The sequence below is a fragment of the Platalea leucorodia genome (assembly GCF_965183815.1).
Source record: "Platalea leucorodia genome assembly, chromosome: 8".
Taxonomy (NCBI): Eukaryota; Metazoa; Chordata; class Aves; order Pelecaniformes; family Threskiornithidae; genus Platalea; species Platalea leucorodia.
In genome coordinates, this window is record NC_138830.1 from 53,589,101 (window position 1) to 53,659,784 (window position 70,684).

Genomic DNA, 70,684 nt, shown 5'->3' on the forward strand with positions numbered 1-70,684 from the left:
GTAATGTTCTTCCAACAATTTATTTACCCTCCAGCCAGCTGTCATAAATCAACACTGAGATACCCTCTTCGTCTACCAGATCAGCACACCTCCCATGAGAGTTCTGTCCCGCATGTGCCTCAGAGTAACGTATGAGCAGAGCTGCCTTAGCCCCGCGTTGAAACCTGCGTACGCACATGCGAGCCTTGCACTCTATTCCCTGCTTTCCAGTCCTCTAATCGCTGTCGTGCATCTTCTTTGAGCCCACTCGAATTTTGCAACAATCTTCCAGTGCTGCAGACACCAGAACCAAAACTACTAACCCAGAGTCCATAGCAGGAGAATATTATTCCTATTGTTTTGGTCTTGTCCTTCAGATTATTTAACCCTCCTTCAGTCTGATATTTGCAACTTTGATCTGTGTTTTTCCAGGTCTTTGATAGAAATATTGGAGGGCTCTAAATTCCTCCTAAGTGTGTATTGTTTCAGAGATAAGGTGGTTTATGTTTGGAAATACCTGCCAGGGACAGAACTGGTGACCGGAGGCTGGGAATAAACCTCACGTGTGATCTCAGGGGTGGCCATGCAGAATATGAATTAGCAGAGAATTGTGCTTTGACACAAGGCCAGGGTCCAGTTTCAGGCACAAATAATGGAAAAGATCTGGGATTTTTTGGAGGCAGACTGCATCCCACAGTTACTGTTGAAAATAGGGGTTGAGAGTGAGTGATTGCATTCAGGTTTTTCCTAGTCATCTTTACCGACCTCCAGGGCTCCTCAGCTGAACTCTGAACTTTTCCCCTTACTTTGTTTCTGGATATGTCTAAGGCAGATATTATAATTTAAATGATTTACTAAGTCTCCATGGGAAACAGCGGTTTGCCTCCTGCATTGAAAAATATTCTTAAAGGAAGAAATTTCGACTGTTGTCACGATCTGTAAAAATAATAAATCTGAGCTATGCTCAGAACCAAACTGTGAATCTTGGGAGAGCTTTTAAAAAGACCTTGTAACCCGTACCTGGAGACATCCTTAACCAGGCTATTTTGGGAATGAGGGAATCCTGTTTCCCACTGGGATGGTTTATGCATGCATAAAGCAGTGGCAATGGTTTTATTAGATCAAATGCGCAAAAAATATTTTTTTGACCGTGACGTTTTGAAAGAAAGGGGTTCAGAGCAACAGGTGAATAGAGAAAATGGGCAGAGAGGTCATGAGGTACAAAGTTAATCGGCTAAAAATGTTTTATTGTTCCCAAACGGAAATCTCATTCATTGAGCCAACTGTTCATTGCAATTTGGGCTTCTTGGTTTCTGAATCATCTGTGAAGCAACGGCAGTAATTGTTTGGGGGTTGGGTTTTTTTTCATGTATCCATGAGTTGCCAGTATTATTTTGGTCACATTTTAGTCTGCAGCTGATATTTCAAATAATCGAGTAGTAAACAGTGACCTTCCAGGAAGAACGCTCCCTCCAGCAAGGAGACCTGCTAAACGTTTGGAACTGCATAGTTTTGCTGTTAAATGCTCTCTTATATCCCAAAATTATACTTGGTCCAAGCATTCTCTCTATTTAAAATCCAACAACAGGAAAAAAAGTTGAACTTGCAATATCTTCAATTCAAAAGCACGTTATTTCAAAGCTGGAATGTTTTCAGCTTTTGAGGAACGGGGTGATGTGATAGCTTACACATTGTTTTACACTTTAACATCGAAAACATCATCAAAATTAGGAAATATTTTTTTTCAAACTTATTTTATGGTTCAAACAGCCTATCAATTCATGGGAAAACAATCTCATGGAAGGGGTTTTGAGCAGTTTCTTGTTCACTTAATGGAAACAGCTAAGAAAAAAGCAGAAGGAAATTGGTTTTTGATATTGAGAACAGGGCAGGCTGATACCGGGAACAGGGCAGGAGGCTGTCATTTGTGGAAATACTAGGAATTCCCTGTCTCTCACACACAGACACACATACACATTATTTAACCAATTATAGATATAACCAGGACATGGATTTTCTTTAATGTACACCTTCTAACAGAAATTAAAACTTTTAATCATCCTGACTTTTCTCTGTATTTCTACACGGGCTGACAATCGCTGTGCAGCCAGGCAGCGGAGAAACTTCGCTGCTCTCCGCTTCCCCCTAGCTATGGCTCAAAGAAAGGAGGTCAGCTTTGGTGTAAAAACCACCACCTTATCGGTATGATTCTCTGCTATGCGCAATATGGAAGTAAACTTTCTCACATCAGTACCACATCGATGTGCATCGTTATTTCTTTTGGTGTCCCTTGGGATTGCCTTCATTCCCTACATTACGCGTTATCCCAAGGGAGTGAAGATGATGATGTTTCCACCGTTACTGATGCTTGCTGCTCGGTCACACGCAGCAGCAGAGGCCGTGCGGGCCAGCGGTCAGTCCCCGGGGCAAGGGACCTCTTGGGGCCTCTCCTAGGACATTTTTTTGGGCAGTGCATGTGGGGACATGGTGTTTCGCAAAAGGCACACGTGCTCCACAGAAGCTGTTGGGAGGTTTCAACAATGAGGATGTAGCAGATGTAGCTAAAGAGGGATATTAGTCTCACCTCAAATTTCTCCATAGCCTGATGGTGAAATTTCCTAGAGACCCCCTCGGGGACAGTTGCACCATGCTGTTTCTTGGAATAACAACTCCAGTTGTTCGTCACTGATTTCATAACACAACAGTGATCAGGCCAAGTATATGTAGGACTCTTAAACTCAACAGCCTGCTAGCGAGTGCATGGCAGCGCTCACTTCATACCTCTGGCTAGATGCTGATCTCTTTTAAAAGTGCAAATCCAGAATCCATCTTTTGATGTGATTAGAGCTTATTAATGTTTGTTAATAAACCTGAGAACTGATTGCCCTTCCTGAGTATTTTATGCTGCTCTGGGGAGCTGAGCTCAAGCCCAGAGATGAGTAGTTTAGCCACAGGTGAGAAAGGAGTGGGCTTGGGTGATTCACCTCTCTGTTGGAGGGAGTTGGTTTCTTGCTAAAATGCCACCAGCGTGAATAATAACCTGAATGCTGCCTCTTACAAATGGTTCTGGTAAAATCCTGTGCCTGTTAATCCACTTCAAATCTCCCTTGTCCTTTCAGTGTGCAATGAGCAGCTGGGCTCCTTTCTGCTGTAGTCAAACACAGCCTCATTTTCTTTGGGATTAAACTGACATCACCTACACAGATCTCACCCAGATCATCTCATGTTTTCGAAATGGTCTCTAATGTAACAACCCAGTGGATAAGCTTGAAAGACTCCCCTGTAAGTTCTGGTGCAGAAGGAGGTGATGAAAGTAGAAGGAGCCTATTGAGGAGACAGGTGCTACCTGGGACATTAGTTCCAGGTCCCATTTGGGGACATAACCTCAAAACAAAACAGTGCCATCATTTCCACTGCTTTACTATGAAAGCGTTTTGGCGTGCCCGTCGTGAGGATGCCTGGAGTGTTTCTCTATGTTTCCCAGGCGAGTATAAAAGACTTGAAAGGATTTTTTTTGCCTCCTCATTGTCATTACAATAAGCTTAATTATAAAATGAGTGGCACACAATAATTTGGTGGTTTGGTGTTTCCAAAGCAGTGGGCTAAGGTGATCGTACAGCTCTCTCTTCAGTGTGCTGAAGACAGGGCTGGGGGAGCTGAATGGTTAATTCTCCTCTCTAATGAATACTTGAAAACCACTTTGAAAATCCCTCTTCTGTTTCAACTGATGGGATGTTTGGTATTCACCTTATGCCAAACCTTTGTTTCCTTTTCTTTTCTTTGCAAGGATTATGAGTACCCTCTTCATTCTCACAGTTCCCACTACCAGAAGAACGACCGCTGCCCCCCACCGCCCCAGACTCTGCCTGACCGAGCCTGCGAGGTGCCCAGCTGCCGGTCGGATTCAGAGTGTGAAAGGCACAAGCGCTGCTGCTACAACGGGTGCATCTACGCCTGCCTGGAGTCTGTACAGCCACCGCCAGGTAGAGTAGACCCAGTGATCACATTACGGTAGAGAGAAGCATGCACGAGTCGCGGTAGTCATCCCCATGTGCATTCGGTCTCAGGCGGGAGGCATGGGTTGAGTGTGAGGTGAGGATAAAGCTTCGGTTCCACACTTCTCATTTCTGGGATGACTGCTGAATCCAGGAATTATCCGAGGTCAGCCGGTGTTGCAAAACTTCTACCAGCACAAATGATAGAAATCATTTGAGGCTAGTTCTTTTCCTGGGATTACATGTTCAGGAAAAGAAGTAATCCCTATCTGAATTAGTGCTCACAGAAGCCAGGCAGCCATCTCATCTGATGCATGCCATGGGAACAGAGGATGGGAAAAAACAGCTGCTTTGGCCTTTATCACACCAGGTTCTTGGGGCCCTGGATAACACCCATGGCTCTCTTGCCACTGCGACAACAATAGCATGAATATAAGTATCTTGCTGAAAACTCAAATCCATCCTTCAGGAGCCAGGCAGCCTCGTCACTGGCTGTTAGAGGAAGTCTGTGACTTTTCCATAACTGTGTGCCCTATGGCTACTCCACCTTCACTCTGTGGTTTCTTGTTTCTGTCTTTTACAGTTTTAGACTGGTTGGTTCAGCCCAAACCCCGCTGGCTGGGAGGAAATGGGTGGCTTTTGGATGGCCCAGAGGAAGTCTTACAAGGTACAGTACCTTTCACTGTCTTCTCTGTGAGATCGGTAATTATACAAAAGGCACTAAATAATATATTCATCAAACACAGGCCTTGCCAGCGTTGTTGGGATGCTGGGGCTGCTGGTATTTGTCTGGAGTTTCCTTAGGAATAACGCTATGTTGTGCAGGGGGCTAGTTTCTGGTGCAGTAAATTGGTTGCTTTTTATGGATATGGCTTATCCAGCAGAGCACTAGGAGTACTCCAGGGAACTGGATTTGTATCCATTCTTGAAATAAGTAGAAATATATGATTTTTTAGAAAAAGGCTTTGTCAGTGTACCCGGATTTTCTGCCAGCTGCCTGAAAGACTGTGGGCAGACTTGGATTAGGAGACCTCTTAATCCAGAGTGGCCTCACCGCACAGATGCCTTGGGCTGGGGCTCTGGCTCTCGGGTCTGAAGGCTGCTTTGAACGAGAGCCCTGGCAAACTGCTGCAGACTTGCGTCAAGCTGACATGGAGCTGGGAGCATCTAAGCTTGGGGACTGCTAATGAGACTGGGCTTCTCAGGTTAATTCCACAGAGAAAGGTCTTTTCATTAATTTTTTCCAATACCTCAAAGTGAAACAAGGAGGGAGAGGGGAGGTGGGAAGAGAATTTTTCTTTTACGAGACATCCCCAGATGTATGTATGCCTGAAGTTCTTAATTTCCTCATGGAAAGGCTATTCCAGCTTTTCATCAGCTTTAGTCAGACACAGGTAGTGCCAATAAATTACCCTCTTTGGTCTTACACAGATGGTATCAGACTTGCCGAATTCTCATCTATTATGAAAATTCCTAGTTCTTCAAGAGAAAATTCTGCCTCCAACTCATTGGAGTTGCACTGCTAGAAATAAGATAAAATAGGTTCCTCCTCATCCATCCCTGTCATGCTAATATTATTTGTTCTTATCTTAACACCTTCATCTCAGCTTGAGGGAGTAATTAGTGAAATAAGAACCATCAGTCATGGCATGAGAATTACAGCAGGGGTCCTTGAAATTAAAATCCTGGCAAATGAAAGGGTGGAGTGTCCCTGCGTAGCCTGTACATTGAATGGACACAAACACCGCCTGCGAGTCCTGCTTCACTTTCTTATTCTGCTCTGCACTTGTTGAAAATCCAGGGTCAAGGTTAAAGCCTCCGTTTGTACCAGGGAGTGGTACTGCCTTACTCCATAGTGAGTCACATCTGAGGTTGAAATTCATCAGCAAGTTCATGGGTGTGGAGCAAAGAACAAAGCAGCAAACTGCCGGCTTCTTGGTTACGTTTCCCTGATTCCTCACCCAGCCTGAAACACTGGCTGGAACAGACTTATGGCTGCTCGGAGGAAAAAGATGCGTGGAGGGACCACCTATCAGTGCAGGCATGGTGGTCAGTGGTGGTCTGTCTTCACCGCTCTCCAGCCCTCACAAAGACCCTGCGCAACAGGCTGTGGGCGGTGTGTCGTTACAGGTAATCGGGCTGACCTGCACTCCCCATACCATGCTAGACACGTCAGTTTTTTGTGTAAGGTGTGAAGTGGATCACCTGCTCTGCCAGGCTTCTTTGGAGGTGTTAGCTCCTGGGTACCCTTGCATGGGAAGTAGTCTGAGATCCTGTCTGGGAGGAGATACAGAAGAAGGTGGCTGTGTTGTCATATTTTGGTTACCTGTGGGTGTTAAAGCCATGATTTGTGACCTGCAGGCTTCTTTTGCAGCTGAGGCCTGCAGTACCACTGAGGATGGAGATGAGCCTCTGCATTGCCCCACAGGCTATGAATGCCATATCATCAACCCAGGTAACACGGCTGAAGGAATCCCTAACAGGGGCCAGTGCATCAAGCTCCGTGGAAATCCAGGTCAGTTGACTGGAAATCTTTCCTTTCTTGTTCTGTCCTGCAAAAACCAGTAAGGGACGGTATGCGCTCACTGGCTTTGAAGGACATCTGGTGGTACATCTGCTCTCATGGGCTTCCTGGGTTTTCTGGGCAGCCCGAGGCCCCAGGGCAGTGCGTGACAGCTGGGCTGGGAGGCAGTCCGCGCTCCGCAGCAATCTCAAGTCTCTAATGCCCTTGATGTTGGCTGAGCTATGTGGAATACCCAAAGCAGGGGACACACTTCTTGTTTGCTCCGTATGCCAGTGTCCTCTGGGATTGTGTAAGCAGAGCAGGCAGTAACCTGCACGTGCCATTATTACACAGCACAAAAAATAGCACTGCACACTAACTAAGAGCTGTGAGTTTCAAATGCCAGATTTGACTTCTGACTTTGCTTTCTGCATCCAAAACACTGTTCCCTTTATTCTGCTGACACATTTGCCCAATCAAGGAACTTATATAGGCCAAACTATTTTCCAGGAAAGCTCATAACATGTCTAGGTATATGTAACTTCATTGAACAGTAGGATATGTATGTCTCCACTGGGCTACAAATCATCTTGGTGTAGAGACATGAGACATCAGTTTTGCCATTCGGTCGCTGCAAAAGCCAGGGGAAGCATCAAACCACATCTCTGAACTGCTTCCAGAAAAGACTAAGATTTTTTCCAGGGCTTTTTGATCATCTCTTTTATTCTTTTATAACTTTTTCTTTAGTAACATCCATAGTAACTAATGTAATGTATAGCTGTATGGCTCTTAGACACAAGGTATTTCTAAGAGCTTAAATAATTATATAAATGGCAAACAGAAAAACCTAGCTGGAACTTGAATTATGTAAAACACTAATAGATGGTCTGAAATTTTACCCAAATTTTCTTTCATTTGAGAAAGTCTGCGATTCCTTGACTCGCAGCTACTGAAAAGAACATAACATGCTAGTGGCCAGCAGTTAACCACTCTCAGGGAAAGTGAGTTGTGTCCATATAGTTCAATCATCTCAACAGTTTTATGAAGGGTCTATAGCTGCCTACACTACTTCAGCTACAGAGATCTTTTATTTTCCTGTTTGTGAGGTTATTATTTCCATATCTATAATTTCTCTGTGCTGTACACAGAAGGCCGGAGTTTCACACAAAGAATGAAGGCTGACTGGGTACGTTCTCATTACGTGCCTTCTTTTGCAGATGGACGCAACCTGAGGCATAAGTATTACAAGGAATATTTTGGTAAGCCATTGGCACGAAGTGTTTGCTATTATTAAGCTTTATAGTTATTGCCTTGCTTACAAGGAATTTGCTGCTTATGAAATGAAGGTTTGTACATAGCAAAAAGAGATTCTTTAGCCTCAACTCTCTATGTTTTGGTCAAAAGATCTTATTTTAAGATCTGCAATGCCCCGAGTAGGGACTCTTGAGTGCCTCCAGCTGTGACACAATGTGTTAAATGGTGCAGCCTTCTGCCAGGGGTTCCCACCCAAGGGATGAGAAACACTCAATCCAATAAGCTTTTGTTATTTTTAAGTATATTTTTGAAGCTTTGCTCATGGCCCAGGACTCCTTGCAGATGAACACAGAACTTTGTCAAAAGCAGGGTCTTTTGCCAAGAGCTTGTATTGTGGTACGTGATAAGAGATGCCTGGAGCCTGAGGAATCAGTCCCTTCTTGTTATCTGCAACCACAAGAGGTGTCGGGTCCCTTGCACAAATTGATAGATATGTGTCGCAAAGAAAGCAGGAGGATCTTCCAGAAGATCGCTTTTCTCATGGCTTCAAAGCTCCTGGTTTCTGCTAACTCTTGGATCTAGAGGGGGACAGTCAGATCAGATTGGAAGTGATATTCAGCTATAACATCTTTGATATGATAAGATTTACGAGCAGCCAAATTTGGCCAGTTTAGCTGATAAAACTATGAAAGGATCAACTTTCCTCTCTCCAGCAGGCTATCGCAGCTCTCCCAGAGAACTGCTAAGTAATGAGACCAGGAAAACTGTACTGCTTAGAGAATCTTGGGAAAACATTTGCCACAGACTAACTTGAAATCTAACTTTGCTGCTATTTGTTTTACAGGAAGCAACTCCAACAACGTCGTCGGCTATGTGAAAAACCAGCAGAAGCATTTAGGCTAGTCAAAGGTGCGTCTGGGTAAGTGTCCTGTGAATAAAGGGAAAGCTGGGTGAAAATAGTTGGTGCTTAGTATGCAATTATTTAAAGAAATGGTTGTTTGAGGGTGAAATTACCTCTCTTACACCAGCATAAGGACAGCACCTTAAAACTACGTACAGGTGCATACCTCAGGCTCCATGAATTGAGCTGAAACACCTATGCTGCCAAACAGATGGTGCTGTAAAAGTATCCCAAGCACCTGTGGCATGGGAGATTGAACTCTGCAAACTGTCCATGGAGAAGTTAGCGTCCTTCCCAGCTCTCGCAATACCCCTCCCACTTTTTACTCTAATTTCACAAGATGCACCTGATTTCTTTGAAGAACCTTTGCCTTGTGGGTGTTGAGAGGATGGAGTGATTTTCAGGATGAAAAATAAATACTGCAAAACTTTGTAAGCCTTAAGAGTTTAAACTTTCTGTTTAGGGGCTTCTTCTCTGCTCCTGCAAGACAAATTAAAAAGCTCTTTATTTAGGACTGATTGCAGTAAGGGTCAGTCTTGCAAATACTTAGGCATATGGGTGATTTTGTGGGGTAACTTTATGTGTGCCAACAGTTGCACTGAACAGTGTGAACCACTCGTGGGAGTAAATGTATCTGGCCAGAGCGAAGCCAACTGAAAAAGTTCCAATCATTTTATCAGGCTTTGAATTAGGCAAGAGTGAAAATATTTATTATACCAAAGGTCTGTCCCAAGATGGTTTTCTCAACACCTTCAGCTTCACTTTAAAACTAACTGGAGCTTAACTGGCAGTTATGAAAACAAAGCAGTTCAGTGTGTCTTTTATGTACCTGCGTCAGACTGACTGTTAAGATTACACAGCTACATAAGGACAAGTTCTGTGCAAACATCCCAGGAAGGATAAATATTTTAATTCCTTTTTTTTTGTTTGATTTTCACCCAGCTGGACCACTCTGTTAAGCAGCTGTCAAGGAATGCTTTACCCAACAGTTTTCTGGTTTGGAAGAATTCTGGTCCCAAATCTCCACGAGCACGTCCCCAGCTTTACCCCGATCCCTGCCCACCAGTGATAAAAAGACTTTGCTATTCAAGGAACAGGATGAGTCTAGATTTTAAGCCTATCAACAGGGGGAGAAATGTGATCCCCTGAAAGAAACCCCACCATTTATCTGCTGCCCTTCGACCGGTGAAATGTAAATACCTCCGAGTGGATCCCTGTAAGCCACAGCACCATTGTCAGGCCGCTGGAACAGAGCCTGCCCTTTATGTGCGCGTTATGTGACCGATTCGGATTTCACGACCGTGAACATAACTCAGTATTATAAAAATGAAGTGACGTCAGAATTGTACCTAAGTATATCTAAGTTGCATTAGAATAGGCAAGAATGTAAGACTAAAGGGGCTCTCTGGATCAAATCCAGTGGCTGCCTATCCTGAACAACTACTTTAAATAAGCCTTTTCATAAGCTTAAAGTTCGAAGAAACCTGCAGGTTTCTTCTTTTCCTATTTATACCTCGGGTTCACCAGGTTTGACACCCAGTCTACAAGCCTAAGCCTGAAATCTTAAGAATTTGAGGAACTCTAAGCTAGGAGCAAAACAGGTTTTATAAATGTTTTTTTTTAAGTTACTTTCCTTTAGCTTCTCAGTCTGGTGAGCTGCAGATTGAGAGCTGATGACGGAATAGATTTCTTTCTGCAATATCTAAGCAGACACACATGCGTGCCAGTCTTTTTAAGTTGTTTTTTTTTAGCCAGAACAGTTAATACTCACAAAATGTACATCTGCGGTTTTGTACCTGCAAAACCTCAGCAAGAAGGCTGAAGTCTGGATTATTTGTTGCACATATTAGAAAAGAAAAAGCAGGATAAATTTGTGTGATTAAAAGGATTGTCTGGCAGATGGGCAACTGCTTTTTAGAAGTCCTGTACCCTTAGGCTGACTTTCATAAATCCTTAAGGTCAAGTTATTTGTGTTTGGGCCTTACAGCTTCTTTTGGCTGTTTAGCATTATAAAATGGAAAACACATTTTTCTATGAATGTTTCCTTTTCTGGGCAGTCCTAAAGGGACAGTTGCATTTCATTTTGACAAATCTGCCAGAATTGCTAGGCAAAAGAAGCCATGTTTGCTCCCGTTTAGTGCGTGTCCCCATCTGCATGCATAAAATTACCATTTTAATCTGCAGAGTAGTAGCGGTGCATATAAATACCCAATTCACAAATACAAGTGCCTGCTTCCACCCACGAGCCATGGGATTTTTTCCACTCACCAAATGTTTTAAGCCAAAGCTCAAACGCCTATAAAACACTTGATACTTTGCATATGACATTTGCAGCTGGAGAGATGAAAGATGCCAAACTGCTCTTCTGTTTCCTATCATAAACAGGCACACTCCTGCGTGCTTTAGAGAGCAAGGGAGCAGACGAAGGGCTCCACGTTTTCCTAAAGGTCTTCATTTGTTGAACTCCATTCACTTCTTTGTGCCTTTATTCCAAGTTTTAACTATTAAATGCAACACCATACTTGGACAGATCTATTTCTAAAATTTTATCATATACAACTTCATACCATGATATCTTAGCTCCTGCAGAGAAACAGGAGTCCACCCATATATATATATCCATCCATCCATAGTTCCAATCTCAGTTTAGGCCAGAAACTTGCCGCTTTGCCACTGATGCTACGTGACAACTTAAAGCAACACAGCTCATAATGGAAGTCTTAATGCAGCCTTGCTCCTAGGTGCTGCTCAGTGAAATGGGCTGATTTTTTTTTTCAGCGTTACTTTTTGCAGAAAAATCAAATTCTGATTAAATGAGCAAAGTGCTTCAATGGCTACTGCTAAGTCCCAAAAAGTAAATGCCAAATTTTTCTATTTTAAAATAAAAAATTCGGTGCCTAAAAACATCAGAGGATCCAGTTGAAAAACATGTCTTTGAGTATTAACAAATTTGCAAGATTAAAACTTCAGATCTCAGCCTAATCATGCAAAGCATCAGAAAATATGCTTAATTTGAGTGGACACATTCACTTCAGTGGCTGCTTTTTTGTAGCTACAAAAGCACGTACCTGCCCACCTTGCTGGATGGGACGGTAAAGGTATTTTCTACTTGCAAAAAGAATTTTTAAAAAAGAAAATTGACAAATTAATAATTTGTTGATGAATTTCTGTTTACTGGGTGTTATCAAAGACATCACCCTTCCTCATGGTGCTATAATGCTTGAACTTTTTTCAAGTTAATTCTTTTAAAGTTATTAATTGTCAAATTCAGAAACAAAAGCCACAGAAGAGACTCGTCTATGTGCTGTGTTTTCAACACCGACGTCCATCACACGCTGAAAAGAAAACACAGACCAAATGAGTCGTCCTCAGCTTATCTTCTCTCCAAAGACACATGGCTCGACAACAGTCTTGTGAAGCACAGTAGGAAATCACTGATGTAGGTTGTTTTTTAATGTTCCCGTGTACACTTTAAAGCATGTTTGGTGCTATAATAACCTTTACGTGTATCACTGTGTGCTAGCAATACTCATGGCCTTCCGGATCCTCAAGCGCTGCCGGCGGTGCCGGTGGAGCTGCTCTGCCTTGCAGCGGCCGAGGATCTGCGGCAGCTCCAGGCAGAGCCGTCCCGGTGTGTGCCCCTGGTGCTTAGGCGTGTACAGGTTCTGCTACTTCGGTGCTCAATAAAAAGTGACCAGTATATTTTTCAACTCTGCCTAGTTTCAGTTGTGTGTTCTTGACGTGCGCTTGGCTTCGAATGATGAAAAAAAGGACAAATCTTTTAAATTTTAGTTGCTGGGAGAGCTCAGAAAACATAGGCGCAGGGAGACGAGAGTCGTTTTGTCCACTGGAAGGGAGGTGACAGACCCCCAAAACACATCGACCACCAGTGTCCCCTGTCAGGGGGCCACCTTGGTGAGTCAGACGCTCACTCAGCTCTTGGCGCCTTCATTTCTATTGCCCAAAAGGGAGCTGATGGACAGCACCGTAAAGAGGATGGTGATGGTGACCCAAGTAGAAGGTGACCCTTTTATTTGACCAGGCGTTTTCCTTGTTGATTCAGAGCTGTTGTTTGCTGCTGGCTGGGTTTCAGCTGCCAGGTCAGGCTGCACAAGCAGCTGCTCAGACAGCTTTGCAGGAGGCCAAGGCTTCCTTGAAGGGTGGAAAAGTAAACCAAATCAGAGGCCAGCGCTGGGCTGGTGCCCACTGCGGGATACCGGAGCTGAAAGAGGAGCCTGGCGCTGAGAGGCTGGGCTGCTGGGCACTGCGTTTCCAGGAGCAGGCAAAACTTCACCATCCCACCAGCTCCACCCACACTGGTCTTGCTCTACCTGCTCGTCAGGAGTGGGCAGGAGTCCTTCTGCATTGCTTGCCTTCTGCCCTGAAACCGTAACAGAGGAGTCACAGAGAGAGAAACTGCCTGTAATTTAGCCAAGGAGGGAATAGCAGTGGGTTTCATTGCTTTGGAAAGGTTTTCTCTGGGTTTTGAGAAGAAGCCAGCTAGCACTAGGTGTCAGGGTAGCTCTTCAGTCTGGCAGTGAAGTCATCCTTGGGATCACTTGAAGTTCTCATGGCAATGGTCATATGGCCCGTTTGGATGGGGAGGTTACGGGATGTGTGTACGTAACCCGGGTGTCCTGCTGTGAAGTGTGAGGTGGACTAAGTACCTTGGCTTTCAAGAGAAGGATCAATTTGGTGAGCACCACAAAATTAGGTTTTGATTTCAACTTGTTTCCATGTTAATGCAAGCAAATGTAGTTTCTGTTGACGTAGCTGGCTAACGGTCTTTGTGGAAAAAACAGTGTGTCCCCTAAGGCATCATCTGCAGGTGACACTGAAGTGCTGTCGATGCATCCATGAACCCAACAGCTGGAATGAGCAGAAGGACAACCGTTATAATAGATCTTCAAGAAGTCAGGGGTCTGCTTGAAAACCACAGCGTGCACCTCTAGGTCAGCAACCTGCTGTAAATATGAGAATAAAAAAAAAAAATGCTGCAATTTTGACATGCCTAGTTCAGAGCTCCATTAAGCTTTATGGTGCAGAAGTGTTTTGGTTACCTTCAGGAAGCTGTTCCATAATTTCATGAGCAGTGAAGAAGCCTACGAGGTTGAGACAATCCATGGAAGAGGCTTTGGAGACCAACAGTTTCTCTTTACCCACTGCATAGCAGGGATTTGCTCGCCCAGGGGGTGTTTACTTCTCCCACCTCACACTGTCTACGCAGGCTGGATTTTTCTCCGGAGGTGGTGCCAGGCGAGCACCGATTGTCTGTCTATGGCAAAAGGATTTACAGCATCATTTAGCGTCTTTTAAAGATAAATAAAAAAGACACCTTTTGCTGGTGAGTCTACAGAGGTAAGTCCGGTTTCTTCCTATTATTTTCTCCTTCTTGTTACCTTTCTATGTAGGCAAAGTAGCAAGAACCATGGGAGAAGCTGTGCAAAACAAAGATGACCTTTTGACAGTTTCCGAGACGGAGACGTGGCTGGTGGGGCTCATTCCGCCCAGCCTGAGCCGCCCCGCCAGATGAGTCTCCCAATTTAAGCAGTGGAGGCTGCGCAAACAGAACCAAGAGATTTAATTGAATTCCCCCTTCCTTCCTGGTGGCACACCTAGGGACAGACCTAAGACTTTACCTGGCCTTTATCAGTAGCATTGAGAAGACGGAAAGGAGCCCTGGCCCAAAACTCTTCTTTGCTTTTATAAGCAGGCGCAGCCGATGTTCTGCCCGGGGGCGTAGGAAAAACCCAACCTGAAAGCAGAGGATTTGGATTTCTGGGTAGCAGAAAACTCAGTAACTAATTCCACCCATGCACCAGAGATTTTTTCCCTCAAGGTGGCACAAGAGGAACGAAAGTGGGACGAGCCCTGGTTACGGCAGGGCAGCAGGTGAAGGAGCTGTGGGTTTTGAAGGGAAAGCAGCACCCTGCCCTCACGGCAGCAACCTCTTGGGCCCACGCAAGCTCAGATCTCGGATGCTTTGCTGTATGCGGCTTCATAACGGATATTTTCTATTGAAAAAACAAAAAAGGTTTCCCAAATAACCTACTTAGAACTGGAGTCTGACCCTGAGCCTTATTATCCAATTAAATAGGAAATACTATAAAGGTACTGTAATTGGGCCACGTGTTATATATTTATAGTGTGAAAATTATGTTTTATACCAGAATGAAGAAATTCAACTTGTATTAATGTTGTTTTCTTTACATTATAGTTTTGATTCAGTTTATTCCCAGCATTTTCTGAGCCATGAGATAGCAAAATACATGAATTTTCCATTAGATTTCCTAACAGGCAGAAATCAAAAGCAGCAAGAAAATGAAACTCCAGTCCGTTCAGCAATTTTGCAGAATGTGAGGCGAATAGTCAGCAACAACTACTTTTTCTTTCTGCATTTATTCGGTTTCATTGGTGCTAAAATTTGATTTCGCGTTACAGAAATGAATGAACATAAAGGTGACAGACAGGGCCGTGGTCCTGAGCCCAAACGCTGCCGTTTCTCCCGAGCTGCGGGTCTGCTGGATCATAAACCAAAACACACCAGTTATTGCGGTGCATTATTATGCTCATCAACTCATGTTTCTCCTTTTCTATGTCCTGTTTGTCTCGGTAATTTTGTCGCACTCCTCGCTGTATCGTCCCTCCCCGCAGCCAAGGCTGGGAGAGGGGGAAGGTGACTGCAACGCCGGAGCACAGTGGGTGCCTCCGCGCCGAGCCGGGATGTGGCATCTTGGCCCGCGTCCACATTGCCTAGATTCTGGATTTTGTTCTTCTTCGGATTGTGTACACAGCAGCGAGCTCCATGTGTTTCCACAAGCAGCAGCTTTTTGCCAAGAGGAGGAAGTTAAATAAGGAAACTGGCAGCGCGAGCCTGTTGCTCAACGGGCCGCGTTGTCAGCAGCGCTTGGCTAACGAGCGCCGCGCTTGGCTAACGAGCGCCGCGCTCGGGACCGCGCGGTCCACGTAGACGCTGCGCAGCAGAGCCCCGGGAGGACGCCCGGGCTCCTCGCGGGTGGCAGCTCCCCTTGCCGGGTGCCAGTTGCACGGATGATGGGCGAGGTTTCGGGTTGGGAAAAGCAAGAACAAAACCAAGGAGCCTTTTTTCCTACCTGCCTAGAGAGGGGGGAGATGTTTTTCTATCAGAGACACGAGGCACGACTCCATATGATCCCAAGGCTACGACTGCTACAAACACACTCAGATGAGCAGAAGAATGTATTTCCTTGCCAGGCGGTGCCTGCTCTGCCTTACCAGGAGCAGGGCAGAGCCAGCTGGCTGTGCTCCAGGTCCTTACAAAAGCCACAGAAGGAGGGGACCAGTTGGAAAGCCTGTGTGAGCTCAGAGACGGTTTGCCACCTAATTCCCATACAGTTTGATAAGGTCTCAATTTCTATATAGCTGCCTTCGAGCCCTGGCTAAGCACCTTACCTAAACCCTGGGCAGGGCCTGGATGTGAGCTGCCTGAAAATCGGCGCCCAGCATTATCCCTGGATATTTTCCCATGGGAAGGAGGGCTGTTGCAGCGATGCAGGAACTTCCTTCACCTGCCTGACGCATCCAGTTCAGCTCATTAAGAAAGCATTTCTCAATCAGGAGCCAAGGGAGTTAGGAAGCCCCAGCTGTGTTTTACGAGAGCCTGGCTACTTGCAGGCTGTTTCCCAATCGCTTCGCTTTCCGCTTGGTCTTTGGAAAGAAGCCCTCCCTCCAGCCCCCTTCGGTGGGACACAGCCTGGGACAACGTGTGCTATCTGTAGCTGCTGGCAGCATCGCGCCGGTGGGGTGTCCCACGGGGCTCAGCAGCTTCGGCTAGAGCTGGTGGGACCTGGGAGATGCAGATAGGCAACACTGAAACGCTCCCTGGGAAAACACCAGTTTGATGGAAGTTGGCCAGGTTTTGGCTACCTTGGCCAGGTTTTGGGTACGGTGGGCTGTCACACAGGTGAGAGTCTGGGGTCTTGGCCCCATCGTGGTCCGGGTGCCAGCCCCTCCACTGCCCCAGAGGTAGGCGGCGGCACCTGGAAGTCCTAGGAGAGAACTATTCTCCTGCAGAAAACTGCACATACGTTTTTCTCTGACTGGGAATGACATTTATTCCCTCAATGCAGTTTTTACTGTCAAAGGAGGATCTTAATCTCATACTTTACACCTTAGAGACAATTTAAGCCTAAGTGAATCCTGTAGTCATGATGCCTGGGGGAGGACGTAGGTGTCCTGGTGCAAACCAGAGCACGATGCTCCCTGCCAGGCAGCTATGAATCCTCAGAAAGGAGGTAACCGGTTAACGTCAGCCATAGGTTGGGATCCACCATGCAAGCACTCCCCTCTGCCGAACGGAAGACTGTGGGTTTTAATAAAAACATCACAAATATCACAACAAAATAAAAGCATCACAAATTCACACATCACACATTTATGCCCTCTCCCTGATGTAAATACTTATAAATACCGGCGTTATGCTGACTGGAGCATTTCTCAAGGAGGATTTCCCCAGCCTGCAAGCTTACAAACAGGCTCGGCGGTGTGTGTAACCTGTTTTGCCTCTGCACGCAGCAGCCTCGGCAAAACAACCTCCCTATCTGCCTGCCCGCGGTGCGGCACCCGCCAACGCTCCTCCCGCAACAATTTTTCAGAGGGCAGAGGAAAACACGGAGCTGCAAGACCTCAACCCGCTCTTCGGGTGCCGGCCGTGCACGCACGTAGGGCCACCTCACTCCTCTATCAGCCACGGTCTTAAACACAGAGAGGCTACCCCCGGCAGGGTTTTATGGGCGAAGCACCCTGCGTCGCTGCTGGAAGGGCGCGCAGCCTCCCTCCGGCACCTGCGGCCGAAGGCGTGACTTGGCGGCAGGTAAACGCTGCCTCTCCCTGCCCGTAACCATAGCCCCGCGCTTGCAGGGGAATTCGAGCCAGCGCTGCCGGCAGCGGGTGGCACCGTCCCGGTGGCCCCCGGGGCGCTTCCCACCGCTGCGCAGCAAAGATGGTAGAAGGAGGTTTCGCCAAACTCTTCCAGAAAAGGTCGTTTTTCCGCTTCGCGCAGAAATATCAGCCCCTTGGAAGCGGCGAGCCGGAAGAGGAGGTGAGGATTGCCTGTGCCTCTTGCCTGGACCTGCTGAAACAGTTCGTGTAATTGGGGTTAAATTTATCTACTTTGTCTGCTTTGTCCCACCGGTAACTCGATATTGCTGCTGCTTCTCTCCTCTCTCTGTGCTGAGTCGTTCCCTGTGCAACAGGGACGAGGTTAATGATGTTTACCAGGCAGCGGGGTGAGATGGGGATACTGGTTTCTATGCGATACTCCCAGGACGTATAGCTCAGGCCAAAGTCCCGGCCAGCAACATTGTTCTCTGCACTGAAGAGGTTCAAAATTAACAAAACTCGTAGCAGAGCGACTGCCGTGAGGCCCATGGGCGCTGTGTGAGGCTTTCGGGCGTGCTTGCACGAAATGCAAACGCTGTCTCAGCAGAAGGGCAGATGAGGAGCGGGGCTGACCCTGGCCCGGGCGTACCCCCTGCCACCGGTGCCGGCGCGGGTGGACGGGCTGTGACCCCTCCTCTGTCCTGTTGCTGCAGTCGGTACCGGTAATGAACAGCCGAGAAGAGCTTTAGCTCAGACCTGCAGAGTCCACTCCAAAATAATGCTTTCTTTTATTGAAAAATGCTGATGTATGAACATTGATTTTTTTTTTCTCCTCCTCCCTTCGCTACCTCTCCTCGGTGCACATGGACCAAAGAGTGGCCAGTGGTGGTTTAGGTGTCACATTTGCTCTTCTCCTTGTTTTTTCACCACAAAACTGGGATTATTTTATTATCACGTTTGCTCAGCCCAGGAATTTCCATTGCTCAAGCCCCATTTTTTTCTCCCACGCGTCAGCTTGGTCGGGTGCCCTCCCACGTAAGCCTGATTTGTCCAATTGCTTCAGCATGCAGGCTTAGCCCTTAGTCCCATCCCAACAAGCACCATCCACACACTTTCGAGATATTCCTGTTCTTTTCCATGACTGTCTGACTGAGGTCTTTTCTCAGATGTTATTTCATCTAATCCTCTGCTCTCTTCTGACCCTCGTCTTTCCAGTATGGGGGTTGGCCAGTGCTACAGGGAGAAGAAAATAAGACATTGAGCAGCGCGTTGTGCAATGTTGCTCTGCACTGCTTAAACACAGCTCAAAATCCCAGGAAAGGGAGATCTTGTTGACGTTACAGAAAGCATCTGTAATCTCGCCTTGATGGGAAACTGAGATTCCTGATCGTACGTGGGCAGGAGGCCACCGGCAATTAGTCTGGCTTGTTCTTTGGAGGTACCATTTCTGTTGTGCCAAAATAAGTAATGATACATATTTACTTCCAAATATAAACCCTTTTTGAATTTTAGCTCTGGTCCGTGCAGTGTGATACCTCTATAACAGGTCAGGGAAACGACCGGCGTTTTGGCTGCAGGCGTAGGAAGAAGGCAGCAATGCAAAATGACAACAGGGACTTGATAAATGAAGAAGGTATTCTCAGGTTATGATTTAGGCTGGTAAATGACTCACATTTCCTCTAAGGATGGTATTTTGCTTCTTTATTTGAAAACAGAGCGCTTTCAATCTTATAGATCTTAAGTATTTCGGTCAAAGGGTTGTCCTGGGCCTTAAAGATGTGAGTCCGGGTGATCTGACGGGACACAAGCCAGGATAAATACACAAATTGTGGGTTGTGAAGGAAGAGCCCCAGCGCTGGTAGCCGTGAGGCGATGCCCAGCTCAGAGGCTGTGGCGATGGTGTTACCTGGCGAGGGCAGAACGGTGAACTTCCACAGCACAGCACAAGCACAGCCTGTGTCTAGGCTCTGCCGTATACAGCTTCAACCCTTTTTCTACAGTGGCCCATTCAGAATCACAGGGAATTTTTGTGGTGCCGATTTACGGTTTGTGAGAACCATGTGTTTCCTGCAGAAATCTGAAGAACTTCCAAAGATTTTTCTTCTGAGCATCCACGTGTGTGCGCGCACGTGCACGAGCACACGTACCTGTCTGTGTATGTGTGTTTGAAAGTGAAAAAACCCCTGTGCGGGGCACATCTCCTTTTCCCTTTGACCGTGTACCAGAGGCACCCCCGTGGCACCCAGTGGATGCCACCAATGCACGCAGTGCACCCAATGGATACGGTCACGGGCAGCTTTCCCAGGGGGCTGCAGCCCTTTGCTCCTGATAGTTTTTCACCTGATGAGATGGGTGGGTTTTGTAACACCATCCAGGGCAACGTGTCCATCTCCGTGCTGTGGGTGGCCTCCATTTCCACACCCGGTGCTGCTGGGACTGGCGATGCTCAGCCCCGTCCCGCGGGAGCCACAGGCGGGTGCCAGCGGGAGGGAGCCGTATGTGCAGGCACAGGCCTCCCTCTGCCTCCTTCATCCCAAAATAACTGAATCCCAGGGCAAAATGGAAACATTTAAGGTCTCGGAGCGCATCAGGATGGGAGAAGAGTTCATCGTGGAGATCTGCTGCCAACCCACCAGGGACCTGCTGTGATTTAGGGGCTTTTTCTCTTGTTAGCTTTAGAAAGAGCTGGCTCCTACCCCAGGCATGCCTGGGTAGGAGATTTTAGTGCATTAATATCTTCAGAGTTTCTTCGGAGCTGCTAGGACTTCTCCTTTGCAATTGTTCCATTTCTCCTCACCAAAACCCGACAACAACTGATCCATTCAAGATCCGGTAGCCATGAGATGGAGTCCGGGTATTTCCCAGCCCTATCCTACATTCGGGGCTAAATTACTATTCCAGTTTGGGTCAAGGCTTTTTTCCATTTCAGTTTTCACACCAATGAACATTTATCTCCTGGAGACTTTCAGAGGCTCCATATCCTCCTGGATATGCAGAGCAACCTTATCAGAATAGTTTTATTATCGTGCAGGTGCCTATCTTTTTATATGCCCTCAAAATAAACTAACTAGTGCAGCTTTCCTGCCAGGTGAAAAAAGGAAGACCGTGGGATTGCCTCTGCACAGCAGCCACACAGACTTCTCTCTCTCACACACACGTGTTTTCAGCCCCTTAGAAGTGTCGAGCCCAATTCTTTGCTTCTAAAAAGCTTCCAGCAGGCAAGGAGTTAACTCCCTCCCGCCAGCTTCTGCAGGTTTTGGGCTGAGGGCTGCAGCACCTCCCTCCCAGGACACCTTGTATATGAAGTTGCCTTAAACTCTTGGGTTTGGGGGTTTTTTGAGGCCTGGGTGGGACTGGTTTGGGTGGGTGAGGAGGCTCCTCAACTGGGATCGCCGTGGAGCTGCAGTGATGGCGTTGTCCTGCAGGGATGGCAATGCCATCTTTCAGCTCAGGGGGCTTTGCTTTAGATTAAAGGGAGCTGGACGATCTTTTTTTTTTTTAATTAAGGGGCGGGGGGGGAAAAGCCAAGTTTGAGCAGCAGCAAGAGAGCAGTGCGAGGGGGGGACGTGCAGCTGGGGGCAATGAGCCCATGGTTTGGGCACTGCCCACCCGGCCTGAGTCAGCCCACCACTAGCCCTGGGGGCAACTTAAAATCCAGGGAATAGTTTTCAAGCAGCTTTTCTGGAAAACCCATGGCTTTTTGAACCATCAAAGTGTCTATTTTGACGCTTACTTCTGCAAGCGGGGAGACGAGAGGCTTTATTTCACGTAGAAAGTCTGCAATTCTGCGTTCGACACGCGATGGGGGAGCGAGAAAATGTGCGAGAGGAGCTGAAGCCAGGGCGGTGGGTGGGAGACGGCTGGGGCTCGGATAAGGAAGCCCAGCGAGGCAGCCCCTCGCTTGCAGGGCTGTGGTTTGCTCCGGGTTGGGTTCTGCGTGCTGCCTGCACCCCTGCCGCGCAGCTCCTCCGCCTGCCGTGGGCACCAAAAAACACAGCGCAAAGGGCTTCTGGGGGAATGGTTTGATTTATTTCTTTTAGTAAGGATGAAGAGTACACAAGAAGAGGGTTTCTGCTTAATGTTTTAAAGGCCTTCTTGTTAGACTAAATAACCTGGCCCACTTTTGACCAGGTTACAATATATTAGCTGGTCTAAAGTAATCTAAGACAGGGGGAAAAGTATGCAAAACCTCAGTAAAGGCGGAGGCGGGGGGGAAATCCCGCGAACTGATCGTTTGGGCTGTTTGCCAGAGTATACAGCAAGGGCTCTGTGCTCTGCAGAAAGCCCCACGCTCGCTTCCCTCCCGCCTGGGCTGCGCGGCCCAACAACCGATGGATTGTGTCGGGGCGAGGGATGCGGAGCAGCGGCGCGGGTCCGGCAGTGCCGGGCGTGCTCCGAGCTGCGCTGGGGCAGGCTGCTGCACGGCTCCCAGCCACGGCCAGCTGCTCTTTACAGCCTCCAATACCTCCTGATCTTGCAAAGCAACAGATAAACTAATAATTATTTTTTTCTTTTTCACTTCTTCCTGCCCTCTGTATGGAGTCGTGCACTGTTGTGCTTGAGTTATGCCTAAAGGATAAAGGTTAAAAATGTAAATGTTGATAAGCCCACATCTGTTTTACAAAGTAAATAGAAAAGAAAGTAATGCAGGACGAGAGGTTAGCTTATGGAGAGGTTTGCTCAGGCTTGCCTGGTGCCTAACAGACACGGGGTGGGATGCGTTTAGGGGCAAAGGGGCCCTGCACCGGCAGCGCTTTGCAGAGGAGGAGGGAGGTGGGCTCTGCTGATGCGTTCCCAACTTGTGCATCTCTGGAGCCGTTCATCTGGCAGGAAAAACTGTGCCACGTTTGTCAAGGGGAAATCACTTACAGGTGTAAGCTAACCAATGCAAATGAACTCCTCCCAATAAAGCTGTTCATTTCACACCAGCCCCCAGCTGTAAGGAGCAGGGAGCTGCCAGGGTCCCTGTTGAGCTGCAGCCAGCGCTGGCTGCGTGCGGCTGGGGCACATCCATACGCTTCTGTCATTCGTTTCCTCCACGCCTTTCAAAGGTAAATATTGGTGATGGAGCTGGGCCCTGGCTTCCCCGGGGGGCTGGAGGCATGTCACCCTCGTGCCCGGGTCTCTTCCCACCCTGCACCTCCTTTAATTAAAATTTAAACTCCTTCGAGACAAGGCTGTACCTTGATACCTGAATGTGCTGCCGGCAGCACAGAGGAGCCTGTAGAAACCGTGTTAATCAAATCAGCCCAGTAATGAATGTAAGGTATGTTTCTATACGTGACAGTGCTTTATCTTCTTCCCAGCAAGTCTTTCCATCTCCTTAGATGCATGGATGGATTTTGGTCTTTAAGTGTCTGGGAGTCAACAAAGTTACAGGGACCTGATGAATTTGTACAAGTAGGACACGCAAGTGGGAATAAATGGTTGGTATTAAACATGGAAGGACTTTTTTTGTCACTCCCAGGGATGTCTGTTAAGGAAATGGTGAAATAAGGGTGCTGCCTGGTGCTAGTACGCCTCAAAACAGTGGAGAAATACTGCAGCTTCTTTGGGCAAAACGTGGTCACCAGTGTGAGGGACTCGTAGAAGAGAGAAAATCCTTGGAAATCTTGGGCGAATTGCTGGGATTTTGGAAAGGCAGCTTGTTCCTGGGGCAAAATGGTTTCTAAATGAGCACTGCATAGACCAAGGGATCACAGCAAGCTCTTCTGCGTTTCTGCTGGGAGCAGGTCAGTGCCGGCATCTCACGCGTTAGCAGCTGTACTGTGGGTCAGTGAACAGCGATAAAAAGGGGGCTGCAACGTATGGGAGAGGCAAAAGCCTTTTTGAGGAGCAGGGATTAGAGGTGCTCCTATCTCATCTGCTACGAGCTCTCTGGAAGGCACAAGACAGAAACCAATTCTGTGTACCGGCATGAGCGAACAGCCAAGGAGATTTTCTGCATTTATCTCAGGCTTTAGATTGCAAAACACTGGATGTTCTGTCTTGTGCCTGGCTGAGATTTCAGGGGATGCTGCCGCTTTGGAAAGAGCGTTTTGGAAAAGGGGACAAGGGATCTCAAAAGGGAAAAGAGGTCAGGGTGCTGAGCCCCTGGGTGCTGGGAGCTCGGTGCAGCCCTCGGGCTGCCTGGATGGGGCAGGAGGGGTTTGTCCTGCTCGGAGGCGTTTGCAGAGCCAGCGGTGGAGGAAAACAGCCATGGAGATGCGAGAGGAGACCTTTGCTTTCTCCCACAGGCTCAGAGATTTTTCTCGCTCGCATTTTCTGTTCATTTATTACGTTTTTAACAAGGGAAAAGGTTTTTTTTCTTTGCTCTGAGCATTGAGCGTGCAGCGGGCTGTGAGACACTGGCATGGAAAAATGCTCACCTCGGGCAGGATGCCCGCAAACAGCGGAGCCCGGCACGCTTTTCTCAGCGCTGCGGTGGCGTGCACTTGTCTTTTTGGTGATCCAGCTCCTAACAGCCTTTCTTTCCACTACAAGAATGTGCACCTGGCTTGGAGGCTGTAATAAAGATTAATTTGTGAACGTTGTAAAGTGCTGTGATTTAGGAAGTGTTTTAGCTAACTGAAGTCACACGGCTGGCAAGGTGAGGGAAGGGAATGGGATTAAGGGAAAAAGCGAAGAGATGCTGAAATGCTTTTGTGAACTGTGCTCTTGCCTAACGACTGCTTTATTTCATTTATTTAGACCCATGAGGAGTGTGAGCTGAAAATAATTGAGAAGGAGAAGGAGGTGACAGTTCTGCCCCCAAAAGATGCATGTAAATGCCATAAAGAAGACTTGGCAAAAGCTTTAAACGTAAGGGTTTGTAGAGGTCTTTGTGAACACAGCAACACAGCCTGTGTAATCTGACTCTGGGAAGAGACGGAGCAGCAAAATTGGTCTTTGGTTTCACGTGCAAACTCCTGGACTACCCAAGGCCTCTGCCTTTACGTGGGATGAATCCTCGTGTTGGCCGTGTTCGAGGCTCAGCATCAGGCATTTGTGGTTTGCTTTGTCCTGGGGAAGGATTTCACTGAAGCGAGCGGCTCTGTGAGCTGCAGGTGAAAGGGTTCAATTGTCCGGCCTGGGAAACGAAGCGCTCGCAGGTCTCTGCCGAGGCTGGCAGAGGAGCCCGGGCGCAGGCTGCACAGGTTACCCATGCGAATTACAGCAGCTCCTTGGAAAACGCTGTGCAAATACACACAGCACTTTTCCCCCTGCTTTTCGTAGCAGGTTTCATTTCAGAGGCAAAACTCATCGCGTTCGTTGTCTTAGATGACTCCTCAAAGGCTTGCTCGCAGCTTGAGTTGTTAGATGTGAATTCACCTCGCCATCCCTGCCCCAAGCAAACAGCGGAGCCGTAGCCGTCGCCTGGTTCGGCTCGTGCAGAGACCCGTTTGCCCACGCGGAGCGGGGAGATGCCCCGCGGTGGCGGGGCCGCTCTGCCCCGGCCCCACTCGAGCTTCCCCGCAGCCGGGACGTAGCCGGCGGGATGGAGGGACGCTGGGGCTCAGGAAGGAAACTCCGGTTTCTCCGTCTGCACTGGAGTTTGCCCTTGGGAAAAGAAACAATCTGATGGTCTAACTCATGCTTAACCCCATGTATGAAAAATAGATGGAAATTTAGAAAGGCTGAGTCCCCACAACCAGGGAAAGCTATAGTGCTATATTTAATATATATAATGATATTTTGGTGTCTGACCTTGCTATTTTTTTTAAATCCAGGCAAAATAGATGTTATTCCTTCGCCATTTGTTCTCTTTGAATTTTGTCAGGGTGTTTTTATTTTTTCTTTAAATGTACAGTGAAACCAGAAATCAATTCTTACCTTTACTATTTTAAATTTCTAATTTGTCATCTATTATATGGTTTCTCACTAGTGGAAATATTTTTTTTTTTTAATTAACTTGTGCTTAATTTATGGGTTTCTGTGACGGTTGATGGTAAAGTTTTATAGTTTAACAAAAATAAATACCTAAACAGAAAAACAGTGGATAGATTTATGGTTTTGTGAGGGACTGAATCATGAACATCTTGCCCAGTCTACTTATAGGTTTTTAACATAACTTTGCCTTAAGAAGTTTTCTATAACTATTCTACAATATGTAATGTTTGGGTTGGGTTTTTTTCTTTTCAAATTTCCCCCTAGGTTGACTTACAAACTGGACTGTCTGAGTGTTCTGTGCTACAGCGCAGGTTAAAACACGGCTGGAATGAATTTTCAGTAGAGAACACAGAGCCGATATGGAAGAAATACCTAGACCAGGTAAGGAGTTTCTGCACAGATTCTCATTTCGTGGCAAAAAGCCCTGGCTGGGTTGGCCTGAGCGTGTCTCTAGACTGAAATATTCAGGATTTCTGCTTCCACGGATTCAGCCTTGGAACAGGCTGTGCCCGGGGTACAGAAACTGTCTGTTCCCCGGGAAAGCCATTGTGAGATTCAGCTGCAGCGTCCTTTCATGTGAAGATAACATCTTAAAAAAAAAAAAAAAGAAAATAAACCTTTTTATCTCCACACAGCCCACAAATCAAAAGCCATAGATCAGTGACCTGATTTCTGGAGCACATTTATTCCCTTTCAGGCAAGTGATAAATCACGAAAGGTTTGAGGAAAAGCAGTAGTAGCTGGAAGCCGCTCTGATTTTGATTACCCCAGTGAAGGAAAGCCCTAAGCCTCCAGCAAAAGCAGAGGCAGTTGTAGAGCTCGGGTGGGTGTTAGTGTCTCTGTTAGCAATACATCAGTAAGGGGTACGCTCGTACACGGTGCCACGCGTGGTGAAGAGCCACGATTTCAAACCAGCTGCCCCCAAAAAGCCAGGCAGCAGGTGGTATTTGCTGTCTTGTTTTTCCCCAGCTGAGTTATCCTTTTGAGTTTTGCTTTTATTAACTCATTCTCATCAGTATTTAATGCATCTTTCACCTCTCTTTTAGCACTTTTAACCAAACAAGAATGGTCGTTGTTGTTGTTTACTTTCAACCAGCAATTCGACTGATTTTTCTTCTTGCTTAGCTGGATCATGAAGATTTTAGTTGCTTTGAAAGAGGTTATTTTTATTTCATGGATTATCCCTTTTTCCCTATGTGATCAATATTCTTTAAGCAGTTTGTAATCATCACTAAGTCTCTTCAAGGATTCTTTTATTCTTAGTAAAAAGTGAGATGGTGTTTTTTTTTCCTGCTCATCCTTCACAAGCTGTTTCTCCTACTGGGACACCAGATGAACTCCTTAGGGCATCTCTGATCCTTCCACAACCTGTTGGTCTCTGGAAGAGCTGCTGGCCGTCCCACGCCATTCGCACCTCTGCCCTTGAGCCTCGTCCCTCAGCAGACACTTGGCGTGGCTTCTTCCAGCTGCTATTTTTGTAAAGCATCCCCTTCGGCCCAGTGTTTCTAAAGAGAAACGAAGGGACTTCCAGCTTTGGCTTCAGCAAGGAATAAATTTACACCTTGGCTTTCCTGCTGTGCATCACCACACGTCTGTTACCCAAAACAGGCAGTCTTGTCTTTACCTGACTTAATTCCCTTACAGCTTCATTTAGCTAATGTGGGAATTGATGTAACTTTCTCAGGTAGGAGAAAGGTCCTTAAAATCTGTGTTTAAAAGTGGAAAAAGTGAGGATCTGACTCCTGCAGCCCTGGGTCCAGCACAGAGTTTAGCAGATTAATTAAAGAGGAGGAGAAAAAGAAAGAGGATTTCTGGTTTCAAATTCTAAAAAGACAATAAAGTTTTTGTTTGTACCTATCGTGCCTCCAAGGAGCTTTTAGTCAGTCCTGCGCTGTATGTCTGCAAAGGCGAGCCTTGCCCGTGCAAGCAGGGGGAAAAGAGAGGAACCTCGTGTCTTGCGGTGTGAGCCTCTGCCTTGTCCTGCTGGTCCCCGATGCCGGCTTCAGCCCGGCCGCGGGGGCTGCACCCTCTCTGCCTGGGCAGAGCGATGCTGCTGTCACGAGCAAGGAGGGTCTCTGCAGCAAAACCAGACCTCTAATCCTTTCTGAAGAGGTCTGAGGCCCGCTCAGCTGCAGCAGTGCCATGTTTAACTTTATATTGCAATTTGTTTATTTTTTTTCAGTTCAAAAATCCCCTCATTCTCTTGTTGCTGGCTTCCGCTTTAGTAAGCGTCATCACGAAAGAATACGAGGACGCCGCGAGCATCGCCGTGGTAGGTGGTACCTCTCCTGCAACCCAGCCCTTCCCGCTCTGAGGCTGGTGTGCCCACGCCTGTAACCCCTCTTTGTTCGCAGGCGGTGCTCATCGTGGTCACCGTGGCCTTCATCCAGGTACGTCAGCCGGAGCTCGGCTCCGCGGCCGGGGCTGTCATGAGCGAGCCCGCTCGTGTAACTTGGCTTTCTTCTCCTTTCTTGTTTAAAAGGAATATCGCTCGGAAAAATCTCTGGAAGAACTTAACAAGCTGGTGCCCCCCGAGTGTAACTGGTGAGGCACGCTTGGTTCGGTGGGTTTTAGCAGGGTTTGGGTTATGAGGGCAGAACCGACTGGTGAAGAAAATGACTTCAGGTTGTCATGCCCGTAATGAGACCCCGGTGCCTGGAGGGGTGGCACCGCGTATGGGTGCAGCTGTAAGGCATGGTGAAAGGGGGTGGAATAACTCTGATTTTTAAAGTAGGCACCCAATGGAACTGAATAAATGCTGAGAGACAGCAGGGTCCCAGAAATGTCCCCTCCACACCTGCAGAAGGGTCCCTGCAGCCTCTTGCGCGTCGCTGACTCCCCGTGCAGGAAAAACCTCACCTGCATATTTTTTTTTTGGCTTTAGGGTAGTTTCGCCCTTGGGAGACTGGCACGAAACAGCTTATGATCGGAGGCGCACGTGGGCTGGGTTTCCTCGCCCGCGCCTGCCCGTCGCTGTACGTGCGTGCCAGGCACGGGCACGCCAGGCGTTTCGGTGCCCATCAGCCACACGCGAGCGCAGTCACGCCGTTGCCCGTGGAGCAGTGGTAGGGCGTACCAGATACCGCTGCCCTGACTGCGTTGATGTTCGGTATCAGTGCTTTAGATTACAGGAAACACTTTTCCTATTTATGTCTTTGCAAAACAGTTTTGTCACGGCCAACATAAATAAGCTGTGAGGCTCAGAGAAACCTTGCACTGCAAAAGCAGCGTAGGGTTTTCTGCTGGCCCAAAGTTCACCCAGGTTTGGATCTTACAAACACCGCTGTTTGTTCTTTATTTGTTTATTTATGATATGACACCATAAACATCTAACCACTTGAAAGGCTGTACTTTTAATACAATAATGAAATGCCAGTGGTAATTCTAGCTTGAAAAAAGCTTCTTTTTAGGTTAAAGAATCTGCAGTTCATTATTTAAAGCCTGAGTCACAGGAAAGCACACCATCTTGTCACTCCTATCTGCTGTATAAGTACTGCTTAAGTCACTTATTGCTGAAATGCCATAACCTGCCCATCTGATTATGAATTAAAACTGAGCCCAAACTGAGCATAATCATCTCTCCTCGTTGTTCTGAAGATTTTGCGTTCTTATTTACTGTGGAAGCTCTTTGGGCCAGGGCTCTTGCTTTCTTGCCAGTCACATTCCCAAGCCTGCAGAAGGAATAAAAACCTCACAGCCTGGTTTCCTTTCGTCTTTTTCCATTTGTCTAACGTAGCCTAAGGGAAGGAAAACTGCAGCATCTTCTAGCGCGAGAGCTTGTGCCTGGAGATGTCATATATCTGTCTGTTGGCGACAGGGTTCCTGCAGACCTCAGGCTGATAGAGGTAAGTACAGCTACACGTGCAAGAGCCTGTTTTGGAAAGTTCTTGTCTTAACAGTGCCAGAAATGTGCCTTTTTAATTAGGTTACAGATCTGCTGGTGGATGAATCCAGTTTTACCGGAGAAGCTGAGCCTTGCAACAAGACTGACAGTGTCTTACTGGAAGCCGGAGACATAACCACGCTGAGCAACGTTGTTTTCATGGGGACCCTGGTGCGGTACGGGAAGGGAAAAGTGAGTCCTGTCAGCCTCGATCTTCTCCTCGACATTAGTTACAGAATCTCTAGCTTTTTTTTTTTTCATCTACCCCTCTCTTTTTTCCTTCTTTTCAGGGCGTAGTTATTGGGACGGGTGAAAATTCACAGTTTGGAGAGGTGTTCAAAATGATGCAAGCTGAAGAGGTAAAGTCATCTGTGTCTTCTTGGAAATGGTGGGTGTTCTGGGTGGAAGTTTGCGAGGAGGAGCAGTTCCGAGAGTTATTGCGCTGCGTCCGTTTCTGTTTCTGCTACAAAACGCCTGTGTGACTGAGGGACGCCGAAGTGCTGTAGTCAAAAAAGGAGGTTATAAGCAGGATTTAGGCTTCTAAATCCAGACTTGCGATGCTCAGCTTGTGCCTAACCTGGTAGTCACTCAAACATCATGGTTTCTTCTCCCACTCTCACCCCGCTTTCCACTACATATATAAAATTTTACTTCTACACATGCCAAAGTTTCATGGGCCAGAGCTCTGAGCTAACACAGACGAGGGTCTAGAAACTAGTTAACTCTTAATCCATTAATGCAAGAAATCACAGCAAAGCAGAAGTAGACGCTTCTGGGTAATATGTGTGCAAAGGCTCTGGGACAGGGATGGGGGTCCAGACTTTTCATCCCTGTCCCAGAGGCTTTGCACACACATTATCCAGTCCTGGACTCAATCGCTAAGGCCCCTTTCTGATTTAGCCCTTAGTCTGTCTCTACCGTGGCTCCCCAGCTATAATTGAATATAATTCTTCTTTTTCTCCCACTTTTTGCTTGTCTTGAGTGCACTGAGGGAGAGGCTCTCTCCCTGTGGGGTGGTCTGTGCCCAGCAGACCCCAGTGGGGGTTTGGGATGGGTAAGCACTAGGGTATCGAGCAGCTGTAGGGACCGCTGTCAGGAGAACCAGGATGGTGTGGGTCACTTGTTCTGGGCTGAGTGTCATCTTATCTTATGAAAAAAGCAAAGAAAATCAGCTGTACTCTGATGTTTCCAGACCCCTAAAACACCTCTCCAGAAAAGCATGGACAGACTGGGGAAGCAACTCACTCTTTTCTCCTTTGGCATCATCGGTAAGTCGGACGCAATATTCACGCTTGCACGGTCAGCTGTGAAAGCCCTCTGTGCTCCAGGGCCGCTTTTCTCAAAAGCACTTGTTGACGTGGGTTACCTGGACTTTGGGGGTTCAAGAAGAGACACCACATTGCATACTCAGTTCTCCAACAACAGTTAAAGCGGGTTAGATATTTATAAATTTATTGAAGTTTTTTTTAATCAGATGGTTTTCCCCCACCAGGTTTAATAATGCTTATTGGCTGGTTACAAGGGAAGCACCTCCTCAGCATGTTCACGATTGGAGTTAGGTGAGGACTGGAGAGCACCTTCCCCTTTGATTGCTCATGACACGTGCCCCAGGGAATCCCCTCTTCAAAACAATGGACCTTTCACAAAAGGGAACTTCATCAACACGTATTGATCTTGCACTGGTGAAATTAATGTGAGCTTTACAACAGAGTTCAGTAGAAAAAAGAACACCACAAGTTTGAGGGTTTATTTAATTCTGCAAATCAGTATTTTGAAAATCTTCACTGGTTTTTCCACCTCAACCTGCTGTGAATGTCCTTTCCTATCTGTAGTATGAATTTAGTGGGAGTGTAGCAACAGCAAATATTAGTCTTTGCTGTTCTTACTGGATTTACGTCTAAAGATAGGAATGCGCATTTTATGCGGCATAAAAAGCATGCACAACCTCTTAATCAAGCATAATAAACCATGTGGTTTTAGTAGTACCCATAAAACCTGTTGTTTGGTGTTGTCATGGCTCTGAAATCAATCCTTTAAAAAAGTTTTCTATGGAAATAGAAACAAAACCATGGATGAGGAGACAAGAGAGAAGCCAAACTGTCTCGGTGCCCACCTTCCTATCTCCTGGGGGAAGGTGGTGGCAAAGAAAGGTGGTTAAGCCTGAGTTTTGGAGAACAGCCTATGGTTTTGAAAGTCCTCCTTGATTACTTTTTGCGCATACCTAGAAGTGTTCAGAGTTACCCAAGGAATGACTAAGGGACGGATACAGACTGCGTCTGGATTTTTCTAGCATGTCAGGTGTTGCAGGTTTTGATATTGCTCCGATGCAGCGTGTGCAGCATGGGGACATCTGGGGAGCTGATTCTGTCCTGGCATAGCTTGTACCCGCATGTAAGAGAGGAGATGAGGGGCTGCATGTGGCCAGGAGCCAGTAGCTAGCCTGTGAGCCAGGATGCCAAGGGATATTCAACTTCTATCCTCAGAAAGTTAAATAAATGAAACGAAATCCAACCCCTAAATCCTTATTAGCCAGAAATTAATGCTCTTTGGCAATGTAAAGAAGAAAAGTAATTGCTCTGTCAAAATCATCCAGAAAAAGGTTGGAGGGTTGGATAAATACCCTGCTTTTCTATTTACAGTGTGCCAGGAGTCCCAGTGGTTAGCAGTGCACGCTCCCATTCAGATACGCACGTATAAGCAGGAAAACTCCCCCCGTGGAAATGTCCCTCTGACATGTTTTCATCCGTACTTGTAGTTTGACCCCTGTGTTGAAGCTGTTTTCTCTCCGCTGTCCCCAGCCTGGCGGTGGCTGCCATCCCAGAGGGCCTTCCTATCGTGGTCACCGTAACGCTGGTGCTGGGCATTCTCCGGATGGCCAAGAAAAGGGTGATTGTGAAGAAGCTTCCCATAGTAGAAACCTTAGGTAAGGCTGCAAAGGGGCCACACAGCTTGGTCATCTGCCAGGCTTTGAAATCTGAACTGGATAGCAACGGGCTGGCCAAGTGAGCCTTGGTCTGATTAAAAAAATTAAATTTGTAATATGCTTACTGGGCCAAAGCAACCCACTCAGACTTAAATACACTTTCTACCCCGTGTTTCTCACCCTTTTCCCTTATTTTAGTGATATTAACACAGGCTGGTGCTAGGAATGGTGCAACTCAACCCATGGCATTGGCCCATGGGGAGCAGAGCCTCTATGCAGACATGCGTGCCCTGCTTGGGTTGAAAGGCTTGGTTTCTCCTTCCTCCCCATTCTGTGGGATCATCCTGCAGGTCCATCCTGTCCGCTTCTTCAGTATCTGGCTAAAAAATCTTGCAGCCCCTCAAGTTGAGCCTGGTGGCATAAAGAAAACCATTTGTCCTTCTGCAGCCTGTGTGGCCATCTCCCTGCTACCCAAAGAGTCATGGAAAGCAGGGACAGAGAGGACCTTGAGAAGGTGTCCAGCCCATCCTCACAACCGTAGGGCAGAATGAACTGTAATGAAATTATTCTTCCACCTCCCCTTATCTTCAAATTGGCCCTTATTCCCAGGTCACTGTGTTCCAGGCTTTGCTGCTCTGACCTTGGTCAGTATGGCAATTATATGAAGGACAAGACTTGTGTATTTAGTACCGCTCATTAAACAGTACACTAAACGCCAAGCCTAGCCCGTGCAGTCACAAATATCTGCCGCACAGCCGGATCCTTCAGCTAAAATCTGTCTTCCTTGGAAATGTTACTATTGTTTGAACTGCCCTTGTTTGTTCTGCAGTTAAGGAATCTTATCACCCTTATTTTATTGTATCTGCCCTGACCCAGGACATCTGAAACAGCCTTATCTCATGAAGAATTTCGTTCTGGTAGGGCTGCACCCAAATAGGTGTAGCTGCCAGATGCCCGGCTACTCTGCAATACAGTCTAAGCACGGCAAAAACTGTACTCTCCCACACATTAATTGTGCCATGTCTGTTAAACTTCTGAAAAGGAGAAAAATAATCCTTCTTCTTTATCTGATTCTTTAATTGTAAATAACTAAAACTATTGGAGGCGACAGCTTTGCTCTGTGCTAATCCTTTAAAACTGCAATTAATTTAATTGCAGCCCGATCTGCTTTATTCTCTCCAGGCTTTTCCCTGGTGATCATCATGCTCGTGGGGTCTATGCCTAAGCAGTGTGGTCATCTCCAGAGCCAGGGAAGAGATTCAGACTTAGAAGGGAGCTGAAGTCTGATTCTTTTTTGCATTAAAGTAATTTTTCCCCTTCTTGGGAGCGGAAACTAGCCTGAATGTGGTGATTCTGCTAATTTACTCCTTTGCTGTATTGTGGTATAAATGGGCCCTGGAAGAAATGTGCTTTACTGAAGCAGGATTGTCGCAGAGCAGAGCAGGAGCGGGGCAGCTCCTGCTCTTAGCCGTGGATTTTTAAGTATTTTTTGTAGCAGTCTGTAACACACCTGCCCTCAGAATCCCTTGGTGAGGCAGGGAAGGGCTGTTATTCCTGATTTAGAGAAGCAAGTGTTAAATGGCCCATCTGAGGAAGCATGTGGCAGAGTGGGAATTTGATAGGTCTTTTCAGGCTATAACAGCTGTTCTGTTGTGGGATATTGCAGCTCAGAAACATTGATCCACTCCCTGGAGATGAGTGCCTTCTCTGACTGCCCACCATATGATGCTCAGGATGATGTGTCCCTCTTCCGATGTCTCCTACCACATCTCGCATCCAAATTATGTGCACGATACCCTGACGTGCACTCAAATCCTTTCCTTACAGCCCCCGTTAGGAAACTCATCCATTTCTTGGTGTTTTCTCCCTTTTCTCACTGGTGCAGTTTTAGTAACATTAGGGAAAGAAGTTCTCCCTCTTCTGGGCCCTGAATCTCATTGTTCAGTTGCATTATTTATTAGTTCTGATTAAAAACTTTCCTGCATCAGGTTGCTGCAATGTCATCTGCTCAGATAAGACAGGCACTCTGACAGCCAACGAGATGACGGTGACTTGGCTCGTGACCTCGGATGGGTTCCAGGCAGAGGTATGGCCGAGGCGGTAATATGGACTTTCCTGTTCAGGCTCAGCAGGGCCAATTTGCTTTTAGTTCAATTAGGTCCAAATCAGGGATGCTGAGTCAGTCCCAAAACGAGCGGTTTCTTGCATACCACTGGTTCTATTAAGAGAAGGGACTTTTGCGGTGCTGGAGACAGGCAGAGGTGGGGCTGAGCATACAAAAGCTGCTCAGATGCCATAAAGATGTTCATTGACATCATCTGCCTTTTTCTCTGCAATTAGTGTAAATACTGAAACCTGCCGCTGACCCTTGTGGGCCCATCTTCTGTAGGAATATTTATTAGACGAGTGACCTGATCCTTCCACTTGGTTCATTTACCTGCGTGCAAAGTGGGTGAAAAATGCAGGCGTGCAAAATGTAAGGCAGTGGAGACACGGGCCAGTCATCAGTAGGGTAAAACCAGTGAAGCCACTGCTACCAAAGGCCTGGATGTCTTGACGGAGCTGCAAGAGACTGCTGAACTCATGGCGAACAAGTTCTGTATAGGACAAGCTGATTCTTTTTGTTCCTATACAGCTATTGTAGTATTATATTTTCATTATCCGCAGTCTTTCCTATAAGCATTGCTTTGAGCTAGACAGAATAATCCCAGCATGCCTTCAAAATCAGAAATTTGCTCAAGCGCAGCCTAATGTATACAGCCATGGTACGGTCCTGCCTGGCACTGGGAAATTTGCTCCTTCTGTCCTTCCCTTCCTCAGGTCAGTGGGGTGGGCTACAACGGAGAAGGAAATGTTTATCTTCTGCCATCAAAGGAGATTCTTAAAGAATTTTCCAACATCTCAGTTGGGAAACTAGTGGAGGTAAGTATAAATTATGAACCAGCTTGTCCTATTTACAGGCAGTTTTCATTTGTACAAATCACTTTGGGTTATGAGCATGAAAAAAAGCCACTTTTGTAACTCTAGAATGAACTGGCCTGCTAGAGCATTCTTGTGGGAAGGCTCTGAGTAATTGTAATATAATACCTGAAGCTTATGGGTGAAAGTTAGCAATCATAAGACATATAAAGAGAGACCAGAGTCATCAGCTTAAATGGTCAATGACATATTGGATAAAAATACAGTTCTGGCAGAGGCGAGACTGCTCAATTTTATCATGTTCAGATTTTTAATGTGGATAGATTCTAGACTCTAGCTAGCTTCATAGTCAATATATAAATGTACTGTGGTAGTCTCTGGGTTTTGTATTAGCATTACATAAAATCTTGCCTGTTCAACTATAGGCTAAAGCGAAGTGTTTGGGTAGTGAGAAGAGCTGAGCTGGAATCTCAAGTGGAGGTTAGGTCTTATTCTACCTATACCACACGTTAGAAGCAATAGTAGGAGAGACTAAGTTTTCATTTTCATGATTTATCAGGCTGGTTAGATATACATCATGTTTTGCTTGATGTTAATTTATCCAAAATGTAACATTTTACCAAAATATTGGTGTATCTATGGATTAAGTGGGTTCAGAAAGCAGAAGAACTGATTTCAAGAGATGCTGCTATGGGGAATAGCACATCCTTTGGGATGTGGCTGCTTTCATTCTCCAGTCTCTCGTTATTTCACTTGAAGAGATGAAAAAGCTATGAATTTAGTTATGAAAAAATAAACCACATAAATATGTCCCTTCCTCTAGGCTGGCTGTGTGGTCAACAATGCCATTATTAGGAAAAATACCATGATAGGACAGCCCACAGAAGGAGCTCTCATTGCCCTTGCAATGAAGGTAAGACTGTTAAGATTTAAAATTTTGCAGAAATTAAAAAAAAAAAAAAAAAAAAATGGAATTGTTAGGTCTGAGAACAGTGATCAGAGTTCTTTAAAGTCCCCAGACTGGTTTTAGTCTTTCCTTCTGTCTTCTCCCCGAGGTGGTAGATGTACACCTCTCCCATGTAGATCTCTTGTCATGGACAAATACCTTCCCTGAGCTTCTGTGCTAACAGCAATAATTGTTTTCCTTGGTTAATCTGTGCAATTACACTACTTTAATGGATTTCTTTCAGGCTCAGACCAGACTGCCTTTTTTATATGTTCTGTATGTGCCTATTAAGAGTTCTGGAGGAAAAGAGAGCGAAAAATGAGCAAGAACAGGCCCTATGAGAAAGCATGGCAGAGGGTCATCATCACTTTGGGTCATCGGCTAGCTTTTTACTTTTTTCTAGTCACAATTATGTAAAACAAGAATTTTTGATGAATATTGCATTTGTACTCATAGGCAGAGGACCATAAAACGCCTCAAGGTATCATCTAATCAGCATTACGCAGCCCGTGATCCAGGGACCTCAGGTGGGCTGTAAAGCACAGAAGGAGCCTGATGAAATGATGCACATGCAAACACCCGTTCTTACCTCCTGTTTTGAAAGCTTGTGACTCTAACAGTGAAACCACGATTTTTTTTGTAAAACAATGACATTTTATTTCCCTAAATGCTAAATTAAAATCTCCCTTCTGCTCCACCATTTGGTAGCCAGGCAATAGCAGAATACGAGGGGGGTTGTCTCTTCTATTTTTTTATTATTATTATTATTATTTTTTAGTTTGGTGAGAGAGACTGGAAGCTACTTCTGATGGCTCCCACTGCGCCTAGAGCACCACGTGTGCTGCTAAAGCAGGCGTGTGTTGATTTGCACTGTCGTACTTCATAGCTGAAGGGTCTTCTTGTGGCGACTTGCTTTTTGAGTTTAACCCATCAGGAAATAATCTGAAACCACATCCATGATGGACCATTCAGTTTTCTGCAATTTCTCTCTTTCTTCCAAGTGGGATGGCTGGGAAATAACCAAAGTGGAGGAGGCTGAGCTTGGGCTGGAAGAAAGCTGCTCTGCCCATCCCTTAGCCACGGGTTTAGGGAAAGGCCTTGAGCCTCCTTTGCCCCAAAGCCCCACCGAGACAGCAGTGCAGCTCCCTAGTTCTTGCAAAAGTCAACAAGGATCAAGCTTCAAACTCCAGTTTAATTTATCCCACATCAAACACCAAAAGGAAAAGATGGGTTTGAAAAATGAGTTTTACTCTCCCCATGCTTTCTCTTGAGCCTCTGTAGTATACGACTGCCTGGAAGCACATAGTCAACAGTCAATGCTTGTCATATGGAAAATACACACAAGCTTTGGCATTGTTCAGCATTACAGTGCTCTTCTTGTTTTACCTTACTTTAGATGGAATTGGCTGACATAAAAGATATTTATGTAAGAAAGAAGGAAATCCCGTTTAGCTCTGAACAAAAGTGGATGGCTGTGAAATGCACGCTGAAAAATCAGGTAAAGCAAACAGTGGTGTTGGCTGGTTTCATGTTCCTAATCGTGCACTTCAACAATAAGCACGAAATGGTATCTCTTTAGCAAATAATGTTTTCAGAAGTTAACTGTGTCAGGAGGCAAACTGAACAAACCTCAAAATTCCCAGCTTGGGTGTAATTTTAGCTTGTAAAGCCGTGTTTGAATGGGAGAAGATAATACTTTTCATATAGTGGTTTGAGCAGGAAAACAAAAGCTGTCCCCAGATAACTGACGGGGGAAGAAAGGTACGATGTTTGGAAGAAAATATTGGCTTTTTTTCCCTTACTGGGTTAAGGAGCTCGTTTTGGCTGATATTGTACTCTGGCTTAAAAACTCACCAGCCTTTTTAGCACCATTCTGTCTGTGACAGCTGAACATGAAAAATGGCTAGAGCAAAAATATCGCATCCTATAAATAATACATGCACCTGGGCATTTTACAAAACAGGTAAAGAGCAAACAGAAGATCTTTTTTACCTGGGGATGTAAAGCCTTACGCGTTATCAGTATTTTTAGAATGTGCTCTTTTCTTTTTGATAAAGTATATTATCTCCTTACTTTAAAGGATCAGGAAGATATTTACTTTATGAAAGGAGCGTTTGAAGAAGTTATTCGGTATTGCACTCTGTATAACAGCGGTGGCATCTCGTTACCACTTACGCCCCAGCAGAAAGCCTTCTACCAGCAGGAAGAAAAACGCATGGGCTCCTCAGGCCTACGGGGTCAGTCCTTACCCTCCGTGTCACTTCAGCTTGCGGGTTGTCATGCCCTGATGCTTTCCTGCCCTGTGTTGGTCAAGACGGACAGAGGCTCAGTCCTCAGCATCGCTTGCATGATCTCTTCATAATACTTGTGCGAGTTTGCCAAGCGGCCTGTCTTAGGTCTGCTGGATGCTTGCTTTCCACTAATCTTTTTTTTGCTGGGTTTAAATTAGTGAGATTGAAAGGAGCTGAAAATAAGCACGGGAAACGCTGAATGTTTTTTCTCCGTGGGGTGCTGTGATTGCCTGGGATACGGTCTGAATGTTGCATTGAAAGTCTCTGTGCTGAACCCGATCTAAGCGCCGCTCTGCCAAGTTTTGCTTTTAGAGAAGCTGTTTCAAGAGCAACAAAAAGCAACTTTGAAAGGGGATCAAAACATGGATTTGGGCACTGTGATTTTTATTTGAAGTTTGGTTCAATTCTTTATTAGGACCAAATCTAATGATCTCCTTTTCATCCTGACTGCGTGTCAGTGCACAGCCCACAGAAGTTTTTGTGCACGTGTCGTTTCCTTCATCACTCGAAGCACCCTTTCGGAAACGTCTTAGGCTTTCACACAATAAAAAAGACACCGTCTCCTGTGCGTGTTCCCAGGGTGGAAGTAGATGAGAATAAGTCTTGGCAGCCGGGTCTGGAAGATGGTATAGTTAATGTACATATTCTCCAGCCCTGTGTCTTGCGGTTAGTAACTCATGTACGGAGCTTGCTTTACAATATCTGAATCATCTGCCTTGTGAGTGGCGAATTACCGCCCTGAAGAAAAGCGATTAGCTCAGGCAGCTGCTGCGAGCTTGTGATTCAGTCATCAAAGCAACACTGACATCAACCCCTGGCAAAATATCCTTGAGTGATTTAAGAATGATTGAATGATACGGTTAGGCACCAAGAACAGAAACAAAATGTTCAGAGCCGTGATGTTTACGCGATGGAAGTTTCACTGGTTTAACTTCGTTTACATTTCACATTTTTAGATTAACAAGAAAAGTTTCAGTTTTTACAGGAGCGCTGTTGTTTGACACAGTAGTTTAATAGCGTCTGGTCTAACACCGCACTGTCCCAATTTAATCCATCTGCATTTAGGCAAGACTTGGTAGACAGATTTAAATTAGACAGAAATAAATCCTAAGAGAAACATGTGAAACAGAAATGCTCTGATTCAGAGAAACTGGTATTATTTGAGTGGGCCAATTTTTTGTGTCTAAACAAGATCTGAATATAATGACTAAAGGTCTGGTTTTAACGACTACTTCTGCTGGAAAACTGGCAATTTACTCTCTCCTCTAAATGTTCATTTTAATGTATGGAAATGCATTATTAATAACTTTAGTCTTTTCTTCCCCCCTCTCTGTTTCTAGTACTTGCTTTGGCTTCAGGTCCAGAACTCGGCAAACTAACGTTTTTAGGTCTGGTTGGAATAATTGACCCCCCGAGAGCTGGAGTGAGAGAAGCTGTTCAAGTCCTTTCTGAGTCTGGTGTATCCGTAAAGATGATAACTGGAGATGCCCTGGAAACCGCTGTGGCTATAGGTAGCAAACTTAGCTTCTTTCCTGCACGTCTATATGATGTCTGTCAGATCAGTCAAATGTTACATCACTTGATAATCAACTTTAAATGCCACAGAGTTCTTGCTTTTCCATTGAAACAAATCGTATTAAATGCAGTGATAGAACAGCTATGGACTATGGGCCAAATTCCAGTAACTTAATTCCATTATTTTAGTGCCAGAAATGGCAAAATCTCAGTGTAAGACCCTTCAGTGAGACAGATGGCGTTGCTGGGATTAGAGACTCCACTGGTGTTTGGAGTGCGAGTATCTCTGCGCTTCCCATTTTTTAATTTTGCCATTAGAAATACACATTTAATAATACATAATACAGATTTAGTATCGGCTCCTGTTCTGGGTATTGTATTGCTTCCCTAATCCAGCTGAGTAAGGACAGGGTGACCAGCCCAGCGCAGAGCCGGAGAGCTGTGTGCCCTGTCAGATGCCCCGCGTTCAGAAGTATTGCCCAGTGAATTCTTTAATTGCTGCCTCTATCCTTTGAGTTAGGAAATAGTTGGCTTTTTCCAGAGCTGACGGGCAGATCTCATCTTGGGCTTTTCTTTGCAGGACAGAATATTGGGCTCTGCAATGGGAAGCTGAAAGCCATGTCTGGGGAAGAGCTGGACCAGTTGGCAGAGGCAGAGCTGTCATCCGCTGTTAAAAATGTAATGGTTTTGGTTACAAAAATAAGGCTTGGTTCCATTTCCAATAGCATCCATCTAATACAAGACCGTATGGTTGGTATTTTTTTTTTTTTCAGGTTTCCATTTTCTTCAGAACAAGTCCAAAGCACAAACTAAAAATCATAAAGGTACTAAGAGCCTCTCAAATCCATTGTATGTCTCTCAAAAACAAGATGTAGGGGGTGCCCCTCAGTTCTCTAGACCACCTGATCTTCCAAGACAGGATCAGCTCAAACTGAAGGACATAAAAGCTACATCATTTGCACTATTTACACTTCAAGACTTCAGCGTTTCTCTTGCAGACCTGGCCTGGGTCATTTGGTAGACACTAGCGAGATATTAGCAATCATAATATCAAGAGAATGATTTCTGGGGACTTTACTCCCGTCTTCTAACTCCTGCTGGAGTTGTGAGATTCTCTGTACTCCTGAAAATCCAGTCTCTTAATTCTGGGTCTAAGTTTTGTCCTCAGTGAGCTGCTGAGTCTGCTTTACTCTCAAAGTCACATAGCACTTCTGCTCTTTCAATATTACGTGCAAATCCTGTGATTGCCAACAGGACTTGCTTATCTTCTCCTGGCTTCAGAGCCTCTCATCTCTCCCCTCTCGCAGGCTTTGCAGAGGTCTGGTGCTGTTGTGTCAATGACAGGAGATGGTGTCAACGATGCCGTGGCCCTTAAATCTGCCGATATCGGGATTGCAATGGGACAAGCCGGTACAGACGTCAGCAAAGAGGCTGCCAACATGATTCTCGTGGACGATGACTTCTCAACAGTAATGTAGGTTTAGCGACTTTCTTACTATCAGATGCTTTTTTCCTTCAGATACTTTCTGGCTATCCATTGCAACAAGTCTGTTATGTGATTAGCCCTGGAAATGACGCAAGACGCAGGACATGTAAGTCAACAGGCAGTAAGTGGAGATAACTAGTGTGGGTCTGGCTCATTTTCAGTTGCGTACACGGCAATGGCTTTTTGTTTCAAGTGGTGGTGACAAAGCTACCTTTCATCCGAAAGCCCTGGTTTCTCATTGCTGTAGCTAATCGGGGATTTGAAAGCGCCTAGAAGTCTGTGTAGATCATAACTGGTGCTCTCTGCCTCATCCAGGAAGCTCAGAGGAAAGACGTAATTTGCAATTCTCTGCTGGTTCACAACAACAGAGAAAGTAGGCAGAGTAGAGGAGTAGAGTGAGGATATAAATGGGTCACATGCTGGCCATATGAACCAAGACCTGGCCATATGAACCAGGGTTTTCAGATCTACTGGTCCTGATAAAGTCATTTTCACTGAGATGCTGCGTTGATGTCCATCTCCCAAGCTGGGGTCTGAATTTCATCTGAAATAAGTGCTAGAGAAGACAACTTGTATTTTGAGTGTCACAGGGAGCTCAGTGTAAAATAGTGCGAGTACCAGTTATTTAATAAACTTTGCTCTCCCTTCCAGGAATGCAATAGAAGAGGGAAAAGGAATATTTTACAACATAAAAAATTTTGTCCGGTTCCAGTTGAGCACGTAAGTTCCTGTTTGCTTCGATTCCAGCAAAGGCACCTTTTAGGTGAGGCCGTGCAGAATAATGTTCTTCTGTGCTTTGCAGGAGCATTTCAGCTCTGAGCCTAATTACTCTGTCAACAGTGCTCAACCTACCAAATCCACTCAATGCTATGCAGATCTTATGGATCAACATCATCATGGATGGGCCGCCAGCCCAGAGGTATGGAAGAGTCAAATGAGCAAAATAATCTTGGTTTTACTATGTCTGAATTTGGCTTAGGAACACAAGCTGTTATGATTTCTTATCAATGCGCCAATCATCTGGTGGTTAGATAAGACAAGTTGTACTTTTGTTCCATCCTGTTCCCTCCAAAAGCATTTACTTCAGGTTTACTTGAGGTTTTACGTGCTCCTGTTTTGTGGTGGAATCACTTAACTATTCCACTTTTTTCCTACAAATGGTCTGTTGTCCTGAGTGCATCACCTGCTAGTAGCCCTGCAGATCGGACTGGCAAGGGAATACTGGGTACACGTGGGGGTATACACCCCAAAATCACAAGACTTAGGAACCTCGTCCACCTGCTAATTACACCTACTGCTAATTACAATTACTACTTCCACAACGTGGAAGAGATGTTGTCCACAGTCTCACAGCTAGCTCTCCCTCTGGGATGGGATACTGGTACGATGCACTATGGTAGTCTAATATATCATTTTAGCAGCTCATTATGCAAAAAAGACCTTTGGGGTAGGAGTCTCGGGACAAATCTGGGGCCTTACATATCCCTGCCAGAATGCTGATATCTCTCATGCCGTACTTCAAAGAATTTCATCCTCCAGACCCATCCCGTTTTATCAACAGTACCATCTTGGGACGATCCGCTTTAACTAAACACATCCCTCTGCTTCTCTCGGAGGCAGCTTGGGGGTTGAACCTGTTGATCAGGATGCTATCAAACAGCCACCCCGATGTATCACGGATACTATACTCAGCAAATCGTTGATCCTGAAAATCTTCATGTCAGCTATAATTATCATCAGTGGAACCCTCTTTGTCTTCTGGAAGGAGGTGAGGAAAATCTGCAATCGAATCTTGTTTTCATGAGGGTGGAGAACAAAGTGAAGGGCGATTTCCGAAGTACGTGTGAAGGACTCTGAAATACAGCCAGTGGGGAAGGACCAGTACGGGCAGAGGGTTAAGAAGCCAGGGTTGGCTCCTAGCGCTGCTTCTGCCTTCCTGTGTTGCCTCCAATTCGGAGCTTCCGATCTAGAATGGGAAAACCATTACTTGACAGGATTTCAGTGCTTTACGGTACTTTTCACCTCTAGCTTTCCATGTAAGTAGAAAATGCTGAGTACCCAAGTACTGTGAATTGCTGTTAGTAAATAGTGACTGTTACTATAGCAGCTTAAGTAATTTAATTTAGAATATTCTTTACTCAAATTCCACATCAGTTTAAGAATTTCAAACATAGTTGATAAGATCATAAACTCAACAATTGGCAGAGAGAAATTAATGCTATCTCTAATGGTTAGAACTAGATTTATTCCTTCGGTTTACTACCCTTCGAATTGACTGGGGTCATTAAAGGGAATATTTAATTCATCTGTTAAAATGACATATTTTTTAAGGCTTAACTAACCCCTCAATTTTTACATGTGCTTTCAGAATCCAAAAAGTGGCATAACTCCTCGAACCACAACAATGACTTTTACCTGTTTTGTGTTTTTTGACCTCTTCAATGCCCTGACATGCCGCTCTCAGGTGAGATCGCTCTGTCAGCAACAATCTCTTGTCTCAAAACAGACATAAACATTAGAATACTAGTATGTTGCATAGGATGGGGTTTTTTAACGTCATTTAAAGCAGCGTGATTTTTATCATCTTTATTTATAAAGTTATCCATCATAGTTCAGCTGCAACTACACTTTTAACTACGTAGCTCTGCCTAAGTTAGCCTTCATGTCGTTTCGAAACGTAATGGAGCTTGCACGCAAAGGAACTGTGTGACATTCGAGTACCAGCAGGAGATTGGGAAATTTTACATTTCTCTTTCTTTTTTTTCTTTCTTTCTCTTCCCTCCCCCCCCCCCCCCCCCCTTCTCTAGACAAAGCTGATATTTGAAATAGGCTTTTTTCGAAACCGCATGTTCTTGTATTCTGTGCTTGGGTCATTTTTGGGACAGCTGGCTGTTATATACGTCCCTCCATTACAAAAGATCTTCCAGACGGAGAATTTAAGAGTGCTAGGTAAGTTACAAAATAAATAATGATGTGGGGTTTTAATTAAAGTTATTTTAAAAAGCAGATGCAATTGCCAAATTAGTACATGATAGCTCCCAACAGATTGCTGGTAGGGGAAATCAATCAACAGCTCCTATACCTCTATACATACACGCTGCTATACAGAAATAGTAGTAGTAGTTAATGATACTATCCCAGTCTAGGTTTGAAATTTTGATTTACTGCACATAAATGCATGTAAATGGAGGGATGCAAGATTTTCCACAAGCTCTGTACGATGATATTTCTCTACATAAATCTATCTAGGATCATTATGCAGTCACTCCATTTTGGAAAAGCAGGGGGAATGTTTCCTAGCTGAAATGCACTGCATATTTTACCATTTGAATCAGTCTAAACAAATTCTACCATTTTATTGCATCCACATCAGGCATGTCGTTAGAAGCAGGGTTCAATGATCCCAGATGATTAACGCAGAGGTTACCACCCATCAAGTGGACTACACCAACTGGCTGCATGGGTATTCCTTGTCTACCGCAGTCATTTCTCTAATTCTACAGCTAGGAAAAGCATAGCTAGGCCATACATCTATGGAGTTACACCAGCACAAATACCTACTGCAGGAAGGCTGGGATTCCTGCCCAGCATGAAATCCAGCTGGCCGCTGTGTTCATCTCCGCTCTGTTTCCTCTCGGCAGACCTGTTGTTTCTGACCGGACTGGCTTCCTCAGTTTTCATTGTGTCCGAGTTCGTCAAACTCTGTGAAAAACGCTGCTGCCGACCGAAGCACACAAAGGGATGTCATAACTGATACAAACTTCCTCTAAAGCTATACTTGGAACAGAGCTGTGATGCTGGATAATCCAAATGCACCGTTTTCTGACACCGCGCATCCTTTCTGAAGATACTCAAGTCGATCTGTACCGACAGCCCTTCCTACTCCAGAGCCTGTTCCTTCTACACGCTCTACCTGAGCTGTGTGAGCTGTCTACAGAAACCTCCGGAGCGGCTCCTGTTTTAAACCAAGACCAGGTATATTTTTATAACATTGATCTATATGTCAAGAATGCTGTGACAGTCCCAGACAAAATAACGCGGTTTCACACCTGTACAGAAAAATCTATTGTGCATATTTATTTAAATCAAAATGATTTTTATTAATAAAATCTACATTTTAAAATGTTACAGGTAAGTTTCTGAACAAGACTCTTGATTTAGACCCATCCTTTTATATTAAATTAGAAGAATGGAAAAGACCTGCCTTCACTAGCACTTCTTTTCCTATAGTCAGTCTCTAGCGTTTCTAGATTCCCAGATATCTAGCCTTGGTTCAGCAAGACTCTCAAGGAAAACTGTGGGGAGATGTGAAACAAAGAGTAGAGAGCTAACGTGCCAACCCTCGGCGGCCGGCTTTTGCCGAACACTGCCATGATTTTTTTTGTACCTATATGATTAATAGGAGCGAAGCGGAAGGCTGATGCGCAGGAGTGGATGGATTTAATGGGGAAGGGACTCACTTGCACAAGCGCATGAGAATAAAGATGACTCGCATACATAGCAGGGATGGTAAGCTTTGCAGTTGGATTAACAGCTGCATAAAAGTGACTGAGAGATGTTTAGATCATCGCTAAGCCCACTGCTGACAAATGCTTTCTGGACAGTTTTAGATGCATATGAAGCACAGATTGCTTAATCATTAGGTTCAGCAAAAAAAAAGTTGAGTATCTTCCAAGCCAATCTTTTAAAGAAAAATTTTGAGTAATCCCATCTGCTGGTTGGATCAGTAGTTTCCTAGTAAGTAATGCTTCTCTGATACATTTGGTGAAAGTGTCAAAATGTCAGTCTTCTTGCCCCAGCTTAACACCTTCACTTCAAAGTGAAGATGAAGAGTCTCAAATACAAATTTGTCATAAAACACAATTTCACAGGTCAAAATGCTATGCTGATCTTCACAAGATGATGTTTAAGCAGGATTACATTTTGGATTCACAGCCGAGAAGGAACCAGCTATACTGATACTTATTTTAAATCAAAGAAAACTTGCCCACTGAAATATTTTTGGTGAAGAGTAGCTTTGTGCAATTCACCCTCCCCAGATATAGTCTGCAAAGGTGTCTGCTCACTATTTTTTTAAAAATCCTTGCAAACGGTTTCAGTCCTCAAAGAAAAGTCTCTGCCTTGTAACGGAAAGAAAAGAAAGTCTAGTTGTTTATTTTATGTGTAACTGCAGAAATTCAACCATGTCTCCTTCCTGTATGCCATCCACTTCAAGCATTCAGTCCGCTTAGTCAGTGCCTAAGTGAAGAATACCTCTGGGACTTATGGTGGGAGAATGTTAAAACAAAAGCCAGCATCACCACAGTTACAAAAAGCATCATGTACTTACTTGCTGTCTATATAGCACTCCCTACTTTGTACCATTTAAAATTCTTATTAAAATATACAGAGAAGAAAATTATACAAAAGTATTACTGTAATTGTTTTAATGCTTACATTTTTTCCTATGTGTTACAAACTTGGGAGACTATCTGGTTTATTTAAGCTAACACAAGATAAGATGACTTTAGCGGAGGCCTTTCACAGCATACTTTGTACTGGAACAAATAGCATATATGCCCCAATCATTAGGGCAGGTAGTGTACAGAATGCATAGTTGAGTTCTAAGATGTCTGGCTAGAGCGATTTCTTCATGCTCTCCTTTCAAGGTTAAATTCATATTGTTTAATAAAATTTTAAAATGTGGGATCTACATTAAGGCACAAGTGCAGATTATTCAGAATATTCAAATTTGGCTATGAAAAACGTTGGGGGGAAAAAAGAAACCACACACCTACAAGAAAATGCTAAAGGAAAGAATTTGAAGGAAGGCCACATGATCAGGAATCACAGTAATTTTATAGAGTGTTCCAGCACATTTTTTGCTCTAAGTTGCATGGAAGACGAGCTCATGCTAGGACAAAGGGGACTTGATACAGTCCTCCTCCTTAGGAGGAGAATAACTCTACATACTAATAACCACACACAATTTGCTGAGTTAGAAATGACAGTCCCTGGTAGAAAATAGGGTTATTTTTGACAAGTTAATTACACACAGAATTAGCAAGGTCAAACTAATAATTAGTGACAGATGTGAACGGATTCAAGTAGAAAAAGCCCTGAGTATGAGAGACCTGACAAAACTGGCGTTGACTGGTGAACAGCCAACAAGACAGAGCAACACCCCCAACCCACTAGTTCATTTCATATTGCGGGCATTTTTTTCCCTAAAACAGTAATGATTAATTCTGTGGAAATAAAGTGTACGGCAGTCTTCCTTAAACATGTTACAGACATAACCCTGATTTTTTTTTTTTTTTTTACAAGGTATCTGCAGATAGTATTCCCAATTAACTGTGGATGCTTGTTAATCCTTTTTACAGCCTGATCTTTTACTCCAGTCTCAAGTGAGGCTACTAAAGAAGGTACCTCCCCTAGAGAACTTCTGCTGGCGGTATGGCCCGTTCTTAGGATAAATACAGCCAAATGACTCCAACAGTTCTGTTCTACTAAGTTTAAAAAGCAATAGACAAATTTCTGAAGAAGTATTTTAAGTGAAATGCACTAAGGAGTAGTGTAGTATTATAAAACTGGATGGTGTCTACGTAGCATCTGGACATCTTACAGCCACTTAGAGTCACTTGCTGAAAATGTGACTTAGAAAACATGAAATTTAATGCTTTAACTGGAGCAATGCAAATTAATAGCATCCTTCATATGGAATCACATGGACGATTCTATGTTTACCAATGTAAGACATCATTACAATTTGCAAGCTTTGCTGACTAATTTCATTGCATGCAAATAAATATGTGCAGTTGAGGTATAAGAGTCTTAATCAGTGTCTTAAGCAGTCTTTATATAAATATGTATCAATTCTCTAAGTCAGTAAGCCATACTGTCAATAACTTCATCTTTTGTTTTTAATTCTGTATGCATATAGGATCTATCAGGAATGCTAGCAAATTCATATTCAGCTAGAACTTAGAGATGTCTAATGATTAAGTACCTAGCTAATTTTTCTGTCCTCCCCAAACAAAACCCTTCAGGCAGGATATTGTATTGGACCTAAATATTACATAAGTATGAGGCTTAAGCTTCATCCCAGATAATTAGGTAAATGTAAGGAAAAAAAATGAGGGAAAAAATATCCTGTCCAAGGAACATCAACACTCAGGAGAGAAAAAAAAAAAAGGGGTTTCATGTTACTGTGATTCTTTTAGTTATCATCATCATCATCCTCTTCAATGGGTTCTCGTAGACCTTCACTCTGACGACTTTTTCCAGTCATTTCTAATAAGGCCTGAGCCTCAGGATCTACATCCAGGATACTCTTCTTACCTTTTGCCTTCAAAACAAAATAAAATATAGTCAATTTAAAATGTCATTATGAATGAATCGATATCAGGTTACAAGAAAGAGACATACTCAAAAGTCCACAAGAAATCTGGTTTGCAGACTTGTCACAATATACTTCCCAAGTAAGGCATTTCAGATTCACTGGGATACATCAAATTATTTTTATTGCTGCACTTACACAAAATAGTCATAAACTTTTCCTAAGATGCCAGTGAACTATTTCAAGTTTATTCAGGTTACAAGCCAGCCAGAACATCCTGGTTAACTTGACCTCAGTTTGAAGTGCAGACGTGAACTTTTTTATAAGAAGAGATTCAAGTACAATTCAACATTTTTTGTAAACAATTTGTTCTGTTTCTATTTAGAGCTATGTGTCCTCTGAACAGACAGAGCACATGAATTTAGTATGAAAAGAAATAAAAATTTAAAAAAAGAAACAGCACCAAGATGTGCAGACCAGACAGTTTACTAAGAGAATAAATTACAGGGACAGAGGAGACTGGAAAAAAGTCTCCTATTTATTCCCAGAAATAAACCAGGGGCGGAAAGACTAGCATAAATCTATTGACTTAAATTTATTGTAAAAAAAATACTAAATTTAGAGTTACTGATAAAGAAATCGTTTGGATTCTCTTCCTGAACTATAGATTAGGCTTTACTTGTGAGCTTCCAGTGCGTTCCTTTTGTTTTACAAATACTGGGTTTTAATGAACCCCTCCAAGGAGGTTCCTTCTGGAGACCTCAATATCGGAAAGGCCTTTTGAAATTCAGAGCAAAGTGCGGCTCTTCTGACTCTATCATTTCATGGCTCCTGATGTTATTTCTTGTTGGCACCCTCAACAATTCCACTCCTGTTTAGCCATTTACTTGCTACAAAATACGTGGCATCACGGGGCCAGTTAAAGAAAACAGTATTCGTTACAATGGAGAGACAGGGTTAATCAGAAAACCGTAACTGCAAGTTTTGCCTTTGCATCTCGCGTTCCAATCAGGACACAATCTCACAGGTTCACCTACCCCTGCGCTTTCAGGGAGGTCTCCCACTGCCCAAACTTCCATGGCATCCAGTGTAAAATCCTCTTTAGCTGACAGCTGGGGACTGTTGTAGGTGGTACATCGCGGTTTTGCTTTACTGTGCCCCTTCCCATAGTCACTGTCTATCCAGAGTCCGAAGTAACCATGTTGTCCACCCATACCCTGTGAACCAAAGCAGCACGTGAAAGACTCGCTGCGCATGTAAAACACGCCAGGCAAGTTATGAAACCTAGAGTATAAATTGCTATTTTCAGTATTTGTGCTACACTTCTATGGGTAGGTGAGAAAGGGTATTCTGAGTGAACCTGGGCTTCTGTACCAAAACCCAGTATTCCTGAAGACAAACAAGAATTTACCTGAGTGATACTGCCCTTCCTCTACGCTTTCCAGAATACCAGTATCTGCAAGCACTTCAGCTGTGTCTTGTGCCAGAAATTTAGCTCACTGGCTTTTCTCTATTGACTAACAGTTCTATTTTAAACAGGGTGAAAGTGCTTGGTTTTGCTGCCTCTTTTCCGTTTAGAAAAGTATCTACAGAAACAAATAATGTAATTTGACGTTGTTTGCTTTCTTTAGAGCAAATTTACTCCAGACCGCTGCAATTCCCAAGGTTATGGGCATATAACGCCACAAAGCTGAAAGGCACTTTTCAAAATAGACAATGTGTCGTAGCTATGTAGAAACTCCTCTGCATCTGGAGAGCTCATTTGTGGACTTGAGTAAAAGGAGCTTCTGCCACTGTAATTATACAGCAGCAGCCGCCTACATGCAACTCTTGTACTCTAATTCTGTTGGGCTTTCTCAGCCTTCCATAATTTAAAAAGCAGTTAGTGTGGCAGTGAGAACAGCCGGTGGAAGGATCCTCAATTACATAGATCAGCTAGCTTGTGCTGCTTCAGTGATGCGGATACATGCAGCCAATTCTTCCAGACAACAGGGAGGACCTGCTAGAAGGGCTTCTGTGATAACTGAACTTGGCAAAAAGATTTCTTCCCAGAAGCTCCATAAATCTAACCTACATAAAGCCCACCTACTTGGGTCAGACGAAAATAAATTCCATTTTAGTTGATTCAGTACTTCAATATACACATCGACTGTAAAGAAAAGTATAGACTCTATCAGTACTGTAAGCGGTTCTCCATCATTATCCATAGTTCACCCTTTACACTGATGTTTTAATGCAAAAAAAGAAAGAAATCCTCCTACTAGAAGTGTGGCACAAATAGCACAGAGAAGGGATGAAAAGTTCCTCAGAGAATACAAGTCAAATAAATCAGCTCACAGTAACAGAATCAAAAAACATGAAACACGTCTGAACACCAGCCACAAATCCGAATTGTCATTTCTTAATACTTACAAGTCCATTTGGCATTGTTTGTTGGCCATGGTTCAAATACATGTAGTGGTCGTTATACCCTGTGTATGTGTATACAGCAAGAGAGGGGAAAACTGAAAACAGAAAGCATCTGTTGTCACCTGTAAACGGAAAAGCATCTGAGGTCAGACAACTGGCCAAGCAGCAACTTGCCTACAAATAGGATAAGAAAAAAAATATTGAAGAAGTGCAGCTGAATAAATCAAATCCCAGAAAGCCAATACCTATCTCTCAAGATCTAGGCCTATTGTTTATTCTCAGTTAACTCTGTGCAGAGTCACAGAAATCAATGTGATTATATGGCTGTGACCAAGGGCAGAGTCAGAGGCATGACCAGTACATTACATTACTATGTGAGGGTAAACCTGTCACAGGCTTGCATTGTATCATCTAAAACTGGCCAACCGCTAGACCCATACAAACTGATATGAGTGTTGACACATCTAGTGCTGACTATATTGATATATAGATCAGTTTAGGGTCAGTGATTTAGAGTACAATTTTCATTGTACCCAGTTTGGTATTCAGAGGGACCTGTGGTGCGATTGTCTAGTACGCTACATGTGTTATTCTATCAGGAAAAAATACAAGGAAAGTGTTGTGTAATCAATGTAATATAATATTATACTAACTGACTGAAGTGGTAATTATCAAATACTAATTAAGTATAGGAATTGAGTTTTTAATGTAGCAAAAGTGAGAATTCCCAGCAGGACAGATTATCCCGAGTCCATAATTTTTTTTTTTTTTTGGAAAGCCATCACAAGTTCATCATAAGTTATCGTAAGTTATTTCCAAAGAGTTACAAAAAACCCCTCTCTTCTACCCAGACGTTTCAAGGGAACAAAAAGTTTAGCTTGTCCAAAGGACTCTTTTGCTGCTGGATTTTAAAAGGGAAACAAAGACAGACAGTGCACAAATGGCAACAGGAGGCTTAACCTGGTGTTTTCCGAGATGGAAGATTGCCATCTGCTGGACATCTTATTTAAACGCTAATTCATCGTCTATGCTGTATTTCCTTCCTTTTCATTTCATTTTCAACCTATGCAGCTACAGGGGTTGATAGATTTCACTGAAAAGAAAACTTGTTCCATGATCAATAAGTCCTGCAATTTTAAAAGTCTTATCAAATAACAGACAAACTATAGACATTAATCAGTAATATGCCTCACTGGGTACAAAGCAGGAATAACTTAGAACGTATTTTGTATTTTTCAAAAATTAGTGTTATTTTTGCCACAGGAAACTACACTTGAAAGTACAAGAAATACTGCGTGTCATAAAAGTAAAATGACAGTATCCATTAAGTGGACAGGATTCTTGTACCTGTACAGAACAGAAAATGTTTACCAGAGCCATGAGATACTAGAAAAAGAAAAGTGAGTTTTACCTTGAAACTGTGGCTTCACCTCCCAGGAGTGAGATGCAAACCCACCAAAGATATAACCATCTAAGTCCTTTAAGATCACTATGCAAGGACCTTTGTTCACTATATGCCCACATAACTGTGAAAAGCTTTCTCCATGAAGCCTAGAAGAAAATAAAAGCTGCCACTTGTGCTGTAGCTCTGCAGGCAGATGGGAGTTGATGTATATGATGGATGGGATGTCAAAGAGACTGACAAGTCCTCTTCCTTTGATGCCTTTGCAGCTTGGAACCAGGTTGAGTATGTCTTTGGTTTGGTCTGGGAGAGAATGCAGAACATGGAGGCCTTGCCTGATAACAACACTGAGGAAAATTGAGATCTGAGGAACTCGATACACCCAATCCTCAATGACACTTTGATCAAAAGTTGTCTCCATCAGCTCAGGACCCACAGGTTTTGTCCCATCTAAATAATAAGACACACAGGAACAGCAGTAAGTCCCCCAGTCTGGAAAATAACCAGTTGATTTTCAAGTGTAAACACAATATTCCATTATTTTAATGGACATGAAACCACATGTGAAAGGAGCCAGCGACAGTAAAGTGTCAACTGCGTTAAGCAGATGCACCCACAGAACCGAGAAACATTTGCCTGTGACATCCATTGGTTGGGCTGTCACGATTAAGAAACGTGGACTCCTAGTTACAACTTGTGAGATGTTCTTTGCAAGACAGCAAAATCTATTATTACAACAACAGCAAAGGGAAACTTAGGCTTTGCAAAAGGACACGCAGTCATAAATATATGCACGTGCATCCAAACGCCTGTCACCTGCAAGGCAGGTATTTGTAAAACAGACATGTTCCGTGACAAATAGTTTTGCACACCCACTTAAACCGGGACTTCAAACTGAAGCTCTCCTGAATTTAGGAGAGAAAGATGGGAGGGTAAAATAAATAAAATTCCCAAGTCATTTGCAAAGCACTAGGTTTGAAATACTGGTCTCACCATTTCAATTCAAAAACGGGCTCCAAAGTGAAAAATTGTTGTGATATCAGTGACTAGGTGAGCTCTGCGCCATTCTGGGATATACTACATTAGTGCTACTTACCTGCAAGCTTCAATTCTGATAGCAGCTGAGAAGCCAGAGCCTTTACTCCACTTGCAGAATCCCCAGTATTCTCCAAATTCCAACCTTTCAGTCCCTTCCTGTAGCTCAGTACATGGACTACAGACATGATCAGATCCTCTGCGAACTTAAAAGGTTAAAACATCACCATTTTGGCATTTCTTAAATAAAATTGCCAAGAGCTTCAAAGGACTTTCTGAAAATAAAGTCAAGTAGTACTGATGCTGTAATCCCAATGGCAGAAACACCTCTTCTCACAACGGGTCAGAAATAACAGAAATGCTATTTCAGTGTCATGGGTCTTGAAAAGTATCCTTTTCCAAGACATTTTGTAAATGTTACTTCACAAAGCACCTCCATAAAATACGGCATGAAAGAGGGAGGGGAGGTCCCAATTATGCAGTGGTAGGAGCTGCTAGAGAATTACTGTTTTGTGAGATCCCACTCTTCCACCTTGCAAGCTACGTATTTGAGTCGCACATCTGTCCTGCACCTAAAGCTCAAGAAAGCATTTTGCTCAGTTCCCAGAAGCACCGGCGACACCACCACCCCTGCTGGCTCTTAAATACAGCCAGTCTCTGCACCCTTCAGAGTAAGCCTGTGAACCATCAGACAAATCAGTCAGTGTGCTCCCCAAAATCCAGATCCTGGTTCTCAAAGTAGGCAAGTCAGCACGGAAAAGCCCACCACAGCTGAAACGGTCATCCCATATAACCTGGATTGCCTACACTGTTTGTCCCAGATCAGGAAGTCAGTGGTAAAGAGAATAAAAAAATACAAAAGTCAGGAATCCCCGTTCTGATTCTTGTCCTCTAAAGATTACCTGCAAATTACCTGCCCATCTCTGTTCTCTTACTGACCCCAACACACATTTAACTGCCTGTTTACCTCTTGGATTTGTTTGCCTTTCACAGGCCCTTCTGTCTTGGAGATCATTCTCATTATTATGGTAGTCTTCTCATCTGCATTCCCTTTTAAGAGGTTTGACATAAAAATTACAAACTGCTCCTTAGCAATCTGTTCACTCAGCCCAGATGATTTCCCAGTCAGGTCAATACTTTTCATTCCGTTGTATAACCGAACAGTCATCTGCTCTGGTAATGGCTCCCGCACATAGGCCTACAATGAGAAAAAGAGCAAAGAACATGTTTTAAAAATTAGGAATAACTAATATATTCCAGCTAATCTGTGCTGAGATATACTGCTATGAATGAAGGATTTCAATACCGAGTATCTACTATCAGCAACAAACTTTTGCCAAAGGTCTGGTTTTCCAAGAGAAAAAAATTCTCTATTTTTACAGTATCTCCTTTCCAATACAATTTAGTGACTTAAGTTGATACTGTTTTTCTACAAATGCAATCTGTTTTTCTACAAATGCAATGGACTGCAAAGTGTTAACGGGATATTAGCAAAGTGTTAACGGGATATTAGCAAAGGACTTCTATATGATAATTCTGTTGTAAAGGTTTACAACTCTGCCAGCCCAACATTTAGAACTGTGTTTTAACCCTGCTTTTAATAGTGGAGCTCACAGATACTTAAAAACAAAGTATTTTCCATATGTCAGTTTTGGCCTCAAGACAACGCAGGCAACGTGTTTAAACCCTCCATGCATATACAGAAACAATTCTGAGAAGTTTCGCTCTGCATAGCAACATCTAATTCAAGCACGGAACAAAACTGAGATCACCTGATTTTTATAAGGCACCCCTGATGTTAAAACAGTCGAAATCAAAACTTATTCATCTAAATTGCATGCCTGGCCCTTTGAATTGAAATCTAAGTGGTGTACATCAGCATACATCACAACACTGTGGGAAAGAGCTGACTCGGGATTCAAGAAACTTTCACAGTGTTCGAGATAATTACACGGTTTAAAAATAAATCATCTAAAATACATCCATACACTAGGACATGATTACACAGTGTCTTCGCTGCGCAAAGCACTGTGCATAACATGCTGAACACCTGACTTGACTCTTATATACGGGGTGTAGCCCAGTGGGGACTATGCTGAAATCAATGGAGCTCCACCTGCATAAAAGCACTCCAGCTCTATTCAGCGGAGCTGCTATTACCAATCTATTGCTGGCGCAATAGCACTCCTATTGAAGCCACCGGGGCTGTTCCTATTTGATGTTAATGGCTGTTGCTGTGCATATAGGGCGAGATCCAATATGCCAAGCTCTACCCTGCTTTTGTTGACGTCAGTGGTAAAACTCCCATTGATTTCAGTAGAAGCAGAATTAGAGTGCACATGAGTGCTTCATATTGAGGGAGGGATGGTCACAGGGGGTACAGCCGCCTTTAAGAGGCTTTCTAAAAGTGCTACGTGAGTCTGAAGTGAGACAAGCAGCAGGGAACATAATTAAAAACACTGTACTCGAGGCCTTTTTGCTTCCTACTGCAGTATTACCTACCTACTCCCCACCCGTTCTCACCCACCACTAACTTTGTTGCATTGTTTTGTTACGCTTATAGCTATTCCAATGAGTCGACCTGCGGTGCAAAAGAAGAGGACTGTAAAAAGGGAACCTTTAATAAACATCTAACAAACTCACACCCGTGACAGTTTAGAATCCTTATCTTAAATGGCTTCAAGAAAGTATCTAGAGATACCTGCTCTACCTGCTTTCCAAGCTACGCAGTCAGTGCAGCCTGTTCTGGTCCAGAAGCCATGTAGTTTCCTTCCAGTAAAGTACCGAGCCTAAGCAGAGTACATGAGGTTATGCTCGGGGCCTCGTCAATGTTACCGGACTGTTGCTAGATCAAATCTGCCAGGTATCAGTCTAGCTCAGGCATGAGCACAGACACCTACGAGGCAGGCATGCCACTGCAATAGTTCCTGCACTAAGGAATTAGGCACCTACAGGCAGCCTTTCAAGAGATTTTAATTTAAGTTGGCAAACAAAAAGGCAGGAAGGGAAAAGACAAATGTTCAAACATCACATTGATCTAGGGGCAAAGCTTGAAAGAGAACTTCTTCCAGGTCCCAATCAAATAACAGACACCAAGGACCAGGCGCTTGGTCGTATTAGGGTTGCAAGGCTGGGCAGCAGCAACGCTGCTTCCAAACTGGTGATAGCTCATAACCAGCCAGGCTGGAGGAAGGCTAAAGCTGGTTCGTATGCAGAGCCATCGCTAATTACCTTAAAATACCCTACTTCTTTCCTGGAGTTCTGATTTGATTCCATTAACTGTGTAGCATATATAAAAATGCCCTTTTAATACTACATTCATTTGGCCACTTGGTTCCTGCCTAACTGAAGTTATCAAGTATTCAACGAATCATTTTTGTCTTTTTTCTTGATTAGAAAATGAATGCAAAGTTAATCAGAAAGCATAATGTATGTTAATTAGCTAAAACAGGGAGCCACAGCTTAATCAAGCAAAATTGAGTTCTCTCCTTTTAATGCAAGTGAAAAGATTAGAGATGGTGATGCAATTGAGGAATAAAGATATAACCAAATACAAACTGACTTTTTACAGATTTTCTTGAGAAGCTGTCACATAATCACATACTATAGACTCCAGGGGGAAGAATATTCTTCCCATTTTTCAGGTTTCTGTAGAAATATTTTCATACGTCCCACCTTCCTTCAGAATCAGGAGAGCTGCAAATTGACCCAACAGTGCAATACAAACTCAAAATTCACTACTCATGTTAAACCGTAAGAAAAAGTTAAATATCCATCCTGCCCCAAAACATTAAGTATTAAATTGAGACAAGCAATCCTTAAAAAGTAACTATTGCCACGCCTTTAGTTTCTTTCTGGAATTACATTCAATGCATTATATCCCAGGTATATCAGGAATAATAGATCGTCTTACCTGTAGTGCTGCCAGAGTGACAGTTTTCTTTGTAGCTTTGCCATTTTTTGCTCCAGCTGAGCCACCCGATCCTGATAAGGTATCAAATACCCCATCAATGTCAGACTGCTCCTCAGGAAGAAATCTGGAAAGGTGATTCTGATAGGCATTGCTTTCTGCATTTCCCATCTTTTCAACCTGAAGCAAAGAAAAAGGATAAAAAAAAAAAACAATAAACACAGAAAGGTATCACAATAGCCATCGAAGACATATCAAACAGACTAACATACCAGTGCAAGTTTTACAAGAAGAGCAAATTACAAGCCTTCCAGGAAACTATTATTAAAACTACTGTTTAGTCTCCCTAGTCACTAAGACTTAATGAATTTGAAGAACATCCGTGAACAGTAACCATGCTTTAAAAAAATGACAATCTGCCAGCTCTTTGCTAAGACCACCCTCTCTACCAATTCAAACCTCATTCAAGTCTTATCAAATGGAAAAACCAATATGATTTAATGATTAAATTAGCTTGTACAAAGTGACCACGAGTCTGTCAGCTGGAATACATCAGTAACATGAAGGGAATAGCCTGTTATGGATTTTTTATGACAGATTATGCTACATCTTTCTGATGCATTAATGGGCTGAAGCTAAGTCTGCCAATAGTATGTGGCACTAAAACATGATCACTGTGAAGTCTCTGAGGATGACATGAGAATGTTTTTTCTAAGGACACAATAGAAAAATCTTTCAAAAAGCTGCCAAGAAACACAGTAACAAAAACATTTAGGAAGACGACTCAAGACCCATCAAAAACACACAGCTTCATATGAAGTCAATAAATTGTTGAGAGCTGGTACCCACAGAATTAAGGTTGGCGGGGGCGGGGGGTGGTTTGGGTTTTGTTCGTTTGTTTTACACATTAATGGTACAATTACGATTTCTGTCACTGTCCCAGGATTCACCTGCATTATAGAGACTAATATTTTAGTGTTGTCTGGGCCACATGCTCTGGCTTTCTCCCTGGAGCAGCACAGACCTAACAGTGCCACAGCAGGGCTTGAAACCCCAAATTCCACCATGACCGCAATGACAGTCACCACTGTAAACGGCCTCCCCATCTATCTGGGGTAGACACAGTCCTGAGGTGACAATATAAAAAATATGAGAAGCAGAATAAAACATCCCTTTGTGGTTTTCTTTCCACAAATTCCACGTCCTTTCTGGCACCTCACTTTTGGTTTGGGATTCCCAGTTCTACAGAAATCTTTTTTTCAGACAAGCCCACCACACAGGCCTTCAGCAGCCTCAGAAGGACTCTTTGTTTATCCTAATCCAATCTTTCTGTCGTTAACCGATGCTGACTTTGATAAACAACTGTGCGTAAGAGGCTGGGTTGGGCTTCTTTACCTTCGCTGAACAGTTCAGGCCCAAAATGCTTGTTTGCCTGTCAGGAAGATGTCGATCGTGGGGTAAACCCCCAAGGGTTAATGGAAACGACTGTAACCTGGAAGACAAACCGTGAAGACGTTATTAATTTAACCGGGGGCCCTTCACCGCTCTCCCTCAGCCCGGGGAAGCACAAGCGGCGGAGGCTCCCGCCGTGCCAGGCCCGGCGCCCTCCTCGGCAGCAGCCCGGCAGCGGGGCCGAGGCCCGGCGCTGCCACACCGCTCTCCCCGCACCGGTGCGAAGGCGGGATCAGGGACGGGAAAAAGGCTTACGCGATTTGCCATTCTGCCGGTTTATTTCCCGGTATGCTCAATCCATCCCTCCCCACCCGGCTGGCAACAGCCCTGGCGTGCCCCCCTCCCCATCCCGGCGACGGGCGTGAGGCCAGAGGCCGTGCTACGGGGCGGGGCGGCACCGCGGGCCCACCCCTCCGCTTACCGGCAGGGCACCCCCGGCCCCTCTCCGCCCCCCTCGATCGGCCCCTGCACTTTTACACACGCCCCGGCAGCCGGGGCCGGCGCCCTGCGGCGCCTGCACCCGCCCGGCTGGGGCGGAGCGCGGCGGGGGGCGGGCGCTGGGCCGCGGCCGGGGATGGCGCCGCGCGGTGCCGCCCCTCGGGCGGCGGGGAGGGACCGGAGGGGAAGAGGCGGAGGGGAGAGGCGGGCGGTGCCGGAGCCGGCTGCGGGAAGCGGCGGGGCCGCGGCCTGCGGGCTCCGGAGCTGAGCGAGGCCGCGGGGGCCCTCCTCCCTGAGGCGGCCCTTCTCCCTGACGGGGCCCTCGTCCCTGAGGGGGCCCTCGTCCCTGAGGGGGCCCTCGTCCCTGAGGAGGCCCTCGTCCCTGGGGCGGCCCTCCTCCCTGGGGCGGCCCTCCTCCCTGAGGCGGCCCTTCTCCCTGAGGAGGCCCTCCTGCCTGAGGGGGCCCTCCTCCCTGAGGCCCGCTGGCCCTAAAAACTGGTTCAAAAAGAAGGTAAACGTTCACAGTTGTAGCTGGGGCAGACCGACCACCCCCGGCGGCCCCTGTCAGGGAGAGCTAAAGTGCCCTGGTGCCCGGTGCTGAAGCGGTTTTAAAAAGTGCCCCGGGGCAGGTCTCAGGAGGGTCTGTGGGAGAAGGTGTTGCTGGCCCTGATCTGTGCTGGAAACAGCTCTTGGCTTTTGGGAAGGAAAAAGCTGTGTGTGCCTGTGTGTAATACACACACACACACATACATGTCATTTTCAAGGTATACAGTCAGGCTCTGGGGAATTTCCATAGCAATAGGGAGTAGAGAGAAAACACAAAAACTTCTCAATGAATAGGTTAAACTTGTCTCTCATGGCTGGCAAAATCACGGCAGTCTGCAGGCTGAGAAGTAAAAAGGCTGTACAAGGGCTGAGGGACAAACACAAGATTATAGGGACAGCGCTTAGGCATCTGCCGTGCCTTCAGTCAGAGACGTGAACGCTTAGGAGAAAAATTACAGCCTCGGTGGCTGCAAAACTGGTCCCAGAACTCGCTCGTTTCAGATCAACAACTTCTCATCTCAGGTTGCTCAGCAGCACTCCCCTTGTACTTTCAGCCACAGGATTTGGTTCCCGTAATATATCAAGGCCTTTGCCTTCACAGCAGCGATGCGTCGTTTGTCCGTGGTTTGTCATAACTCCGGTTGGTTTGTTTGCAGCCAGACGGAGCTCAGAATGAAGCCTCCTTCCAGGCAGGGGGACGATGTGCAGATTCTCACAAAGCTGGTGGTGTTTGCGTTCCTGCAACCAGATACCTTGGAACAGGTTAGCAGCTTTGGCATTTAACTTTCAATAATAGTCTGATCAGTGTGTTTTCAACAGAAAGCATCTATGTTCCTTTATATGTACAAAAGAAAGAAAATTATCTGTACTAACCATGGCAGAGCTCCCATTTTTTGTTCTATTGCACCAAGTAAAAATCCTGATAAAGTTAAGTTCCAAAAATACCTGGTTTGGTTGTTTTCGGTTTTTTTTTTTAAATCTTCATGGTATGCAAAACTTCATAAAACCCTGTAGAATATTCTTCTTGTTGCCAGCTCAGAGTTAGAAACACATTGCCCAGAATTCCAAGATTGTCCCGTTTGAATAAATGGATGCTGATGGTCTGTTATGGTCATCGCTAGAGCCACGGAAGTTAACCAGCTTGTATCAGCAGGATCAGGACATAGCAAGCAAAACCTGAGGAAATGAATGGGAAGTTCATGTAATGTGAGCACAAATTCAGCAAAGCTCATCTGGAAACTGCTTGAGACTTATTTGTCCACACGGTGGCACCGTACGTTTAGAAAGTTGTCACCTACACGGCGTGCTTCAGCACTGTTGAAAGTGTGTTTAGATTCCCACGTTTAAAGATTGCATGTGTGTAGAAGTAAAAGCTCCTGTAAGGAATTATTTTCATCTCTTTCCCATTAACTCTGCAAACATAATATGGACCATGAGGACAAAACTCTGTTCCTGGTGAAGCTCCGTTCCTGAGCTACGTAAGCAGGTCCTGGAAAGTCTGTTGTGATGGCTTGGTTTACATCAGTATTAATGAATTTCCAGTTGATGCCTAAGGAGAAAAATGAAACATACAGAATAAGAAAAAAAAAAGCTTTAAAATTCAAGTTATGTTTTTCTTCTTTTCTTTATTTTTAAAGGCTAATGTTTCTGTGGGCGTATTTTTTACACATGCAAATGGATGTTGTTTTTTTTTTTCAAGGGTTGTGTTTCATATTGTAGCTCTGTCTGTAGGATATCTTTTCAGTCTGGAAATACAGGACTAGAGATTCTAGTCTAACTGACTTTGTGCTAAGACTGACTGACCACTATCATCTTCACAAACATATGGTGACTTCATGACCTCTCTAACTGTTGAGCTCAGAACCAGTCAAAAGCTACTGAGGCACCTGGCCTTCCTTAGCTCCAAGCAGCCACTTTTTTTTGTGCTGCTTTGCCCTGTTTCATTCAAGTCTTGCCCATTTGTACCAGAGATGACTCTACAAACTGTGGGTTTATTTGCCCTGCCAGTTAATCTAAACTGAGCTTCCTGCTGCTAGTGGATGGTGGTTTGTCACTTGCCTATAACACTAGGCTGTAATCTGCAGGGTAGACATACTCTTAAAGCCGCAAGATACTAACACTAAATCGCATAGATGATGCTCCTACTGTGGGAGACTTTCCAGGTCACAGGCTGACACTCTTTCATAGCCTTTTTGCACCGAGTGTCAACCTAGAAACCTGGTCCATAAGGGTAATAGTTTGCAACACACTTTAAATGACTAGCCACTTCCTCACATGTATTTTCAGATGCTCTAGCTGAGCTAGTTAGGTGTCTCAAGTCACTTTGTTTCTGCCAGTAAGAAAGGCAGAACACACTAAGAAGCCTTTTAAGGACATTCAAGAATATACTGGTATATAAAAAAGAGGAAGAAGACACAAGAGGGTTCTGGAAACAATTGTGGCTAATTTTGTGATCTAGTGATAGATGTGTATTTGTTTGCGGAGTGAAAAAACAAACCCCCAAACCCCCAAACTTTTCTTTAAAACACTGTATACTTTTGACTCGCATAAAATGGAGTAGGTTTGGTTTTATTGGTTTGCCAAGACTATAGAAAATCTAAATGGCTTTAGTTCCAGGTAGTTCTAATAATACTGTCTTTCAGTTAAAGGAAATTATTGCAAGGTAACAACCCAGAATGTAAATGATGAGCTGAGCAGCTCTGTGTTTATATCAAGCACATCTGTTTTACCTAGATTATCTTTTAGTTTCTTTAACATCTTGAGTTAGAACAGAGAAATTTTGCTGCTCATCAGTCTTATATACATATGTTAAGGTTGTTACCCTCTGGTGGCAGTGATGCAGAGAATTGTTCTGATTTGCCTTCGATATGATACATACCTTCCACTGTGTTCCTATTAAAGGCCAGCTGAGAATGGGATCCCTTTGTGCCAAAGACTAGGCAGACAGAGAGATACAGATGATTTCTATTCCAAAGAGCTTATAATTAGCTGCATTCACACATGCATTGCGCACAAGCCACAGGCATCAGAGAGTTTGGTGAACTCCAAAGAATGGTGATATTGCATCAGTGGCAATTTTCAGCAGGGTATTTTGGGGGTATATTACCTTTTGGGGTATATTCCCTTTTTGGGAAGGGGAGATTGAGACTATACTTCTGAACAAGCCATTGGGCTTCAAAACTATCTTCCAGCCCGTAGTCTAAATAAGCAGTATTTTAAGTCACGTGGAGGGAACACATTTGATACTTTTAACTTCCCAGTTATTACTCAGCATTTTAGTTATGTTATATTGCAGAACCCTGACCTTTGCAAAAGAGGTCAAACTTGACCTCGTGGAAACAGTGGAGCTAAATTATAAAAGATCCTAGTTCATATTTTAGGGTCTAGTAAACAGTAAAGTCATTGTACCTCTTTTTAATGCCATTAGGCTCTGTGTGTCCTGTTTTGATTGTAGACTTGAATTTTTACAAGCAACCTACAGTCACAGTAAGTGAAATGCTGCAAAAATGTTGATATTTGATGAAACTAGTTGTAGGCTCAGCCCACTGGTCATGTTGTAGTGTGACCTCAGCACAAAATTCCTTTGACTTTAAAAGGTATAGTGCAAACCTACACACCGATGCCCTTTTATATACGTATTATTCAGCTCTGCATTTAATTGGCTGCTGCGACAGCTACAACCTTGCAGTTACTTACCTGATTTGTCTTCTGGTTTTTATGGGATTGCCTTATATGGCTAAAAGAAAGAGTCTGACTGCAACCAGAACTGCGTCCTTCAGTAGTCACAAAGGAAGTTCTGGGTTTTGCAAGTCTTTGCACTTCCCTTTACAAAAAACTCTGCCTGCTAGTAACCAACTCCCTTCTATAAAAGGAGAAAGAAAGGGTGCAGTGAAGAGGTGAATCTGATTGTCGGTAAAGATGGTAATATGCAGTATCTTAGAAAATGTACTTACAGGTAGGATAAAAGCCTCCTGTCATAGCCTATTAACTGAGAAGAAACGTTGTCGCCAAGATACAGCCTCTATGTCTACAGCAAAACTGCAATGCCTAACTTCACAAAATTAAATTGTAGTATGTCTTGCATGTGTATAGATCATAAAGATTACTCTGGGCTGTGGACTAGATCCTGGTGTCTGGAAGAAATGTATGAGCCATAGTGAGGGGAGCATATGAATATGAAGTTCTCCTAGGCTGCCCTAGCCTTGTCTTCCTTGAAATACTGTAGCACGTGTTTTGAGTGGGGGTTGGATCCAGAGATCCTTTCCATCCTGTATTATTCTGTGATTCAGAGCTGTTTCACGGGAAGAGCTGGGAGGAATTATTACATGGCTCGATCAAAGAGTTGAAAGGTGGGATAATTTATGTGTGAAAACATTCTAGGGCTTATGTATGGAGCACTATTGAAGATATGAGATGTCGGCCATGTTGACTTCTGGACTCCACAGAACTAAAAGAAATTAAAAACAAGCTCTCTGGATTGAGGAGAAGAGAAACTTTTGTTGTTTCCACTTTGGGAGAATTTGGAGCAAGACATTACTCTTTTGTTATACAGATTTTCTTTACAAAAAATACTGCAAATTATCAGTTACCCTAAATACATATATAGTTTAACAATCAAAAATGTTGAAGTAGGACTTACTTTGTTGTTCTTAGAAGAGATTTACATAAAGAAAAAGCTGATTCCAATGTCTTTTACAAGTCAGCTTGCTCTCAGTTTATTGAATGTAGGAAGTGCAGGGCAGCTGAAATATGACAGAATATAGTTTGGGTCAGATGTTCACCAGATGTATGCATAAGCAGTATAGCTGTTTATATAGCTGCTCCTGCTGTGCATACAATCGTGATTGTTCATGCAACTGAGAAATATGATTGTGCATCAAACTGGAAGAATATCCATCTACTTCAGACTGAAGGGATTTGCTTGGCAGAGAGAATTTAGCCAGGATACACATCTGAAGTCCTCTCCACTTCTGCAGGCTGTATGGTGGAAACTATAAGGCCTTCACGTGCCCCCGGCGTCAGGCTTGTGCTGCTCTGAAGCTGTACCTGTTGAAACCGAGGAAGAGAGGTCCTGGTTCACCCAGTGATAAGACCAGCTGGCAAGCTGTCCTGAGCTCTGGCTTTTCCCAGTTTTGGGATGCTTATGTTGGCCATTTTAACATGATTTAATCTAGTTTGATATACAGCACTTAGCTCTTATTTCATAACAAGGCCTATGGCCCAGGTTGGAGTATGATATCTTTTACTTTAAGAAACCATCTGCTATAATCTTCATATAAACTAGAGTAAATTTAACAAGGGAAATAATCCTTAGCAAGGGAACCTTCTCCATGAAATATGCAATCTGTGATGCTTAGAAACTGTACACAACCACTTCTGTTTATTTTCTGCTTAGCAGAATTACTAGTTGGAATTAAATACGCCAGATCACTTACTGCGTTACCTAACTCTTTGGTATTGTTTGCAAAGGTTTGCAATCTGTGTTTAATAAAAACTGTAGAGGAGTAGAGCAAGTCTGTAACCGAATAAAGGAGTCAAATGGAAGAATTCTGTCTCTCACTGAATATCAACAGTCCTTGGGTTTGTTTCTTTTTTTGGTTTGGTTTGGTTTGTTTTTTAAAAAGGCTGCTTTCCATGAAGGAATTTTAGAATTTGTTCAGGGTATTTGTTCTAATAAGGAAGTTTTCCATAGAGTCTGACGATTTGTAACTTCAGCTGTTTCCATATATAGCACTTCAGGATGAAAAGCAGAGGATCCTTTTGCTCCGGATGGAAACAGAAGGTCTCATTTCCTCAGAGCACAGCCTGTATTTCATCTATTTCAATTGCAATGTGGGCAACACTACGTGTAGTAGCACTGTGGCCCGGATTTTTTGAACTGGATGTGAACACAGATAGTCTCACAGTGTGCTATCGCAATTGTGTTCCTGTGGTCAGACTGTTTGGTCTACCGATCCAAAACCCTGGAAGTGTTAACACCAGCAAAGACAATAAGGTGGAAATACAGGGAAAAAATCAAACCATTTTAGAGCATTGTATCTGGCAAACAAAAAAGTGTTTTGAGTAGGAGATGGGAAAATCTTGGTAACATTCCTGAAATTTTCACCCTTGTTCACCTCTTTAATGCATACAGACTCTCTCTCTTTCTCCAAACAGTGGGAGAAAACCCCTTACAAACATCTTAGATTTGTGGTTACTAGTGAAGGAAGTCTTTTTCAGCAGGACAGCTGTGTTTCTTGGCACTGTACAGTATTTACACCCACCATGTAACAAGAAACCAGTGTTTTGTCATCTGCTGTATGGTGAACTCTTAGGTTTTGAAAAGAAGTGATGGAAACATGATCAGGGCTTGTGTGATTTTAAGAGCCATTAAGTAAACTAATAAATTTTTTGCAATTTTAGGCTGTTTGTGCAACTAGCATTGCACTGCTTTAATTGTTACTTGCAGCTTCTTTTCCCATATCACCAGCTTCTTCCCTACCACCTGGGCTGGATTTTATCTATTAATTTTCTTTTTGTGCAGTGCAGTTTATTTTTCAACGTAGCTCACCTTTGTGCCTGCTTCCCGTATTTCTGTCCGGGTTAAGTGGAGTGTTTCTATCGGAGTCTGAAGTCCTCGCCTTACCTTCCATTGAGTAAACAAGTGCCCGTCGTTATTGCCCAAAGCAATACTTGCCAAACCAGTGCAGATTGTGGGAGCACCCAGTTGTCGCTGACTGCTCAGTGCTGGGATCTCTGCTCCAAGAGTATCATCTGGTAAAAGGTGAGGCACCAGATTAAAGTGCGAGAGATGAAGCTGTTCCTGCCTAATGCCTTTCCCAGAGACTGCTGCCTCCACGGCTGCAACAGCAGCATGCGTCCACGTCCCTGTACGTTTCAGCACCGCCAGATGACTCCAATCAGTTACAGAGTTTTTTTCAGAACTTTGGGCTATAAAAGCCTGGTTCTGGAGCAGCTTCCTCTGCGGTCCAGCTGTCCTGGCTACCAGAGCTGTAGGCTCTGGGAGGAAGGTGGGGCAGTAAATTGCTTCCGTCTCTGTGTTTATCCCATGTGTGGGTAGTCCAGTACCTTCACAAAACGAGTGTGGCAGATCTGTGTCTCGTGGATGCTTTCCAGAGCAGAACATACCAGCTTTCTCTTTATTTTCTGTTTTCAGGTTGTACTTTATTACATTAGAGTGAAACCGTCATTATTAACAACAAATGGTCTTAAACTGTAAATCCAACTATTCTCCACAGTGTAACAAGCTGTCTTGAAGGTCAGATTGGCTTTTTACAGCTTGGGCCCTATTACACATTACACAAGCAAGAGGATAACGTGCTTTTATACTGAGTAAAGTACCAGTGAGATCAAGATCGTAACAGAGAGCTGTGATAGCTTTGAAGGGCTGCCGTGTAAGTCATCTGCTGCTGGAGGTGACTCGGGGCATGCGTGTCCCCAGACAGGGCTCAAGTTGCAGTTTAAAGCAGTGATTTCCAACATTAAAGAGGAGGTGTGTCACAGATCCGAGTCCAAACCAACAAGCTCTGCCAGGCCTTTAGGTTGGGCTCTCTGCGGGGAAGAGGAGACTCAAGGTGGGGACGGAAAGAAGCTGAAGCGGTGAAACACTCTGTGTGAATGGTCGGGAGCCACTGGGGAATTAAAATAAGCTCCTGAACTAAGAGGTGGGAAAACTCTGAGTGAAAAAACTTTTTTTTTTTCCAAGGTCTGTCCTTGCCTTGCTGGATGGCCTCAGGCGGGTTAGTTGTTCTCTTGTATGTCTGTCTAGCTCATGGAGTCATGCTGCAAGCGTGCTGTGGCAGAGATTGTCCGTACAAGTATTGCAAGAGTGCAGAGCATAATGGCCCTGACCTTACTCAAGTGCTGTAGCAGTATGCTTTCTAACAACACAGGGGAAAAATAGCGTTGTTGTTACAAGTACCCCTGGAACCACCTTTTATTCTCATCCTGCAGAAGGAAGCTCTCTCCCTTAGGTACCTCCTTTCAGAGCCAGGGCACCTGCCAAGCAGTGGAGTTGCGCAGAATAAAAAGTGCTGGTTCCAGCGGCTTGAGGTGCACCATAAACCCCCTCACACACAAAAGCCGCCACACGGCGGGCAGGAGCGTGAGGCCACCACCAAAACTGCGTGTTACACGATACCTTATGCCACTCTCGAAGAGCAGGCTGTTTCTATGGCTACTACTGCCTTTCTCTCAAACACATGTACCATCGGTTCTGACGAGATCATGTTGTATTATAGAAAATAATTACTCACGTACTGCTTTACACTGCAGCATTTGTTGAGCTAGTAAATATCTGACTCCGTATAATAAAGACATTTTCCACTTAATGTATTGTTACAAATGGGTAGGATTTTCCTTATCTCTGATTTATAAATGCATCCAGTTTGGCCTCGAAAATCCTTGTTCTGGTTTCCATGACAACAGGTCTGATTTTTGAGGCTATTTCTTCCCCTTACTTCATCTTGGGTGGGAAAGAGTTGCTGTCCCTTTCCAGTAACAGTGTGATGGGCAAGCAAAAGGATCGCCTTGAAGGAAAATCTGCAGACCTGAAACCAGAAGCTTCAGCCAGCTTTTTGAAACATGAGAGAGAAATGCATGAGAAGAACGGCACCACAGACCTCATACGAGCTTGAGTCAGATTTTTTGTACACAGAAAGTCAAATGCATATGTAACCCCAGGAAATGTAGTCATATACCACACCGCTATGTACTTAACAAACTGATCTGGTAGCCCTGAATAACGCTGCGTTGGCACGTAGGGCAATAACCAAAGAAAGAGGATCTAGCCAGTCTGTTCATATGGTAACGTTATAGATGAATTGGTACTGAATGCACTTTATTGTTTCAAACAGACTCTCACTGTCTATATTTTTTCCCTCAGTAGATCCCATTTTCAGTAATGGGCTGCTAGGACAGTCTCTTTCATAGATCATTCGCGGGTCAGCCGTATTCCTTCAATGTGAAACAGTGCATTTGAGTCTGTGGGTAGTAAAGGCATCATAAATAACCCACAGCTGCTTTGCAAGGATCTTTCTAGTGGTTTTTTTGCACTTTTAGCATTTCCAGGAAAGATGAAGATAGACAGCTGCTGGTACTCCATGGTACAAGTGGTTTAGTAACTGCTGTTCTAAAATGATTAAGAGGTGGGTTTTGCAAACTCCTCAGAAAATCCCTGGAGAGGGTCTTGGTGCCCTTTTCCTGCAGAGAAGAATCACGATGTACCTACATCTTTGTGGGTAATAAGTACCTTCAAATGTGCAGTCCACTAAGGCTGCAGATAAAATATTTGTCTTTTGCTTACCATAGAGTTCTTCTTCATTTATGTGAGTAAAAGACGTTATGGAACCATAATGTCCGAGGTATCATTGTATTATGGCATTATAATCTCATTTGCATTTGGGCTGGGAGCAGCATGATAAATCATCTAGCTGTTCCTTAAGCTAGTACAGGCTTGCTCCAAGTGTTTAGTCCGAATGCTGGAGTCTCCAGCTCATCTTTTGGAGCAGAAGATCCAAGTGTAGGTTAGGTATTCTCCATTAAGACAGAATGCAGAAATATCTCATTTAGGCATGTTTTATCCATACTATTGTAACCTGTGCAAAGAGAGATCGTATCTGTAATTTATGTTAGCAGCTAATCTTTGAATCCTAAACAAAGAACACGGAGTCCCTAACTATGCAATACCTAATGCACCTCATGGTAGGATGAGATTGCTGACCATAGATAAGCATCCTTGAAAGCCAGGCACAGTTAAGAGTGAATCAATACCAGGCACAACACAAAAGTGACTTAGTGATTGCCTTAAATAACCATGCACAGGTTTTCCCTTTGGTGATGATTAAAACATGATGACCAGTCTGCCGTAACAGCAAGTCCCTTGGTGAGAATGAAGTCATAGCAGTACAATTTCTAGCTGCACAGCCAACTAGAAACAATATAAACGCGCTTGTTTTCTGTGCCCTACTGTTACATGTAGGGGATTAAACCAGTGAGTCATTTGCTGGAAAACGTACTGATCCTGTGGCAGTAGGATGACTCTTAAGAAAGCTCTTGCATTCTGTAAAGGCTAATTAAAAAAGTAGTGAGTGATAAATTTTTGCTTTGACTAAAGCAAGGACGTAGAAAGTAGACACAATTGAAAACAGTGAAACCTACGCAATTGCATATTGCACTTTTAACTTTTCAGATATCAACTTTTCCTTCTCTAAATCGCTATCACACTTAGAACGGTGTCCTGGTTTTATAACCCAGGGCATTGGAAAAGACATGATTTTTACATGTTTGAGTTTGTCTTCATTTCTTATGGTACAACTTCATGCGATATTGCACCCCACAGAAATACTGTGTTGAATTTCTAAATTTTGTTTGTGGCACTGTCTGAAAGTTCCTCCAAATAGTTAACTGATTCCTGCTTTTCATGTAGCCCAGGGCAAGTTTAGAGGAAATAAATGCACATGAGTTAGTCATCCTTAAATAATCTTATAGCAGGGAGCCCTACATTAACAGCAGGCTGATAATAAGCTCTGCAGTGCTATCTCCAGTAAAACTTCTCTCATGACTTAGAATAAATTTATGAGCTGTCATCTATTTGTTTGTTTGCTTTTTCTCAGCAGGAGAATTTACTGTCTGATTGCTGAAGTATCAATTATTTTTGTAAAATTGAATAGTACTATCTTAGGATCATGCATATAGATGCTAACATAATTTGAGTCATGATAAAAATTAATAAGATACCAACTCTGTTAAGACATCTGTGATAGGTACTTTTTTTAGTGCTAGAGGATAACTCTTATGTTAGAAGAACAGCAAAGACTGGGGTTAAAAAGAACCAGCAGACTTGATCTAACC

The 70,684-nt window shown here is 44.3% G+C and overlaps 3 protein-coding genes across 5 annotated transcripts in view; 2 read left to right on the top strand and 1 right to left on the bottom strand.

Moving 5' to 3' along the window:
* The window catches only part of WFDC1 (WAP four-disulfide core domain 1), a 15,465-nt gene extending 3,118 nt beyond the window's left edge, over positions 1-12,347 (top strand). The window contains exons 2-7 of one of the 3 annotated variants that reach the window (XM_082319218.1): positions 3,767-3,962; positions 4,558-4,641; positions 6,349-6,489; positions 7,695-7,736; positions 8,576-8,650; positions 9,575-12,347. In XM_082319218.1, the coding sequence (XP_082175344.1) occupies positions 3,767-3,962; positions 4,558-4,641; positions 6,349-6,489; positions 7,695-7,736; positions 8,576-8,634 (522 nt within the window). In that variant the 3' untranslated portion in view covers positions 8,635-8,650; positions 9,575-12,347. The remainder of the gene's footprint in view (positions 1-3,766; positions 3,963-4,557; positions 4,642-6,348; positions 6,490-7,694; positions 7,737-8,575; positions 8,651-9,574) is intronic. The other 2 variants (XM_082319219.1, XM_082319220.1) reach the window with 2 other exon arrangements.
* A 5,265-nt stretch (positions 12,348-17,612) lies between these two features.
* On the top strand, positions 17,613-45,077 carry ATP2C2 (ATPase secretory pathway Ca2+ transporting 2; the record flags this gene model as incomplete). Its single annotated transcript, XM_082320822.1, has 27 exons — positions 17,613-17,711; positions 24,182-24,292; positions 25,625-25,741; positions 27,543-27,632; positions 27,715-27,750; positions 27,843-27,904; positions 29,097-29,205; positions 29,286-29,435; positions 29,534-29,602; positions 30,436-30,511; positions 30,736-30,802; positions 32,042-32,166; positions 34,155-34,252; positions 34,987-35,088; positions 35,909-35,998; positions 37,428-37,529; positions 38,112-38,268; positions 39,663-39,833; positions 40,418-40,515; positions 40,611-40,661; positions 41,145-41,311; positions 41,975-42,043; positions 42,126-42,242; positions 42,944-43,091; positions 43,692-43,787; positions 44,131-44,272; positions 44,965-45,077. 27 exons carry the CDS (start codon positions 17,613-17,615, stop codon positions 45,075-45,077), a joined length of 2,832 nt encoding a protein of 943 aa, XP_082176948.1.
* Positions 45,078-45,460: 383 nt separating this feature from the next.
* Positions 45,461-59,302, bottom strand: MEAK7 (MTOR associated protein, eak-7 homolog). Its single transcript, XM_082320861.1, has 9 exons — positions 59,271-59,302; positions 58,793-58,889; positions 57,401-57,577; positions 54,455-54,685; positions 53,549-53,693; positions 52,462-52,902; positions 51,054-51,172; positions 49,679-49,858; positions 45,461-48,650 (listed from the first exon to the last, which is right to left on the bottom strand). Exons 3-9 carry the CDS (start codon positions 57,566-57,568, stop codon positions 48,522-48,524), a joined length of 1,413 nt encoding a protein of 470 aa, XP_082176987.1. The 5' UTR covers positions 57,569-57,577; positions 58,793-58,889; positions 59,271-59,302; the 3' UTR covers positions 45,461-48,521.
* Between the last annotated feature and the right edge of the window lie 11,382 nt (positions 59,303-70,684).

Coding starts and splice junctions, on each gene's coding strand:
- MEAK7 (XM_082320861.1), bottom strand. CDS start 57,568: ATGGGAAATGCAGAAAGCAATGCCTATCAGAATCACCTTTCCAGATTT. Junction 53,694..54,454: donor AAGGCAAACAAATCCAAGAG/GTAAACAGGCAG, acceptor TAACCTTTTAAG/TTCGCAGAGGATCTGATCAT. Junction 51,173..52,461: donor GGTGAAGCCACAGTTTCAAG/GTAAAACTCACT, acceptor TTCCGTTTACAG/GTGACAACAGATGCTTTCTG.